This window comes from Silene latifolia, chromosome 10, assembly GCF_048544455.1.
Source record: "Silene latifolia isolate original U9 population chromosome 10, ASM4854445v1, whole genome shotgun sequence".
NCBI lineage: Eukaryota > Viridiplantae > Streptophyta > Magnoliopsida > Caryophyllales > Caryophyllaceae > Silene > Silene latifolia.
The window spans coordinates 29018337-29090425 of NC_133535.1; the positions used below are offsets into that span (position 1 = coordinate 29018337).

Consider the following 72089-nt stretch of genomic DNA (forward strand, 5'->3'; position numbering starts at 1 on the left):
GACCAAATAGACGGACTTCTACAGATATCTTGCCTCCCTAAGGAGATCGACCTGACTTCCCTAGCTATATAGTTAGTCTAGTTAGTTTATTTTTGATAGGTACACGACAGACGTATCAGTTTGATCGACAGTTTGTGTACAACTATATATACGTCGGAAAACTTAAAACGATTTCGAAAACAAAACATTTCAAAACTTTTCAAAATTACCTGGAGTGTTTAATGCATGAGGACGGGATCACAATGACACTAACTAGAGTCAAAACCGACACCGGGCCAAAAACCGAGTCAAAATTCAAATCCCGACTCCAACAACGAGTCAAACCGAGTCAAACACAAAAAACAAATTTCAAGACTTCCATGTTAAGTATTCCCGGAATTCTTCATGGCCAAGTACAAATCATGTCATCCAAAACATAGGATATAACAAATCATGATTACAATTGCGTGATAGTGACAAGTCACCTCGAAGACCCGCGAAATGGCTCGCGCCTCTTCGAGCAGCCCATGCGGCCACGTCGCTCAAAATTCACACAACCACCCATTTCTCTATAAATACCCACCTTCACACACCATAATACCTTACACGAGTGTCCGCCCCCTCGTTTCTCCCTTAAAATTCTAAACTCGACTTCTTAAGTCACAAACCAACACGTGTTTTCGACCTACCGATCGAAGACACAAGCCTTACACATTGTTTGGTACCGTCATCGTGCATTAAATCACTTGACCAACCATCTCGACCAACTACACCATCACAAAACTTAAAACACTCGTTTTACATTGCTAAAACGGTTTTCAAACCGAGTTTTCCGACCAAACAAGTTGATACACTTTCGACGATTTCTCGTCTCAAGCCTAGCATGTAAGTACGAGGGTGTAAAAAAACTCTTCTATCATGTTTTTCATCTTTTTTATGACTATAACATGCTAAAACATGCATAACATGATCCAAATATGGGTTAAATGAGCAAAAACCGGATTTTGGCCGGAAACAAGGGCTGCTTGTATAGCAGGGTGGCTCTCGTCTAAATCCCTTCTCAGGGTTTAATCCAGCCGTGTTTATTCTCATCTTCCCCTTCTTTCATTTCTTATTTAAAAATCGGTTTTTTTACCATTTCAAATATTTCAACCATTTTCATGATAAACTTTTAACCATAAATTATTTTTCACCGTTGGTTCCTAATACCATGACGGTTTAATCCGTGTTTCGGTGATAATATTTGGTTAAAGACATTTTAAAAGGTATTTTAAAACCTTTTATTTTATTTGTTTACATTCTCAAAACAACTACATTAGTCATCAATACAAAATCATCCTTGATTCTACATACCTTGTCGGATTTTAACCCGAGTACGATGATAAATATTGACTAATCACAAACAAACGAACTTAAAACAATTAGTTCATAATCATTTTACAAACCCTTTTAATGATCAGAAGACGTCCCTTCAACCGTCTATTGACCCCCGCCTAAACAGGCCACTCATTTTCCAATTTTCAACCCAGGACAGGCATGTTTGCATCATCTGATGGCTCACGCCTATATAGGCTGCCTGATGCAGACTTTGTTTTTTTCCGGCACTTGTCTAGGATGATTCCGACTTCGGTTAACCCGAATACAGGACGGATCAAACGACGAATCTGCCCATTTTACATTGAATTTGAAAAATGTCTTACTAAGACAAATGGATCACGTTATGCACCATGAACCTAACTCGGTAAATGGATGTTTAATTTCCGTCATGCATGCAAATCAACATTAAATCCAACTCGACATCAAATACTTGATACATGGATTAAATAACCAACATAGAAAGCTCACATGTTAGGTTCAAACTTGTGGATGCGCATTCATGCATTTACTTGTTTTATCAATTTCTGCATTTAACCAACCAAGATCGATGAGTAGAGGTCGGCCAGGCCCCTACCGCGGGCGGAATTAGGTGTCCGATTAAAGGGCTTCCCAATACGTACCTTTACCTCTTACTCAAAAACTTTTGATAGTGGACGACCTTATCCAGGGCGTACGAGAGTCATTCTAGAGATAGGATGCTAAAGAGGGACGATTCCTTATCTTTAGTACCTATGTCAAACACCGCTTTTTCCCTTGATTGACCTAGGTATAAAGTGGATTTGAACGGGTTCCAAGCATCCCACAAATGCTTGGTGGCGACTCCGAACATCTCTTTCATCGTTTCGAGACCCTTGCCGTGACGAAACCGACCGATCTAAAACGATCCGGTCGAAAGCATTTTTCCTATGCCGCCGAGCGTGGCTTTCAAGAGACCGCTGCATGTCTACAGATCGGCTGGGCGCGCAGGTGGCTATGTCCACAGATTGGCGACTCCGCTGGGGATAACTAGGACACTTGTGTCTTTGTGATCCCTAGATGGTGAGACTCGAACGAGGTCTTGGTTGAAATGCATTAATTGATATTATGGTCATGGTCGGGTTCCTTGTCCGGCCCCACAACCTAACCCTTTTCGACCAATTGGCTCATCTCATCGGCATGAGTTTTCTCATTCTCGCGTTTTGAGTCCTGATTGGGTCAAGCATACCGTTGATGTTACACATTTCTGTTTCGTCAAAGAGCTTTCATTTCCTTCGATCGCTTGGTGTGTAACCCACCCTCTTAAGCCAAAACCCGTGTCAACATTATGCATAATATAATGCAACTACGAGTGCTTATGTGTTATGTGATCATAAGTTCTTCCGTGTCATTTCAAACTTTCTAAAAACACCTTTTTGCACCGTTATGATGGCCATTTCAAAACCTCGGTCTTTCCCCGACCGTCGCATTTCGAAAAACACGCCTTTCTAGGCCGTCGTAATGACGATTTTCAAAACTGGTTTTCTACAACCATTTAAAAAAACACGCCTTTATAGGCCGTCGTAATGATGATTTTCAAACCCGGTTTTCTACAACCACTTCAAACACGCCTTTCTAGGCCGTCGTAATGACGATTTTCAAACCTTGTTTTCCACAACCATTTCAAAAGCACCTTTTTATGCCGTTATAATCGCCGCGTCAAGACACGGATTTTAACCCGTCTTGCGCCGACACAATGGCTCTTTCAAAACCCGAGAAAGGCAGACACCCCTTTCTCAAAGCATTTTCAAATCCCGAGGACCATGCACTGTCCCTGAGACCTTTTCAAACATTTCAAAACTCGATTTTCAAAACATACAATTTTGAATTTCAAAAAACCATCTTTGGAAACAGTACATTGTTTTCAGAGCCGCCTCAAATCAAACTCCAACTGTCTTTTGAAAACAAACTTAAGACAACCTTTTCAATTAACCGACTTTTGAAGATCCCTCTTCTTCGGGAGTGGTCCATAAAGCGACAAACGAATCTTTTGAAAATATCAATTTTCAAAAAACTTCAGTCCACCATTCCAACTCCGCCTCGTGTCTATCGAGTCGAATCAAGCGTACTTATGGGTCTTTACTTATGAGTCGTCTCACCTCGAGACTCCTTCAACAACCTCACGCCATTACGTTGGACGCAAGTCAAAGTTTGGTCAACACCGTTACATTATAAATCGAGTCAGCACAGAGGCACCACACACGGTCGCCCTCGTCTTGTTGAGTCTGATCTATATTTCTGTCCTTGTTTTGTCCGGGTTTAGTCGTTAAACCGTGTCGGATTGAGATGTAAAGTGAGCCGTTTTTCTACCTCAGAGCCATGGCCCCGTCTTCAGCTTCATCCAACAACAACAATGACAACAGAGATGTCACAACTGCTCAACTAGCCAGCCTGCTCACCGCTCTTAAGGTCACCATAGACCGTGTCGAGACCCGTATCGACACCCTGGAAAACAAGGAAACTGGAGAACATAACACTCCGCCTTTGACTGAAACTGAGAAAAGGCTCAAGCTTTTGGAAGAACAACTCCTAGCCCGCGGTAACAATATCCACCTTGAGAACAATCGAAGATTCAAACCCGTTAGGGATCAACTACCCGACAACTTTACCTTGACTGATGTACCCAAGTTCAAGGGAGTGGAGGACCCACTCAAACACATTCGAGCCTTCAAGGATTACATGTCCATCAAGGGGGTCAAACAAGAGCTCTTCACCTGGATCTTTCCATTATCCCTGGAACCGATCCCCCGCCAGTGGTACTATTCCCTCGACCCTAAGAACCTTACTACCTGGGACGAAGTCGCCGTTGAATTTTCTAAACAGTATGCCAACAACGTCGAAATCTAAGCCAATACCCTCACTCTTGAGGTCCTGACTCAGAACGATAAGAAAGGGTTCAGAGAATTCCTAACCCGTTGGTGGAGGGTAAGCACTCAATTGGCCAGTAAGCCAAGTGAATCAACTTTGGTGGAAAAATTGTCAGCAACCACCGCCCGGTTTATGCCAACCTGCTGAGATATCAAAACATCAAAACATTCCAGGACTTACAAATCCTCGGGATCCACATTGAAGACGACTTCCGCAAGGGTATCCTAGCCAAAACCATTGGTCGAGGCTATCAAGGATCTACATCAACCGGATCTCGCCCCTATGGTCAAACAAACAAAATTGATGAGGTCAATCTCCTCGAACCAACTACAAAGAAAACTGAGCATCCTCAAAGGGTATTCACAAACATGGGGTCCACCTATGCAAGTGTCTTAAAAAGATTCATGGACCAAGGGAAACTACAACCAATTGAGTCCACTCAGGACCCATCCGAGGCTAAGAAAACCCATTTCTGGAATCCCAATGCTTATTGCCAGTATCACCAGGGAAAGGGTCATGACACAGAAGCCTGCTTTAAACTAAAGCACATCATCCAAGATATGATCGAGAAAGGAGAGCTGCCTTTACCTCCACCCACAAAACCAAACAACAAAACAAACCCCTTGGGAATCCATGCCATCTCTGATGACAAACCAACCTTGGATTGCTCACACCTCATATTGCCAATTTATGATGAGGTGAATGCCTTGGAGAAGGATACCCCGGACGGTATATTCGTATTCAGCGCCGCAACCATGCTCACCATGTTCTAACAAGTTGAGGAGGCCATAGTCAGTCTCTCAGAAAATATTACCCGACTTGAGGACGCCTACCACCGGTTGATTTTCAACCCACCAACACCAACACCGCATCTGGGGAAGGGTCCTCCAAACGCTCAAAACTACCCTTACCAGAAAGGATTGCTCCCACGACCATTCTAGCATGCACCCATACAATAATCAACCCCACAAAAATTACCCTCACAAAACTTCCCCTACCAAAACTATCCACCGAGGAATACCCCTCCAAGGTACCCTCGATATCCCGAAATCAACGGCATCTGAAGAGACGATGCATATGATGTTTATATTGTTCCGGCAAAGGGCAAACAAGCGAAAGAGGTCGGTTATCTTACCCGGTTCAGACGCTCCTACCAAAACCCGAAAAATGAAACGGTCATTCCAATAACGAATAACCAGGTTGTCCCGAACACGTACACCCAACCCAAGGTTCCCGAAAAATCGATTCTTAAAAAACTGCAAAAAGCAAAGGCCGAGATTTCAATTTGGAAATCGATCGCTACGTCCTTCGAACATCGGCAAGCTTTGCTACAAGCCTTAGGAAAGTTGACAGTTCCCTTTACCTCCTCTTCAGAAGAAGTGGTAGCGCACATGACAAGGGATGTCCCCGACCTGAGCAACTCGGTCATCTTCTCTAACGAAGATATCCCCCCACTCGGAGCCAACCATAACCTGGCCCTATACATCACCATACAATGCCTCAAAAGGAATGTGCCTATGGGCCTAGTGGATGACGGATCTACGGTTAATGTCATTCCACTCAAAGCGGCTCACAAACTGGGTATCAAAGAAGTTGATTTGGTCCCGACTAACCAAGGGGTACGCGCCTATGACGGCACTCGTCGTAAGGTTGCGGGGCTTATCACCTTGACCATTGCAACTGGACCCTTGGAAAGACAAGCAAGTTTTCAGGTGGTCGACATCGACGCCTCTTTCAACATGCTTCTGGGACGCCCCTGGATTCACGCCGTCAAGGTCGTCACCTCAACTATTCATCAGAAAATCGGGGTCCCTTTCGACGGGAAAACAATCACGATTCCCGCCCCCCGATCAAGGCTATCATGAACAAGGGAATAGCCTCTTAGGTCATTTAAGAGGACGACAGCGAGATGTGCGGATTTCAAGCTGTGAATACCCTAACCGATCAATCAACAACCTTTGATTATGACACGTTCTCCAACCTCACAGTCAACCGCATTTTGATGCGCCAAGGTTATTTCCCAGGTGTACCTCTCAATCCGCTGAAAAGCACCTTGCCTCCCTTGAAACAGGCTAAGGTCCCTAACATTCCCTTCGGGCTAGGCTATGAGCCTACCGATGAAGACATCCAGGAGTTGAACCTCCTAATACGAAACGCAAAAAGAACGGAGTCATCCTACATCCCTGCCATCTGACTTTCAATGGATAATTCGTCTCCGAGGAAGAATCTGAGCTCTACAACGACTTTCCTGAGCCAATCTACGACTCCGTAGCTAAGGTCAAACACCCGGGCGTAGAGGTCTTTCAAGACTACTACTTCATCCCTGACAACACCAAAGCTGCGTCGACCAAATCTGAGTCGACCCCATGCCTGGATGGAGAAGTCGTCAGTCTCATTTTCGGAGAAGACAACATCAAGCACCTCGACTATGAGGACATCATAAACATTGCTTTAAAAGACAACCAGTTCGATCCCACCGCCTTAATCTCTGATACTGACCCAGAGAAAGCTTCACAAGGCTGGAGGAAAACTGTCAAGTAGACCGATCGTCATGGCCGCATTCTCAAGATTACAACTCGAGAAGGCTCTATGTTCAAAGAGGGAAGTGAAGATGAGAAGAAGTCTGAGTCCGAGTCAGAGTCAGAGTTTGTCTTAGCTCCTAACACTCATGATGTCCCAGTCAAAGTCCCCTTTCCACTGTTTTATCACAAACTTGTGGCTGCTTCAGAGGCCGAGTCAACTGAGGTTATCCCCACTCCCATAGAAGGTAGCAACCTGGAGCTTATTCCAGGGGCCACCTCCTCGCCTCTGACTACCCATGAGATGTCTGTCCTATCCGAGCTTTTCGCTGTAGTCGACTTAATGAACGCTAAGTTTGCTTATAACTCGTCTCATTTTAACTGCAATGCAATTCTGAACGAACATGAGGAATTTGACTTGAGTGACTACCCGCCTCACCTAGCCAAAGAACTTGACAAACGAGAAGATAGGACCCCCATCATTGAGGAGACCGAACCAATTAACGTAGGAATCGACAATACACCTTAAGAACTTAGGATATAGACCATCCTTGACCCCTCGGAAAGACAACAATTCATCAACCTCCTACACGAATACAACGACATATTCGCTTGTTCCTACAACGACATGCCTGGGATCGACAGGGAGATTGCAGAGCACAGGATACCCATTAAACCCGGAGCAACACCCGTGAAACAAAAGTTGCGCCAAATGCGCCCTGAAAATCAAAGAAGAGGTAGACAAGCAATTCAAAGATGGATTCATCAAAGTGTCCGAATACTATGACTGGGTGGCCAACATTGTTCCTGTATCCAAGAAGGACCGGAGAATTCGGGTTTGCATCGACTTCAGGGATCTAAACAAAGCAAGTCCAAAAGACGACTTCCCTCTGCTACATGTTGACATCTTGGTGGACAACACCGCCGAGCATGCCCTGTTATCATTCATGGACGGGTATGCTGGGTACAACCAGATCAAAATGGCTGAGGAAGACATGCACAAAAGTGCATTCACTACACAGTGGGGTACATACTGCTACACTATCATGCCTTTTGGTCTAATCAATGCGAGAGCAACTTATCAAAGAACCGCCACCACACTCCTACATGACATGATGCACAAGGAGGTGGAAGTTTATGTCAACAACATGATCGTCAAATCAAAAGAGCGGGACGGCCACATCAACGCCCTTCGGAAGTTCTTCGCTCGCCTCCAGAAATACAACATGACACTAAATCCTCAGAAGTGAGCATTCGGGGTCACCTCCGGAAAACTCCTAGGACACGTCGTCAGCAAAAGAGGCATCGAGATTGATCCTACCAAAATCAAGGCTCTTCAACAAATGCCTCGGCCTAAGAACGTGAAGGAGATTCGAGGATTTCTCGGTCAAGTCCAATATATCAGCCGCTTCATAGCTAAACTCACTATGATTTGTGAACCAATCTTCAAGAAGCTTCGCACCTCCGATCACTCTAATTGGGATATCGATTATCAAAAGGCGTTCGACAGGATAAAGGAAATCCTATCCAAATCTCCTTTCCTCATGCCACCTCAACAAGGAATTCCCTTATCCATATACCTGACTGTCACCGACAACGCCATGGGAGCAATGCTAGGACAAACAGTCGACGACGAAGAACGAGCCATCTACTACATCGGCAAAAAGTTCATCGAATATGAGACAAGGTACACCCAACTGGAAAAGACATGCCTTGCCAAGGTCTGGTCAACAAAGAAGCTGCGACATTACATGCTCAGCTACACGGTTCACATCTAGTCCAAGATGGACCCGGTCAAATACATCTTTGAAAAACCCGTGCTAAACAGAAGGCTGTCTAGATGGACACTCCTGCTTTCTGAATTTTATTTCAATTTCGTACCCCTCAAGGTTATCAAGGGAAGGGCAGTCGCCGATTTCCTAGCAGAAAATCCTGTCAACGAGGATCCAACGACCGATACATGGTCACTTCCTGACGAAGACATCCTTTGTGCCGACACCGATGCATGGAACCTATAATTCGACAGTGCATCGAATCTGAGAGGCTTCGGGGGTAGGAATCCTACTAATATCACCAGAGGGAGAACATGTTCCACTCTCGGTTAAGCTGGATTTCGCCGTCACCAACAATGCCGCCGAATATAAAGCGTGCCTCATCGGCCTACAAGCAGCCATGACACTTGGCATCAAGAGACTGAGGGTCCACGGCGATTCCTCACTCATCATCAATCATGTGTCCGGATCATGGAAAATCCGAAGCGACAGCTTAGCACCCTACCAAGCAAAAAATAATCAGGAGGCCGAATTCTTCGACCAAGTCGACTACTTCTACCTGCCACGGGAGAAAAATCAATTTGCTGATGCTTGGCAAAACTTGCCACGCTCGTCAACATACCTCACGACATGACATCGATGCCCCTGTGTGTCGAGAGAAGAAGTGAGCCAGCTCACATCTGCGCCATCAACAACGATGAGGAAAACCATGTCGAACCTTGGTATCAAGCAATCCTCAACTACAAACCAAAACCGAATTCCCTCCCAACTCTGATACAAGAGGACAAACAGCCATCCGTTTACTCGCATCATAATTCGTGGTAAACCAAGAACAACTATACAAAAGAACACCCCAAGGGATCCTCCTCCTTTGCATTGACCACCACAAAGACAAAAAAGTCATGGGAGATGTCCATGATGGAGAATGTGGCCCTCACATGAGCGCAATGATGTTGACGCGAAAAATCATGTGGTTAGGCTACTACTGGACCACCATGGAAGTCGATTGTAGAAACTACGTCAAACATTGCCACAATTGCCAAATCTTTGCCAACATACAATACATACCACCATCCCTTTTATACACCATGACATCACCCTGGCCGTTCTCGACCTGGAGCATCGACATCATCGGGAAGGTCAACCCCGTAGGCACCAAAGGGCATTGCTTTGTCCTCGTCGCAATCGACTACGTTACCAAATGGGTGGAAGCGCAATATTATGCAGTCTTGACCGCCAAACAAGTGTCCAAGTTCATCCAGGAGAACATCATCTGCAGATATGGGGTACCCCATGAAATCATCAGTGACCAAGGCTCTCACTTCCGGGCAGAAACACAAGCCTTGCTGGACAAATACAAAATCAAGTGGCATCGATCATCCCCCTACCGTCCCCAAACCAACGGAGCGGTAGAGGCAGCAAAAAAAAAATCTTGTTACCATCATCAAGAAGATGTAAGATAATGATGTGACAATTATTTGAGCATATTTAGTCCCCGAATTAGCCTCGTTCCTATGCTTCTTAGTGCATATTTGGGTCATTTACTATCTTTAGTCCTTTGTTTTGCATATTCTTAGAGGTTTTGTTTCCTTGGTAGGAGAGGAGTGCAAACCTTGCAATTTCATGGCAAAATAGATTTAAATTGATCGAATTTAATGACCAAGCATCAAAGAGAAGACAAGACTAGAAGGCCTTTGTACATATTATAGTAGATGGGCAATGATGAAGAAATCCTTGCATCCCCGACTAAATCCAGAAGGATTATTGGAAGAAGAGAGGAATAAAAGAAGAAAAGGAAGGCTGGGACGAGATCCGCTCGTCCAACCATAAAGACGACCGTCAAAGACTGAAAGAATCCGAGCGTCTTTACCGTAGGGACGCCCATCCAGAAGCCTCCCAGGACGCTCGTCCAAGCCAGCAGGCCGCCCGTCCAGCCACCTGGGAATCCGCTCGTCCCGACCCTTGGACGCCCGAATTGTGTTACAGACCCACACGTCCCCTCTTCTTGCTCCATAAAAGATGCGCATATTTTCGGAAGACTAGCAAAAAGAAGACCGGCATCTCTTTTGAGAGGAGCGATTCCTCAAGGACTTAATCGTCATTTAAGTCCTTAGTAAACCCTAATTTGTGTACCTAATCCCCACTATAAATACCCCATTAGCTTAATTAGATTATCATGTTCTTCTTATCAATCTCTAGTGTAGTTTATATCATTCTAATCTCTCTTTAATCTTGTTATCAACTTTTAATCAAATATTAATACAAATCTCATTTCCTTAATTTCTCTTTTGTTCATCCTTTATTTTGGGTAATTGAAGATAATTTGGGTTATTATTGGGAGATTGACAACCTTCCAATCATTCATCAAGTACTTCTATTATTCTTTGCTTTATTTTGGAATCATCATTAGGTATAACTCTCTTAATCCTTGTTTTAATTATTGTTAATCTTTCTTACTTGTTCATCATGTTTTGCTTTGTTAATATAATTGACAACCTTGTTAACATGATAAACTTGATAATGAGTGAGTAGTTTCCTTAACTAGGGTTAATGGGTAATTAGGGGAAACCAACATGGGGAATGATTCATGCTTAATTTAATATGTTTTCATAATTTATTTGCTTGCTTGTTGTGATCTCAACTTATGCACATGTTATGTTTGATGAAATGCGAGCCTATGAATGCTTGCATTTTTTACCCATCACTTACCTTTTTAATGAGACTTGTAAGACATAAACCAACTCGAGTCTCATTAGACCATGCATATAGTTAAGTAGGGAGGATTAAGTCGACTTGTTGGTGTTGTACAATCTAATCGATTCGGCTCCGGGACCCAAACCTTCCTAGGATTGTAAGATATAAACCAACTCGATCCATCACAACAATAATTGCTTGCTTATAATTTGAGAATATGTTTGTATGATCAATTCCCATGAATCCCCTATGACCCCATGACACCCTAGTGCCTTTAATCAATTGTTTACATCTCATTTTAATGATCTTGCTTGTTTACTTTTATTGCTATTTAGTTTAGTGATCTTCTTATCTCAACCCGAATTGTGACACCCCTAGACACCGCTACTTGCAATCGAAAATCCTACATCAATACGCGTCCCTTGGGATCCGACCTTTACTTGCCTCTTTACTAATATTAGAGTTGTTTGTGAAGTTATAAATATTGTTTTGGTCTAGGTGCCCCTAACGACAAGTAACCGAAATATAAGCTCCAACTGAGTCCGACCAATAATGGCGTCGTTGCCGGGGACGGTGTTAACTTGATTTGATTTTCTTAGATTGTTATTAGTTGTGTCTTTCTTTGCCTTGGAGAAGTAAAACTCCTCAAGGTTTATTCTATTTGTTTTCAAGTTGTTTGATATTTTGCATGTCTAGAAGATCACAAGGTAACTTGTTACCCATTGATCACGAAATTGAAAAGACTTTGACAACCAATAGAAGACTTGTTAGAGGTACTTTGAGAGGTATTGGTGAGGTTGTAGGTATTCAACCAAATACCATTGAGTTCATCAACCCTTTTGCAAGAGAAGGTTAGGAGAACCCAACACCAAATCAATCACAAAATCAACCCACAATGCCTAAGTTTTCATCACATTCCGTACCAACCGAGGAGAACCTACCCAATGGTACTCCCCCACCACAACACTTAACCGGAAATTTCATTGCAAAATCTGCATTTATCCAATTAGTCGAAAGAAGCCAATTTGAGGGGATGCCTAGTGAAGACCCTCACTCTCACATGGAGACTTTTTGTGACTATTGTGATGCGATTTCACAAACCAGTGTAACTCAAGACCAAATTCGATGGGTCTTATTTCCTTTTTCTCTAATTGGCACCGCAAAACAATGGTTGAAAAGCCTTGATAAAGCTACTCTTGGAATTGACTCTTGGAAGAAGTTGGCTCTAGCTTTCTACAAAAAATTCTACCTCCGGAAAAGACTAACATGCTAAGAGCTCAAATTACGGGTTTTAAGCAAAGGGATGAATAATCTTTGTATGAAGCTTGGGAGCGATTCAAAGTAATTTGTCGCTCATGTCCTCATCATGGACTTAGCGAGTGGTTCTTGGTACAAAAATTTTGGAATGGCCTTTATGAAGACTCTAGAAACATTCTCAACCTGGGATCAAATGCTATGTTCACCGAAGTTGACGATAATCAAACTTGGAACAAGATTGAGGAAATGGCGGTCCATAATACACAATATAGTAGACCTCGCAAGGCTACTAGAGGAGAAAAGCATGAAGTGGACTCTATTACTCAATTAGGTGCTCAACTTAGTGCTCATTTTGATACCATTAACTTAAAGTTTGAGAAGGCCATGGCTAAACTTGAAGAAGCCTCAAAATCACCAATGCATCATGTTAATGCCATGGTAGCATCTTCATCAATCCCAAGGGGGATATGTGAGAATTGTGGAACTTTGGGACATGACCAAAGTGAATGTAGGGGAACAAATAAACAAGTGAATGCTTTTCAAGCATACAAGAGTGGTACCCCTTATTCCAACTATTACAATGAAAACACCAAATTCCACCCAAATCTCTCATACAAAAGCCAAAATGTTCAAAACCCTCAACAAACATACACCCCATCTCCCATGAGAAACCAAAATCAAAGACCCTTTTACAACCAAAACCAATTTTACCAAAATCAAACTCCATACAATCAACAAAATGACCAAGGTTTTGATGTTCAAAAAGCGGTCCTCCAAATGCAAAAGAATCAACAAGAATTTTTTACTCAATTGCAAAAAGATAGCCAAGCAAAGGACATCACCATCAACAACATCCTAGCACACACAAAAATGTTGGAAACTCAAATGACCCAACTAGCAACTTCAAACTCTCACAGACAAAAGGGGCAATTACCACCTCAAGGTAATCCCCAAAGACATGAAACGGTTAGTGCCATCCACTTGAGGAGTGGTACGAGGTATGAAGGGCCAAAGAAGTAAGTTGAGGATGAAGTTGTGGAAGCTAGTGACAAAGAAGAAGTTGTGCAAAGCTCTAAGGAAGATGAACCAACAAAAGAAGAAGTTTCAAAGAAAAGTGAAGAAAAGGCCAAGGAGAAGGAGCCCATTGTGATTAGACTTCCATTCCCAAGTCGTCAAGCTAAGCCTAAGTTTGATGACCAACTTGGAAAATTCATGGAGATTTTTAAGAATTTGGAAGTCTCGATTCCTTTCACGGAATTGATCAATCACGTACCGACCTATGCAAAGTACATGAAGGACATCCTTACGAAAAAGAAGTCGATCCGGAAGCTTGAGACTATCGCCTTCACTAAGGTGAGTAGTGCAATCCTTCAAGGGAGTTCACCTCCGAAACTTAAAGACCCGGGAAGCTTCTCAATACCGTGTACTATTGGCGACACCACGATTAACAAAGCTTTGTGTGATCTAGGAGCAAGCGTGAGTGTTATGCCGTATTCAGTTAGTAGAAGGCTAGGGATGGGAGAGCTTAAATGTACCAACATCACACTCCAAATGGCCGATAGATCGACAAAGACGCCGTTAGGGATATGGGAAGATGTTCCCGTAAGAATCGGCAAATTCTTCATCCCGGTGGACTTTGTCATTGTTGACATGGAAGAAGACTCTAATATTCCGATCATCCTAGGTAGACCTTTCTTGGACACCGCGGGTGCGGTGATAGATGTGAAGCTTGGAGAGCTTACTCTAGAAGTGGGAGATGAGACCATCACTTTAAATCTTGACAAGACCATGAGAGCTCCCCGTTTGCATGAACCATGCTTTATGGTTGATCACTATAGCCGGAAGGAGGATAGGAAGAAGTCGGAATTCCAATGGAAAAATAAAGTTGATGATGCTCCATCAAAAGAGCAAGGAAATAGCCATAATGAGAGCTTGAAAAGCTCACCCATGACAAGTGAAGAGGATGGCCTCATTGGCCAAAACAAGAAGGAAGGAGAGTTGTCTCTATCAACTCAAGAAATTTTTAATGATCAAGTAGACGAAGTTTGCGGTCTTTGGGATGATGAGTTCGAAGGGATATTCAATCTTTATATTGGTAATGCTCTGAACCAAGATCACCATGGAGAACAACAAGTGCAAAAATCTATTGAGGACCTTTATCATGACAATGAACAAGCTTTCGACTAGTTCTTCAAGGTGTTGAGTAACATCAACAATACCTTGAACATGCCCCCTCTTCATCTCACATTGGATGAGAGTTTGGTGGAGTCCTCCCTAAACCACCATTTTTAAATATTCTAACTCCCTAACTTGCATTTCAATTATTACATTGCATTTTTGTCACTTTTGGATTTATATTTTTGTGCCTTGATCAAGACATTCATCATTTTGAGAGAAGTAAGGGAGGGACTTATGATTTCATTAATTTGTAGTGCTTTGACTTAGTGTGAGGATAACAATTGCCTGGGCTATTCATGCCTTTGTAGTGCCCCTACAATGAAGAACACAAGAATTGAAGATTAAAAATGATACGGGTTATGCAGTACCCACGGATGGACCTGAATCCGTGCGGACAAGGAGGAATCCGAGCGGCCAAAAGGAGAATCCGCTCGTCCTGAAGAACCCGAGCGTCCAAGGTCACCTGACGCTCTTCTGGCAGAGCTGTAAAATTCAAAAAACTGGTCTGACAAAGAATCCGAGCATCCCAATTAAGAATCCGCTCGTCTGATTCTGGACGCTCGTCTTACAGAAAATACACTCGTCTTTCTGCTGTTGAATTTTAAGGTTTCTCCCTGTAACAGAAACCGAGCGTCCGTCCACGAAGATGCTCGTCTCAAATTGAAAAATCCGTTCGTCTTTACTGAAAGACGCTCGTCCTGTGGCGTCTTTTCCTGAGGCAAAACACGAAGAATCTTAGCGTCCCGACCCTTGGTCCGCTCGTCCCCTGCTGCTATTTCGAAAATAACAGGTCTTTTTGACCCCCTTCCCTCATTCATTTTCATTTCTTCTACATTCAAACACTACCCACTACCCAAAAACCCTTATCCTCTACATCAACAAAGCAAAATTTTCTCAACCACATTTAACAAAATCAAATCCAAACTTCCTCACAACAAAAATTAGTCACTCCTTTTGCAACAACAATTGATTCAAACACCAAAATCATCAACTTTTGAGTCGATTTTTAAGATACAAAGCAACATTCTTTCATCTTAAATCGATTTAGGCATAACTAAAAATTGGAGATTTCAATCTTTCTTTGGTGTAATCAAGAATGGAAGAACTAAAAGAGGTAACAAGGCACCCCCAAAGAAGACACTTTCAAAAAGGCAACAAGCTCTTCAAGCAAAACAATTGTCAAAGGTATTGGTAGTCCATGAGGCAAGGTTGGAGGTTCAACAAGGTCCCTCTATGGAAGCTAAAACATCAACAACTCCGGTCATTGAGCAATTATCCAATTATCCGGAGGTAATTTTCACTTCCGACTCTCATAGGGATAAATTTGTTCTCTTTGCTAAAAAAACCATTATGCCTACAAAATTTATATGTGAAGATGCTTTGACAAAGTTGGGTGTTCTTGAACAAACCAAAGCTTTCTTTGAGTCTATGGGATTGGGTAAATTGTTTACCATGAAAGAATTGACATACCCCTCCATCACCTTGGAATTTTTGAGTTCCTTAAGAGTCACAAGGGTGGAGACTAGAACTCACATCGAGTTTTGTCTTGCAAATGTTGATAGACGCATCACTTATGGTAAATTGAGTAAGATTTTAGGCCTTAGCGATACTCCAAAATATACAAAGCTCCCCGACAAGTATGACCCCGCTCCTCTTTGGGAGGCAATTTCCGAAAAGAAATTTGTGCGCTTTCATGATTGTCGTGCTCTATTAGTCCACCATCCGGGCATTAGAGTGTGGCATAAGGTCATTGGGAATACTTTGATAGCAAGAAATGGCACTAATCATCTTACCAAGCTCGATTTTGTTCTTCTTGAGTCGGCCTTGAACATAGGAAGGGAATTACTAAGCCATATAATGCTCTAAGACTTTTGGTTGAACGATGGCTTAATGTCGATTGTTGTAAAGAGGGCACCGCTTTCATTGTAAATGGAGGACTAGTTACCCATTTGGTCAAGCACTTTAACCCAAATTTCAAAAAAGACAACACTTATGTGGCGGTTAAAGGAGGCTATCTCATTGATATGGACACCTTGATTCACAAGTTTAAGTGGGTCAAGCATGATTCTCTTGACACCAAATATGGGTGGTTAACCAATGAATCTAGATCCTTCACCTTGCCTTCAAAGATTTGACGATTGAGTGTTCACCGACCGAACTACCTTCTTCCACTCTCCGAGGAGACCGAGTATATTATTCAACAACAAAGAGGTGAGATTGACGAGCCCTTCTCCTCCATTATCACACCACCCTACCCATTTGAGTATCACGAGTTCAAACCCAAGGATGTCGAGGTAGGAAATGATTACTTGACACTACTCATGAGGGAAATGCGCAAGCAAGCTTACAATGATAGAGTGGATGCCTACAAGGCCCAATATCCGCCCCTCTTACATCTAGCTAGGCAAGGACTTCTTGATCCATCATGTCCTTTGTCTAATTGGGCGGATATGGACGTATTCTTTCCTAGCATTCCTAGTGGTAGTCGACCGGGTGGAGAGGATATGGTTGTTGAAGAGGGTGGTGTTCAAGAAGAAGAGGTTCAACAAGAGGTTCAACAAGAAGAAGCTCAAGAAGAGGAAGAGGAAAGTGAGAAAGAGCAATGAAGTGAAAGTGAGAGTGGAGATGATTTCACATCTATGGAAGTTGATGATACCTCAAGAGAGGAGGATGATGATGATGGTGATACAATGGGTGAAGATTAGCAAACTTTGGAGGCTCCTGTATCCTTACACCTCCATTATGGTTTGTCTACTTCCCTTGTTTTTATTTTATCTTGATCATTTGTTTTGAGGAGTCCTAGCAACATGGAGGACTAACACCTTGGCTTCATTAAGGTGTTCATTTTTACTGTTCCCACTTGTAAAATCCAAAATGACAATTTGTAGTTTCATGCATTGCATTCCATGTGCATGAACTACCCCGAAATTCAAGACATTAGAAATAATGTCTATTTTGGTTTGGGGAAGTCCATGCATATGCAGTGGGAGCTAATTTAAATTATGCTCTCCGCCATAACAAAAACACATGCATCATGTAGTGTAGCTTAGTGTAATTTGCATTTAGTTTAAAAATCATGCATATACATGCATAATTTCCTATCGTATTGGTCATTGAGGACAATGCCCAAACTAGTGTGGGGATGGCAAATTCTAACTTGACTTTTATTCAAAATCCAAAAAAAAAAAAAAAATTCGAAAAATCAAAAAAATTTGAAAAATTGAAAAAATCAAAAACATGTTCATTCCTTTTTAGTTTAGTCTTGTATATATTGTGTTTGTTCATCCTTGTTCACATTGATTGACTATGCCACATCCGAGACATTAGGATATTGAAGACCGCATGGTATGATCATTCCAATCTCCTTTTTCCTCTTTATGTTAATGACTATGTGGCTTTATTTTGATTGATGCGGTAAAAACAATGTGAATTTAGGTTTGCATTTAGTTTATTTGGTATACTAGTTGGTAGAAGCATATGAATTAGGATGTATATATGTTAGTTGCATCATGGCACATAGTTTGCATGTTAGAAAAATTTTGTGAAACCGTCTACTTGGGAAGCTTTACAAGTGTATATAGGCCCTAGTAGATGCTTTTTCTTCTTAAGACTTTGCTTGTTAGAATACTTGTAAAACACCCTAGGATGTGTCATGCTAGTATCCTTTGACCAATGGATTAAGGCCTAGTTAAGAGTACCTTGTGGTGTGATAACTCCTTGGCTACTGTTTATTCCAAGATGACCCTTGAAACCATGCTACCATCATTCATCCATGTTCTACCATATATTTTGTCATCAAAGGGAATGGGCACAAAAATTGTTCAAAAATTTGAGTTCAAGAAATGAAAAGAAAAGAAAAGAAAAAGTTTGCAAATGCATCAAAAGAAAAGAGGAGTAACAAAAATGAAAACTCCTATGCTTCAAATTTAAGGCACCCTCACTACATATGGGGTGACTTTGAAAATGTTCAAAAGAAAAATGCAAAAAGTTGAAAAGTTGTCAAGTGTTGAAAAATGCTAAAAATTAAAAAGAAATGGCAAAAAGAAAGTGTTCTCAAATGTTATATGCCACAAGAAATTGGGGGGAAAAATAACAACAAAAGCAAACTCCCAAAATGAAACTCAAATAATATCGATCCCTTTATCCATCGTATCCATTTATGTGCATGGTAGAGAGGGGATGACCCTTCTTCTTGTCTAGGCAAGAAGGGGAATTCCGCGATCCTCCACTGTTTCTAACACCATAAGGAGTCTATTCTTGACAAAAGCATTTAACGATTGAGGACAAAGGTACCCTAGCTTGACACAACTTGGAGGTGATTTATTGGTATCCTTCTAGGCTTAGTAGTTTGAAGAAATTGCATCTATGAAGGAGTGTGTACCCTTGAATTGCTTCCCCTTTAGATAATTTCCGCCACTTAGATGAGGAAAGTGGCTATTCTTTTGTAGATGCATCCATTACTTGATTTTGTGTGCTTTAATGCTTGGATGTGTCGCCATTTTGGCAAGACACACCTTGCCTTGCAAGAAGGCATCCTACCTCATGGTTGTCTTGTTGTGAGTTGAAGGGGCGGAGTGAGACCCGCTAATTGTCTCATATCGGCTATATTAGTAGGATAATTTAAATAAGGGTCCTAGTTTTTGTCACCTCTTTACTCGGGACGAGCAAATGTTCGGTTTGGGGATATTTGATGTGACCATTATTTGAGCATATTGAGTCCCCGAATTAGCCTCGTTCCTATGGTTTTTAGTGCATATTTGTGTCATTTACTATCTTTAGTTCTTTGTTTTGCATATTCTTTGAGGTTTTGTTTCTTTGGTAGGAGAGGAGTGCAAACCTTGCATTTTCATGGCAAAATAGAGCTAAATTGATTGAATTTAATGACCAAGCATCAAAGAGAAGACAAGACTAGAAGGCCTTTGTACATATTATAGTAGATGTGAAATGATGAAGAAATCCTTGCATCCCCGACTAAATCCCGGAGGATTATTGGAAGAAGAGAGGAAGAAAAGAAGAAAAGGAAGGCTGGGATGAGATCCGCTCGTCCAACCATAAAGACGCTCGTCCAAGACTGAAAGAATCTGAGCGTCTTTACCATAGGGATGCCCGTCCAGAAGCCTCCCAGGACGCTCGTCCAAGCCAACAGGCCGCCCGTCCTAAACCCTAAACCCTAACCATTTGGGTCATTTATTGTCTTTAGTCCTTTGTTTTGCATATTCTTTGAGGTTTTGTGTCCTTGGTAGGAAAGGAGTGCAAACCTTGCATTTTCATGGCAAAATGAGGCTAAATTGATTGAATTCAATGACCAAGCATCAAGGAGAGACAAGATTAGAAGGCCTTTGTACATACTATGGTAGATGGGCAATGATGAGAAAAGATCCTTGCATCCCCGAGGAAATCCTCAAGGATTTTATGAAGAAAAAGGAAGAAAAGAAGAAGGAACGAAGCTGTAAGACAATCCGATCGGCTTGTCTACAAGACGCCAGTCCAGGAGGTGCAATCCGAGCATCTTCCTGCACAACACGCCCGTCCAAAACCCCGCCAATCCGTGCATCTTCCCCAGCTGGACGCCCGTCCAGAAACACCCAAATCCGCCCGTTCCGTGCCTAAGACGCCCGGATTCCCTTACAGCTATTTCGTCTTATACAAACTTCAAAGAAGGATGCGCATCTTTTTCTAAGACCGGCGGAAAAGAGACCGGAGTCTCCCTTGAGACCGGCGATTCCTCAAGGACTTAATCGTCATTTAAGCCCTTAGTAAACCCTAATTTATGTAACTAATCCCCACTATAAATACCCCATTAGTCTAATTAGAAGAGCATGTTCTTCGTAGCAATCTTTAGTGTAGTTAATATCAATCAAATCTCTCTTTAATCTTGTAATCAACATTTAATCAAGTTTTAATACAAGTTTTATTTCCTTAATCTCTCTCTTGTTCATCCTTTATTTTGGGTAATTGAAGATTATTTGGGTTATTATTGGGAGATTGACAACCTTCCAATCAAGCATCAAGTACTTCTATTATTCTTTGCTTTATTATTGCAATCATTAGTAGGTATAATTCTCTTAATCCCTTTTTAATTATTGTTAATTATCATTATTTATTCATCATGTTTTACTTTGTTGGTATGATTGACAACCTTGCTAGCATGTTCAACATGATATTGAGCGAGTAGTTTCCTTAGCTAGGGTTAATGGGTAATTAGGGGAAACCAACATGGGGAATAATTCATGCTTATCTAATATGTTTTCATAGTTTATTTGCTTGCTTGCTGTGATCTCAACTTATGCGCATGTTATGTTTGATGAAATGTGAGCCTATGAATCCTTGCATTTTTTACCCATCACCTATCTTTTCAATGAGACTTGTAAGACATAAACCTGTTGGGAAATGTGTCCTCAACAATGGTGCGATCACATGATTTAAATATCATTATTAAATCTCATTTTAAAGAATACAATTGGGAAGTATTTTTACTGTCAACTGGTCAACATATATCGGTAATGATTGGTTGACTAGAGTTTGACATTACTGTCGTACGACGGTGGTGATCAGTTGACCCCCTAGGTCATACCTATAGGGCGACACTCTTAATTGATTATTTAATTAATCGTATAATGTTACGAGTTAATTAAAATACTTGAAAATTGACGGACAATTTTGGAAGTAAAATTTACGTATCGCATTAAAATGTGATTAAATGAGATACGGTTTGAGTAATTGAATTGTATCATTACTCGGATGAAATTATTGTTTAAGGAAACAATTAAATTTGAATGAATTATTATAAATGCGATTTATAAACGGTAAAATATTTTGGTACAAGTAATTATGAATTACTAAGTCAATTTTGTATATGACGTATTTTTACTAATACGTTGATTTTTAATACGTTAAAAATACATAACAAATTTGTGTGACATATGACATGTGACATAAGACAAAATTGACAAAAATAAAATGGATACCATATTATCCAATGTGCCGAAAATTGGAGGAGAAATAAGCTAAATATTGTGTTTGTATTATTAGTGGAAAACACAATAATTATATGCTTTAGTAGCCATGCAACCCTAGTTTGCATTGTGAAGGCAAACTAGGGCATGCATTGGCTCTTTTATTTCCTCCACTCCCACCGGTTTTGGGAAGAAAAATGTTGGAGATTTTTCTTATTATTTTGCCTAATATTCACTATGTATGAAGTAGTGTTTATTCATTCATTTTTACTCATCCAAAATAAGATTTCTAGAGAAACAAAAATCTCTCTTCTTCTTCTCTCCCATAGCCGAAAATATTAAGAAGTTTATAATATTTTTGGGTCATTTTTCTTATAAAATTAATATCATCTAGTATACATTATATTAATTTTATTAAGAGTAAGCTTTGGGTATAATTCCTTGGGAGAGATCCTACACTTGGATCTTTGTTCATCCATAAGGAAAGCTCAAGAACAAAAGAAAAGGAGATTTCTTTTGTGCCCATTAAACCGAAATACCCATTGTAAGAATATGATTTCTCCTCTATTTTATTATTCGTTTGCATGCATAAAATCCGTATTTAATTTTATGACAAATTAATTTTAACATATATGAGTATGTTAGCATGTATATAGATCTTCATTTCCTTCAATCGGTATCAAGAGCCACGGTTGTTTGCATGCAAATCGGTTAAAAGTTTTTCCGAGTTATAAGAATAACATATAAAACTTGTAAAATTTGTGTTATTATGAGATATCACGAAATTAATCCATGCATGTTAATATTTCTGGTCCTAAAATGTTTTTGGATATTTTGGTTAATTTTTCGGATTTTTATTGTTCATATTATAAATAATGGCATTTAAATATGATTTTATGAGTAAAAATGTCATTTTTGGTCTAAAATTAGCTATACTTCGAATTTTCAATTGATTTTTGGATATGTTGTCACATATATTATTTTGAGATAACCTGTAAATTTTAATAATTTTTGGACTTGTTATGCTCGAAAAATGGATTTTTCATTATTAAATTCGGATTTAGGTGAAAAATAGGTTAATATAAGTTAAATTTCGAATCTGGTCATAGAAAATTAATATGTTGTCACATGCAATTTTACAAGATGTGTGTAAACTAATTGGCTATAAAGAAGTCTTTTTGCATGAATTATGGATTTTTGAAGAAAAATAGCATAAATAGTGACATTATTAGTGTAAAATTAATAAAAACATAATCTATGACTTAGGAAAAACGTCTAATGTTGCATTTTATTATATTTTTCAGATCTAAAATTGAAAAGTTAATGAAAATAATTTTTCCATTTTTTTATGATTATTTTAGTTAAAATCGATAAACCGCAACATTGTTTTTCCAAAAAAAATTTCGAAATTTTTAACCTAAGATTTTGAACATTATGAGTGTCATGGTATTTTTCCAGAATGTTCATGAATTTAAATTTTGAATTTTGAATTTATTTGAAATTTTGTGATTTATTTGAAGTTTATGGCTTATTTTTGTATTTTTTGGTCCATTTATGAACAATTTTATAAAATATGGGTTAATTATGGTCAAATTATTAGTGAAGACTAAATTTTGAGTCCTAAGAGGTTAGGGTAATTAACTTATGCATAAATATGAGTTTATGTATTTTTGTGATTATAAAATGTTGAAATCACGCAAATCCGTAAAAACCGAGTAATATACGATATTGGCTAATTAAAGGCGATTTAGCATAAAATTGAGCATGTTCATACATATTATAATGCTGCATTTTCTTTATGATTGCCATAATTTTAATTTATGTAATTTTTGAATTATGTAATTTTACTTAGTATGGCCTTAGATTTTAACTGGTATTTCCCGAAATGTATGGGAATATCGATTCGGTTGTAATTTTTATTGTGATCTCGTATCACCGTTTTGTAATTTAATAGATTTATTTTATTTTAGTTACAAATGTATAATAGGAAATTATGTAATTTATTATGTAATTTTATTTATCTCGGAGTTCCCAAAGACGGATTTCTTCAAGAATGGCGATACATAAAGACGGTGTTACCTCGAGATGCGTGCCACAACCGAAGTTTAAGGGACCAATGGAGTTGGTTTCCGAATATGTAATAGTTAAATAGTTTTTCTATTTTAGGAAAGGCCATACTAGGATTTATTTATTTTATGCTTGCATTTTATTTTATGTCACATGCATCGCTAAATCACCATAACTAAACATGCATTGTCATTTTATCGAGTTTATCGACCGTGTCAATTAAAATTATCGTAGTTCACCGCTTTAGTTCACTTAAAACGTGATAGATAATAAATTGACATGACCTCTCGCTAAAACAATCAATTGAGACATAGCCTTACCAAATAGTAGAAACCATGAAAACCTATTTCGCGAGGAAGTGCACTCGGCCCTACCGGGGTACAAACCTTGTTACGTAGGGGAAGTGAGTGATGAATGTTAATCCACCGAATTCATGTTGATAAGGGATGAATCGGCCCTACCGTGCCCAAGTTGATATGGATTTGGATCATGGACACATTTATTCGAAATTTGGATTGAACTCAACAAAAGTTTTTGATAAGGGATGTATCGGCCCTACCGTGCCCTTGTCGAATGTGTTTTGGGCTAAAGATAATCGTTAAATGTAATGTTATCGACCAAGAGTTCTAAAAGTAGAATCGATTAAACGTTAATCCACCGAGTTATATTGATAAAGGATGAATCGGCCCTACCGTGCCTAAGTCGATATGAATTTGGGTCTTGGAATCATTTATTATAGTTGGGTAGAGGTCACTATATAAATGTTCATATCTTGTTAATTTGCAAGTATGATTTAAAAAGACAAATGTTAATATTTTCTTTCCTCCATATTTGTAGTGCATTACAATGAATCCATCAAATGCTACCGCACCGATAACTATTGAGTCATATCACAATGTTCTTGACAACGTATGCTCCAACAATAATCTCGATACAACTAGAGAACTTCATTTTGGGATAGGTTCGGATGGAAACCTTGACTTCATCACTTCTTCTAAACCACCCACTACTACTAGACCTCGTGTGAGTCCGTCTCAGGAAGACTACCTCATACGATCTATAGGGTCTTTGTCTCTGTAAGATAAAGATGCCAAAGCTAGTGGGAGCTCTAGCAATCAGGTTCTTGCTTCAAAGGGCAAGAGATTCAAGAAGAAAGGAAAGAAAATCAAAAACTTCAAGCAAGTTAATGATGAGTGCCATTATTGCTATGGCATGGGACATTGGCTTAGGAATTGTCCCATGTATTTGCGAAATATAAGGGAAAGACTCGTTGCTCCAAAAGGTACAATTCCTAAAGAAATTTATGTTATTGATATAAATTATACTTCCACTACGACATGGGTACTAGATACCGGTTGTGGTTCTCACCTTTGTAATCATTTACAGGGTTTAAGAGATGTGGAGAGGCTTAGCAAGGGAGATGTGGATCTACGCCTTGGAAATGGAGCTCGGGTAGCGGCCGAATCCAAGGGAACTTATGTTTTAGCTTTGCCAAATGGATTTGAGTTGTATTTGCATAATTGTTTTTATGTGCCTACACTCTCTAAAAACATTATTTCAATCGCCATGCTAGACATGGACGGTTTTTGTTTTGTCATTAAGAACAATCATTGTACTATTTCTAGGAATGATTTGGTTATTGGCCAAGCTTCTTCCATTAATGGCATTTACATTTTAGAGACCTCAAATCCAACGAATGATATTTATAACATTCAATCAAAGAAACTCAAATCAAGTGACCCAAGTGAAGCGTTCATTTGGCATTGTCGATTAGGTCACATAAACGAGAATCGCATCAAAAGATTAATTTCAACTAATGTGATTACACCATTTGATTATCAATCATTTGGTACATGCGAATATTGCCTACTTGGCAAAATGACTCGTAATCCTTTTAGTGGTAAAGGGACACGAGCTAGTGAGCTATTGGGACTCATACACACCGATGTATGTGGACCAATGAGTATCACCGCTCGTGGTAATTATGACTACTTTATAACCTTCACCGACGACTTGAGTAGACATGGGTATGTCTATTTAATGAAGCATAAGAGTGAAGCGTTTGGGAAATTCAAAGAATTTCAAAACGAAGTAGAGAACCAATTGAACAAAAGGATTAAGGCACTACGATCCGATCGTGGTGGTGAATACCTTAGCCTTGAATTTGATTCACACTTGAAAGGTTGTGGTATTATATCACAACTTACTCCACCCGAAACACCACAACTCAATGGTGTTGCCGAAAGGAGGAATCGAACCCTACTTGATATGGTTCGCTCCATGATGAGTCAAACCGAGTTACCGAACTCGTTTTGGGGATTTGCGATTCAAACCGCAATTCGATCTTTGAATAATAGTCCCACTAAGTCCACCGAAAAGACTCCATATGAGATGTGGACGGGAAAAATCCCCAATATATCCTATATGAAGATTTGGGGATGTGATGCTTACGTCAAAACTAAGAACGACAACAAGCTTGCCCCAAGATCCGAAAAATGCATCTTTGTAGGTTACCCCTCGACCTCTCGAGGATAATACTTCTACAAACCTCAAGATAACAAAGTGTTTGTGTCTTGTGAGGCTGTCTTCTTAGAAAGGGAATTTATTTCTAAGAGACAGAGTGGGAGAAATTTTGAACTTGATGAAGTTCAAGAGCCACAAACCGAGGTAGAGACGCAAGAAGAAGTTCCTTCGTCGTCTAATGCGGTTGTACCTCCTCCACTAAGAGGGACGGGCCGAGTAATTCGCCATCCAGATCGATATGTGGGACTTATCGAGGAAGATGGAACACTCGATGTATTGCTTATGGAAAGTGATGAGCCCGCCACCTACAAGGCCGCAATATCTAGTCCAAATTCCTCCTTATGGCTTGAAGCCATGAAGTCCGAAATGGATTCTATGCATGAAAACCAAGTTTGGGACTTGGTAGATTTGCCTAAAGGGGCAAGACCTCTTCAATGCAAATGGATATTCAAAATCAAGAATGGCATAGAAGGACATGACGATGTCTATAAAGCTAGGCTAGTGGCAAAAGGATTTACCCAAGTCCAATGTCTCCATTATGATGAGACCTTCGCCCCCGTAGCCATGCTAAGATCCATACGGATTTTGTTAGCGATTGCCGCATTTCATGATTATGAAATATGGCAAATGGATGTCAAAACCGCTTTTCTAAATGGGCATTTAGAAGAGGAGGTGTACATGATACAACCCGAAGGTTTTGTTGATTCTAAAAATCCTAACAAAGTGTGCAAGCTTAAGAGATCCATTTATGGTCTTAAGCAAGCATCTAGAAGTTGGAATCATCGATTCGATCATGTTATAAAAGAAAATGGTTTCACTCGAAGTGTTGAGGAACCATGTTTATACATGAAATTCAGTGGGAGCAATGTTGTGTTCCTAATCTTGTATGTCGATGACATACTACTCATTGGAAATGATATTCCAATGTTGTCTTCTGTTAAGAAGTGGTTAGGTAACCACTTCCAAATGAAGGATTTAGGAGAGGCACAACGCATATTAGGTATCCAGATCCATAGAGATAGATCCAAGAGGATATTGGCACTAAGTCAAGAGTCTTATGTTGATAAGATTCTTCGACGGTTCAGCATGGACAAATCCAAAAGGGGTTTGGTACCTATGGTAACCGGGACGATATTGAGCAAGACTCAATGTCCCTCCGAACCCCATGATGTTGAACGCATGAAGTTGATCCCTTATGCTTCCCCTGTTGGATCAATCATGTATGCCATAATATGCACACGTCCTGATGTCTCGTATGCCTTGAGCATGACGAGTAGATATCAAGGAAATCCAGGTGAGAGTCACTGGATTGCTGTCAAGAACATCCTTAAGTACTTGAGAAGAACTAAGGACTCTATCCTTGTGTTTGGAGGAGACACCGAGTTGCGTGTTAATGGATACACGGACTCAAGTTTTCAAACAGATAGAGATGACTTGAAATCACAAGTTTGGTTTCGTTTTTATGCTCAATGGTGGTGCCGTAAGTGGAGAAGCTTCAAGGAAGTCAGAATCATGGATTCTACAACGGAGGCTGAGTACATCGCAAATCGATCGAAGGCTCGCTAAGGAAGTCGTTTGGATCGTGCAATTCACGGAAGGTCTAAAAGTAGTACCTACCGCCAATGATCCCATCACTCTCTATTGTGATAATAGTGGGACGATCTTCCAAGCTAAGGAGCCAAAGTCTAGTAATAGATCTAGACATGTACTTAGAAAATATCATGTAATAAGAGATTTCATTGAAAGAAAGGAAATTGCGATTTGTAAGGTTGGGACGGATGACAACATAGCCGATCCGCTCACCAAGCCTTTATCGCAGGCTAAACATGATGGACATGTTACGTCCATGGGACTTAAACGTGTGCCAAGTTTTGGTTAGATTTTGAAATGAAATAAAAGTGTTGTTTTTGTTCATGTTCATAATCACATTTGTCTTTTATCTTTAATTTATACATTGTTACATCCAAACGGGTTGTAGAGACAATTGAACCCCGTTAAAGTGAACACGGATTAACATAGTATTTGCCCATAGTCACTTGTATGAGGTGACGTCTCGAACTGACTAGAGTGTGAGGCGATTGATGGCAAGTTCAAGTGCCATAGAGTCATGTGAGATGACTAGTCGATCACATAGGCAGACTGTTAGGAACATTTTGTCGGGCCTAATGACCGCTTATAGAGTTCTGGCAAATTTATATAGCCTGGTCGTGGCGAGAGCTACTATAGTATTCAAATGAGTCGATTCTTTTGACTAAAGACTGTTCACCTAAGATGGCACAGTTTCAGATTAACTTTGATTTGTGTTACTACGACCTTCGTAAATGGGGTCAAATGGGCATATTTTGGGTTGTGATGGCTGTGGCTAGTCGAAGGGAATGAGTGCGATAGGAATTGTCCACCCCTAGTCAGGGTTATAACAATATCTCAGGGCCACTCGAGGAGTAATGAACTGGAAATGCGTGGCCACGCTCGGAAAGTATCTATGATAGATAAGTCCGGTCAATCAGTTATTCTCCAGATCGAGGAAACCACTCTCGATATGATCACTTGCAAGTACGACCTGAAAGACACCTTGCATTGAGTGGGAGATAGTAATAGGACAAGAGAATTGGTGACGCACACTTGTCGAGGACAAGTGGGAGATTGTTGGGAAATGTGTCCTCATCAATGGTGCGATCACATGATTTAAATATCATTATTAAATCTCATTTTAAAGAATACAATTGGGAAGTATTTTTACCACAATCGGTCAATATATATCGGTAATGATTGGCTGACTAGAGTTTGACATTACTGTCGTACGACGGTGGTGATCAGTTGACCCCCTAGGTCATACCTATAGGGCGACACTCTTAATTGATTATTTAATTAATCGTATAATGTTACGAGTTAATTAAAATACTTGAAAATTGACGGACAATTTTGGAAGTAAAATTTACGTATCGCATTAAAATGTGATTAAATGAGATACGGTCTGAGTACTTGAATTGTATCATTACTCGGATGAAATTATTGTTTAAGGAAACAATTAAATTTGAATGAATTATTATAAATGCGATTTATAAACGGTAAAATATTTTGGTACAAGTAATTATGAATTACTAAGTCAATTTTGTATATGACGTATTTTTACTAATACGTTGATTTTTAATACGTTAAAAATACATAAAAAATTTGTGTGACATATGACATGTGACATAAGACAAAATTGACAAAAATAAAATGGATACCATATTATACAATGTGCCGAAAATTGGAGGAGAAATAAGCTAAATATTGTGTTTGTATTATTAGTGGAAAACACAATAATTATATGCTTTAGTAGCCATGGAACCCTAGTTTGCATTGTGAAGGCAAACTAGGGCATGCATTGGCTCTTTTATTTCCTCCACTCCCACCGGTTTTGGGAAGAAAAATGTTGGAGATTTTTCTTATTATTTTGCCTAATATTCACTATGTATGAAGTAGTGTTTATTCATTCATTTTTACTCATCCAAAATAAGATTTCTAGAGAGACAAAAATCTCTCTTCTTCTTCTCTCCCATAGCCGAAAATATTAAGAAGTTTATAATATTTTTGGGTCATTTTTCTTATAAAATTAATATCATCTAGTATACATTATATTAATTTTATTAAGAGTAAGCTTTGGGTATAATTCCTTGGGAGAGATCCTACACTTGGATCTTTGTTCATCCATAAGGAAAGCTCAAGAACAAAAGAAAAGGAGATTTCTTTTGTGCCCATTAAACCGAAATACCCATTGTAAGAATATGATTTCTCCTCTATTTTATTATTCGTTTGCATGCATAAAATCCGTATTTAATTTTATGACAAATTAATTTTAACATATATGAGTATGTTAGCATGTATATAGATCTTCATTTCCTTCAAAACCAACTCGAGTCTCATTAGACCATGCATATAGTTGAGTAGGGAAGATTAAGTCGACTTGTAGGTGTTGTACAATCTAATCGATTCGGCTCCGAGACCCAAACTTTCCTAGGATTGTAAGATATAAACCAACTCGATCCATCACAACAATAATTGCTTGCTTATAATTTGAGAATATGTTTGTATGATCAATTCCTATGAATCCCCTATGACCCCATGACACCCTAGTGCTTTTTATCAATTGTTTACATCTCTTGTAATTCATCTTGCTTGTTTACTTTCATTGCTATTTAGTTTACTGATCTTCTACCTCAAACCCCAAATTGTGACACCCTTAGACACCACTAGTTGCAATAGAAAACCTCATCTCAATTCCCGTCCCTTGGGATCCGACCTTTACTTGCGTCTTTACTAAATTGTAGAGTTGTTTGTGAAGTTATAAATTGTGTTTAGGTCTAGGTGCTCCTAACGACAAGTACTGAAAACTAAACCCCTCATAAGGGATCACGACCAAAAATGGTGCCGTTGCCGGGGACGGTGTTAACTTGATTTAGATTTTCTTGTATTGTTATTAGTTGTGTCTTTCTTTGCCTTGGGGAAGTACAACTCCTCAAGGTTGGTTCTAATTATTTTCGAGTTGTTTGATATTTTGCATGTCTAGAAGATCACAAGGTAACTTGTTACCCTTTGATCACAAAATTGAAAGGACTTTTACAAACAATAGAAGACTTGCTAGGAGAACTTTGAGAGGTATTGGTGAGGTTGTAGATATTCAACCAAATACTATTGAGTTCATCAACCCTTTTGCAAGAGAAGGTGAGGAGAACCCAACATAAAATCCAACACAAAATCAACCCACAATGCCTAAATTTTTATCACATTCCGTACCAACCGAGGAGAACCTACCCAATGGTACTCCCACACCACAACACTTAACCGGAAATTTTATTACCAAATCCGCATTTATCCAATTAGTCGAAAGAAGCCAATTTGGGGGAATGCCTAGTGAAGACCCTCACTCTCATATGGAGACTTTTTGCGACTATTGTGATGCAATTTCTCAAACCGGTGTAACTCAAGACCAAATTCGATGGGTCTTATTTCCTTTTTCTCTAATTGGCACCTCGAAACAATGGTTGAAAGGCCTTGATAAGGCTACTCTCGGAATTGATTCTTGGAAGAAGTTGGCTCTAGCTTTCTACAAAAAGTTCTATCCACCGGAAAAGACTAACATGCTAAGAGCTCAAATTACGGGCTTTAAGCAAAGAGATGAAGAATCTTTGTATGATGCTTGGGAGCGATTCAAAGGAATTTGTCGCTCATATCCTCATCATGGACTTAGCGAGTAGTTCTTGGTACAACAATTTTGGAACGGTCTTTATGAAGACTCAAGAAACATTCTCAACATGGAATCAAATGGAATGTTCACCGAAGTTGATGACAATCAAACTTGGAACAAAATTGAGGAAATGACGGTCCATAACACACAATATAGTAGACCTCGCAAGGCTACTAGAGGAGGAAAGCATGAAGTGGACTCCATTACTCAATTGGGTGCTCAACTTAGTGCTCACATTGATACCATCAATTTGAAGTTTGAAAAAGCTATGGCTAGACTTGAAGAAGCCTCAAATTCACCAAAGCATTATGTTAATGCCATGACGGCATCTTCATCAATCCCAAGTGGGATATGTGAGAATTGTGGAACTTTGAGACATGACCAAAGTGAATGTAGAGGAATAAATGAACAAGTGAATGCTTTTCAAGCATACAAGAGTGGTACCCCTTATTCAAACTATTACAATGAAAACACCAAATTTTATCCAAATCTCTCATACAAAAGCCAAAATGTTTAAAACCCTCAACCAACATATACCCCACCTCCCATGAGAAACCAAAATCAAAGACCCTTTTACAACCAAAACCAAGGTTACCAAAATCAAACTCCATACAATCAACAAAATGACCAAGGTTTTGATGTTCAAGAAGCGGTCCTCCAAATGCAAAAGAATCAAAAAGAGTTTTTCACTCAAATGCAAAAGGATAGTCAAACAAAGGAAATCACCATCAACAACATCCTAGCTCACACCAAAATGTTGGAAACCCAATTGACTCAACTAGCATCTTCAAGCTCACAAAGACAAAAGGGGCAATTACCACCTCAAAGTAATCCCCAAGACATGAAACGGTTAGTGCCATTCACTTGAGGAGTGGTACAAGGTATGAAGCACCGAAGAAGCAAGTTGAGGATGAAGTTGTGGAAGCTAGTGACAAAGAAGAAGTTGTGCAAATCTCCAAGGATGGAGAACCATCAAATGAAGAAATTTGAAAGAAAAATGAAGACAAGGTCAAGGAGAAGGGGCCCATTGTGATTAGACTTCCTTTTCCGAGTCGTTAAGCCAAGCCTAAATATGATGACCAACTTGGAAAATTTATGGAAATTGTGAAGAATTTGGAAGTCTCAATTCCTTTCACGAAATTAATCAATCACGTGCCAGCCTATGCAAAATACATGAAAGACATCCTCACAAAGAAGAAGTCGATCCGGAAGCTTGAGACTATCGCCTTCACTAAGGTGAGTAGTGCAATACTTCAAGGGAGTTCACCTCCAAAACTTAAAGATCCGGGAAGCTTCTCAATACCGTGTACCATTGGCGACACCACGATCAACAAAGCCTTATGTGATCTAGGGGCTAGTGTGAGTGTTATGCCGTACTCGGTGAGTAAAAGGTTAGGGATGGGAGAGCTTAAATGCACCAATATCACACTCCAAATTGACGATAGATCGACGAAGACACCATTAGGGATATGGGAAGATGTTCCCGTAAGAGTTGGGAAATTTTTCATCCCGGTGGACTTTGTCATTATTGACATGGAAGAAGACTCCAACATTCCAATCATTCTAGGAAGACCTTTCTTGCACACCGCGGGTGCGGTGATTGATGTGAAGCATGGAGAGCTCACTCTAGAAGTGGGAGATGAGAGCATAACTTTCAATCTTGACAAGACCATGAGAGCTCCCCGTTTGCATGAACCATGTTTTAAGGTTGATCATTATAGCCGGAAGGATGATAGGAAGAAGTCGGAATTCCAATGGAAGTAGAAAATTGATGATGCTCCATTCAAAGAGCAAGTGAATTGTAACAAAGAGAGCTTGAAAAGCTCACCAAAGTCAAGCAATGAAGAGGATGGACTCATTGGCCAAGATAAGAAAGTGGGAGAGTTGTCTCTATCAACTCAACAGGTCTTTAGTGACCAAGTAGATGAAGTTTGTGGTCTTTGGGACGATGAGTTTGAAGGGATTTTCAATCCCTACATCGGTAATGTTATCGATAAAGACCAACATGAAGGACAACAAGGGCAAAGGTCTATTGAGGATCTTTATCATGATAATGAACAAGCTTTTGACTACTTTTTCAAGGTGTTGAGCAACATCAACAACACCTTGGACATGCCCCCATGACATCTCACTAAGGATGAGAGTTTGGTGGAGTCCTCTCCAAACCACCATTTGTAAATATTTCTAACTCCCTAACTCGCATTTTAATTCTGACATTGCATTTTTGTCATTTTTGGATTTTTATGCTTTGATCAAGGTAATTATCATTTTTGAGAGAAGTGAGGGAGAGACTAATGATTTAATTGATGTGTACTGCTTTAGCTTAGTGTGGGGATAGCAATTGCCTAGGCTATTCATGCCTTAGTAGTGCCCCAACAATGAGGAACATGGGATTTGAAGAATGAAAAATGACACGGGATATGCAAGTGTACGGATGGAACTGAATCCGGGTATACCGGGGAGAATCCGAGCGTCCTTAAGGGGAATCCGCTCGTCTTTAGAGAATCTGAGCGTCCTTAAGGGGAATCCGCTCGTCTTTAGGGAATCCGAGCGTCTTTGGCAGAATCCGCCCGTCCATTTTAACTGAAAAATTGAAAATTTGGGACTGTCGAAGAATCCGAGCATCCCAGCAGAGAAGACGCTCATCCTGAAGAATCCGCTAGTCTTTGCAGAAAGACGCCCGTCTTTTTGCCGGTGCAAAATAAGAAAGCTTGCTGTATCAGAATCCGCCCGTCTTCAGCAGAATCCGCTCGTCCCGTAGTCAAAGAATTCGAGCGTCCCAGCTGAAAGACGCCAGTCTTTAGGCGAGAATCCTGAACCCAGAATAGGCAGAATCCGAGCGTCCCGAAGGAAAAACGCCCGTCTTCCCCTGCAGTTTCAAAATTTTCGGGTGTTTTAAATACCCCTCCCACATTCATTTCTTCATTCATTCATTCAAAACAATACCAAAACCCTCAAAACCCGCATCCTCTCCATCACCAAAACAAGATTTCCTCAACCAAATTCAACAAAATCAAATCCAAACTTCCTTTTAACAACAATTAATCACTCCTCCTCCAACAAAAATCAATCCAAATACAAAAATCTTCAACCTGAGTCGATTTTCGAAATACAAAGGCAAAGCCTTTCATCTTGAAATTGATTTGGGTATAATTGGAAATTGAAGGTTTTCACTATTTTCTTGGTATTTTCATCAATGGCAAGAACAAAAGGATCAACAAAGGCACCTAAAGCAAAGGCACTCTCAAGATGGCAACAATGTCTTCAAGCAAAGAAAGCCTCATTGGCGATGGTGGTTGCTAGTGCAAACTTGGAAGTTCAACAACAACAAAATCCTCCCTTGGAAGCAACAAAATCAACAGCTCCGAAAATTGCTCATTTATCAAACTATTCGGAGGTAATTTTCATTTCTAACTCCCATAGGGATACATTTTCCAAGTATGCTAGGAAATCCTTTCTACCCACCAAATTCATATGTGAAGATGCCTTGAACAAATTGGGTGTCCTTGAACAAACAAAAGCCTTCTTTGAAGCCATGGGGTTGGGAAAATTGTTTGCTACAAGAGAATTGACATACCCCTCCCTTACCTTGGAATTTTTGAGTTCATTGAAAGTGCATAAGGTAGAGACTAGAGAATACATCGAGTTCCGCCTTGCCAATGTGAGTAGGTGCATCACCTTTGATGACTTGAGTAAAGCATTAGGTCTTAGTGATTCACCTCGTTATTACAAGAAGCCCGAAAAATATGACCCCGCTCCTCTTTGGGAGGCGATTTACGGGAAGAAATTTGAGAACTTTCATGCTTCTCGCGCTCTATTAGTCCACCATCCGGGAGTGTGGCACAAGGTCATCGGGAATACTATCATTGCAAGAAAAGACACTAACCACTTTACCAAGCTCGATTGTATTCTACTTGAGTCGGCCTTAAATATTGGAAGGGAATTCACCAAGCCTTACAATTCTCTAAGGCTTTTGGTGGAAAGATGGCTCAATGTTGATTGTGGAAAGCAAGGCACCGCTTTTATTGTAAATGGAGGTCTAGTTACTCTTTTGGCCAAGTACTTTGATCCGAATTTCAACAAGGATAGAAAGTATGTCGCGAAAAAGGGGGACATCTCATTGACATGGGTGCCCTGATTAAAAAGTACAAGTGGGTTACGCATAATCCTCTTGACACCAAATATGGGTGGCTCACCAATGATACTAGATCTTTTACTTTGCCTTCCAAGATATGCCATTTGAATGTTCATTGAACAAACTACCTTCTTCCCCTCTCAAAGGAAGCCGAATACATCATCCGTCAACAAAGGGGTAAAATTGAAATGCCCTCCTCCTCCATTGTCACACCACCCTATCCTTTCAAATATCAAGAGTTCAAACCCGAAGGTGTTGAAGCGGGCAATGACTACATGACTCTACTTATGCAAGAGATGCACAAACAAGCTTATAAGGATCGGGAAGATGCATACTTAGCCCAATATCCACCCCTCCTTCATTTAGCTAGGCAAGGACTACTTGATCCTTCATGTCCTTTGCCTAGTTGGGCGGATAGGGAAGTCTTCTTTCCAAGTGCATCTAGGGGTGAGAGACCGGGTGACGATGAGGTTGTCGGTGATGAGGTTGTTGATGAAGGCATTGATGAAGAGGCTAATGAAGAAGAAGAAGATGATGAAGGAAGTGAGCAAGGAAGTAAAGAGGGACGTGGTTATGAGTCCACTTCTTTTGAGGAAGATGATGACAATGATGATATGGTGGAAGACTAGCAAGCTTTGGAGGCTCCTACCCTCTTGAGGTTTGTCTACTTCTTTCTTTCTTTTATTTATTTTATCTTGATCATGGTTGGAGAGTCCTAGCAACATAGAGGACTAACACCTCGGCCCCATTGAGGTGTTCTTATTGTTCCCACTTTTGAAAATCCAAAATGACAAATTTAGTTTCATGCATTGCATCTTGTGTGCATGAACTACCCCCAACTTTAGGACATTAGAAATAATGTCTATCTCGGTTTGGGGAAGTACATGTATACGCAACGGGAGGTAATCTAAATTACGCTCTCCGTCATAAACAAAAACCCATGCATCATGTAGTGTAGATTAGTATAGCTTGCATTTAGTGTAGAATTCATGCATCATGTTTGCATAATTTCCCATCATTTTGCCCATTGAGGACAATGCCCATATTAGTGTGGGGATGGGGAATTCTAACTTAACTTTTATTCAAAAATCCAAAAAAATCAAAAAATTTCGAAAAACCATAAAAATTTGAAAAATTGAAAAACCAAAAACAAGTTCGTTTCCTTTGTAGTGTAGTCATGTATATATTGTTGTATATATTGTGTTTGTTCTATCCTTGTTCACATTGATTGACTATGCCACATCCGAGACATGAGGATCATGAAGACCGCATGGTATGATCTTTCCAATCTCCTTTTTCCTCTTTATGTTAATGACTATGTGGCTTTATTTTGATTGATGCGGTATAACACTGTGAATCTAGGACTTGCATTTAGTTTATATAGCATATTAGTTGGTAGAATCATTTGCATTAGGATGTTTATATGCTAGTTGCATCATGGCATGTAGTTGCATGTTAGAAAAATTTTGCGAAACCGTCTACTTGGGAAGCTTGACAAGTGTACATAGGCCCTAGTAGATGCTTTTTCTTATTAAGACTTTGCTTGTTAGAATACTTGTAAAACACCCTAGGATGTGTCATGCTAGTATCCTTTGACCCATGGATTAAGGCCTAGTCAAGAGTACCTTGTGGTGTGATAACTCCTTGGCTACCGTTTATTCCAAGGTGACCCTTGAAACCATGCATCCATCAATCATCCATGTTCTACCACATTTTTATCATCAAAGGGAATGGGCACAATAAGAAATCAATTTGAGTTCAATGAAATGAAAAGTGAAAGAAAGTTTGCAAAAATGCATCAAATGAAAAGAGGAGCAAAAATGGACTCCTAAAGCTTCAAATATAAGGCACCCTCACTACATATGGGGTGACATTGAAAATGTACAAAAGAAATGCAAAGAAAAGTTGAAAAGTTGTCAAGTGTTGAAATGCCAAAAATCAAAAGAATTGGCAAAAGAAAGTGTTCTCAAATGTTCTATGCCACAAGAAATTGGGGGGGAAAACAAAAGCAAACTCCCAAAATGAAACTCAAATATCTATTGATCCCTTTATCCATCGTATCCATTTTTGTGCATGGTAGAGAAGGGACGACCCTTCTTCTTGTCTAGGCAAGAGGGGGAATTCCACGATCCTCCAGTGTTTCTAACACCATAGGGAGTCTATTCTTCACAAAAGCATTTAACGATTGAGGATAAAGGTACCCTAGCTTGACACAACTTGGAGGTGATTTATTGGTATCCTTCTAGGCTTAGTAGTTTAAAGAAGTTGCATCTATGAAGGAGTGTGTACCCTTGAATTGCTTCCCTTGTAGATAATTTCCGCCACTTAGATTAGGAAAGTGGCTATTGTTTTGTAGATGCATCCATTACTTGATTTTATGTGCTTAATGTTTGGATGTGTCGCCATTTTGGCAAGACCCATCTTGCCTTCCAAGAAGGCATCCTACCTCATGGTTTGTCTTGTTGTGAGTTGAAGGGGCGGAGTGAGACCCGCTAATTGTCTCATATCGGCTATGTTTTTAGGTTAGTTTAAATAATGGTCCTAGTCTTTGTCACCTCTTTACTCGGGACGAGCAAAGGTTCGGTTTGGGGATATTTGATGTGACCATAATTAGAGCATATTTAGTCCCCGAATTAGCCTTGTTCCAATGCTTTTTAGTGCATATTTGGGTCATTTATTGTCTTTAGTCCTTTGTTTTGCATATTCTTTGAGGTTTTGTGTCCTTGGTAAAAAGGAGTGCAAACCTTGCATTTTCATGGCAAAATGAGGCTAAATTGATTGAATTCAATGACCAAGCATCAAGGAGAGACAACATTAGAAGGCCTTTGTACATACTATAGTAGATGGGCAATGATGAGAAAAGATCCTTGCATCCCCGAGGAAATCCTCAAGGATTTTATGAAGAAAAAGGAAGAAAAGAAGAAGGAACGAAGCTGTAAGACAACCCGAGTGGATTGTCTACAAGACGCCCGTCCAAGAGGTGCAATCCGAGCGTCTTCCTCCACAAGACGCCCGTCCAAAACCCCACCAATCCGAGCGTCTTCCCCAGCTGGACGCCCGTCCAGAAACACCCAAATTCGCCCGTCCCGTGCCTAAGACGCCCGGATTCCCTTACAGCTATTTCGTCTTCTACAAACTTCAAGGAAGGATGCGCATATTTTTCTAAGACCGGCGAAAAAGAGACTGGAATCTCCCTAGAGACCGGTGATTCCTCAAGGACTTAATCGTCATTTAAGCCCTTAGTAAACCCTAATTTATGTAACTAATCCCCTCTATAAATACCCCATTAGTCTAATTAGAAGAGCATGTTCTTCTTATCAATCTTTAGTGTAGTTAATATCAATCAAATCTCTCTTTAATCTTGTAATCAACATTTAATCAAGTTTTAATACAAGTTTTATTTCCTTAATCTCTCTCTTGTTCATCCCTTATTTTGGGTAATTGAAGATTATTTGGGTTATTATTGGGAGATTGACAACCTTCCAATCAAGCATCAAGTACTTCTATTATTCTTTGCTTTATTATTGGAATCATTAGTAGGTATAATTTTCTTAATCCTTTTTTAATTATTGTTAATTATCTTCATTTATTCATCATGTTTTACTTTGTTGGTATGATTGACAACCTTGCTAGCATGTTCAATATGATAATGAGTGAGTAGTTTCCTTAGCTTGGTTTAATGGGTAATTAGGGGAAACCAACATGGTGAATGATTCATGCTTAATCTAATATGTTTTCATAGTTTATTTGCTTGCTTGTTGTGATCTCAACCTATGCACATGTTATGTTTGATGAAATGTGAGCCTATGAATCCTTGCATTTTTTTACCCATCACCTATCTTTTCAATGAGATTTGTAAGACATAAACCAACTCGAGCCTCATTAGACCATGCATATAGTTGAGTAGGGAAGATTAAGTCGACTTGTAGGTGTTGTACAATTTAATCGATTTGGCTCCGGGACCCAAACTTTTCTAGGATTGTAAGATATAAACCAACTCGATCCATCACAACAATAATTGCTTGCTTATAATTTGAGAATATGTTTGTATGATCAATTCCCATGAATCCCCTATAACCCCATGACACCCTAGTGCTTTTTATGAATTGTTTACATCCCTTTTAATTCATCTTGCTTGTTTTCTTTCATTGCTATTTAGTTTAGTGATCTTCTACCTCAAACCCCAAATTGTGACACCCTTAGACACCACTAGTTGCAATAGAAAACCTCATCTCAATTTCCGTCCCTTGGGATCCGACCTATACTTGCCTCTTTACTAAAATCTAGAGTTGTTTTTGAAGTTATAAATTGTGTTTTGGTCTAGGTGCTCCTAACGACAAGTACTGAAAACTAAACCCCTCGTAAGGGATCACGACCAATCCGAACGAGGGAGCTTCTCCGCAAGAGCCCTTCTTGTCCAAGGCTTGGATGATCTCACCAAGCACCAACCATGATGGATCCCTACTGATCCGGGTGAGGTCGTCACTCATCCAATCAAACACATTTATAATACTCAACATACAACTAGTTAGTGGTAAGTCGAGGTCGATCCATGGGACGGTGGTTACTCAAATTATTCAATCTAATTATGGTTGTGCTTGGGGTTGTCACAATTATAATGGGATGATGATTCTAATCTAATAGATGCAATAAACAAGCAACAAAAGGAAAGATGTAAACAATGGATTAAAAATGCTAGGATATCATGGGGTCATAGGGGATTCATGGGATATGATCATACAAACATGTTCTCAAATTATAAGCAAGCAATTATTGTTGTGATGGATTGAGTTGGGTTATATCTTACAATCCTAGGAAAGTTTGGGTCCCGGAGCCGAATCGATTAGATTGTACAACACCTACAAGTCGACTTAATCTTCCCTACTCAACAACATGCATGGTCTAATGAGACTCGAGTTGGTTTATGTCTTACAAGTCTCATTGAAAAGATAAGAGATGGTAGTAAATGCAAGGATTCATAGGCTTAGCATTTCATCAAACATAACATGTGCATGAGTTGAGATCAAAACAAGCAAGCAAATAAACCATGAAAGCATATTAATTTAAGCATGAATCATTCCCCATGTTGGTTTCCCCTAATTACCCATTAATCCTAGCTAAGTAACTACTCACTCATGGTCAAGTTTAACATGTTAATAAGATTGTCAATCATACTAACAAAGCCAAACATGATGAACAAGTAAGAAAGATTAACAATAATTAAAACAAGGATTAAGAGAATTATACCTATGGAGATTCCAAAATAATAATGCAAAGAATAATAGAAGAACTTGATGATTGATGGAAGGTTGTCAATCTCCCAATAAACCCAATAATCTTCTAATTACCCAATAATAAACTTGAATTCCTCAATAGTAAACTTGAACAATGATTAAAGGAAAGATTAATGTGTAATTTGTGGAAAGATTAAATGATAATCTATTCTAATCTACTCCTAATCTAATCTAAAGAAGGATTGAATTAACCTAATGAAAACTTGATCATTTGATTATTACAAATGGGGTATTTATAGTGGAAATTAGGTGGATGCATTAGGGTTAACTAAGGGCTAAACTAGTAATTACACTTTTTAGATTTGAGCAAGGAGACTCCGGTATTTTTCAGAGGAAGGGCGTCTTTCTCGGAGCTTGAAGAACACGAAAATCACTGGAAAGAAATCCGAGCGGATTGGAGTCGGGACGGCCGGATTCTTGCGGTGAAATCCGAGCGGATTCAAGAGCAAGACGCTCGGATTGTAGTGGGGGAATCCGAGCGGATTCAGAGCAATCCGAGCGGATTGTAGGGCAATCCGAGCGTCTTCAGCGCGGGACGCGCGGATTCCTGTACAGCTTCTTTGTTTGAGATCGGATTGTAAAACGGACGTCATTTTCTCATCCGGACTCCTATTGGAGTGATTCAAAAGCCTAGATCGCTTGTTTTTTCGACGCCGTTCCATCTAGCATATTTTCAGAGCCAAAGGAGCAACTCTTGGTTTGCGTTCCGAGCAATTTTCTTCATGAATGGCTTCCTTGCTTTTAACCTTTATGAGTCTTCTATAAACTCTTTATTCCTACATACTTGGACATCATTCTTGCCTCCTCTTCATACTAGTCCATCTAATATCATCAATAAGCTTCCAAATATGCACGAAAAGACGGGAATTTCCGCCTTATTATCTCCTTTTCTACAAAACATATGAAATGCGATAGAAAAGCAAATAGGAAGGTTTTGACGGATAAAATGGCCATAGAATGTTATAATAGTATGCAAAATAGGCTCAATTAGGGGACTAAATGTGCGCAAATAATGTTCACATCAAATATCCCCAAACCGAACCTTTACTCGTCCCGAGTAAAGAGGTGACTAAAACTAGACCTTTATTTAAACTAACCTAATAAAATAGCCGATATGAGACAATTAGCGGGTCTCACTCCGCCCCTTCAACTCACAACAAGACAACCATGAGGTAGGATGCCTTCTTGCAAGGCAAGGTGGGTCTTGCCAAAATGGCGACACATCCAAACATTAAAGCACACAAAATCAAGTAATGGATGCATCTACAAAAGAATAGCCACTTTCCTCATCTGAGTGGCGGGAATTATCTACAAGGGAAGCAATTCAAGGGTACACACTCCTTCATAGATGCAATTTCTTCAAACTACTAAGCCTAGAAGGATACCAATAAATCACCTCCAAAATGTGTCAAGCTAGGGTACCTTTGTCCTCAATCGTTAAATGCTTTTGTCAAGAGTAGACTCCCTATGGCATTAGAAACACTGGAGGATCGCGGAATTCCCCCTCTTGCCTAGACAAGAAGAAGGGTCGTCCCCTCTCTACCATGCACAAAAATGGATAAGATGGATAAAGGGATCAATAGAATTTTGAGTTTCATTTTGGGAGTTTGCTTTTGTTTTTGTTTTCCCCCCAATTTCTTGCGGCATATAACATTTGAGAACACTTTCTTTTTGCCATTTCTTTTGATTTTTGGCAATTCAACACTTGACAACTTTCAACTTTTATTTGCATTTCTTTTGAACATTTTCAAAGTCACCCCATATGTAGGGAGGGTGCCTTATTTTTGAAGCTTTAGGAGTCTATTTTTACTCCTCTTTTCTTTTGATGCATTTTTTTGTTGCAAACTTTCTTTCACTTTTCATTTCATTGAACTCAAATTGATTTCTTTTTGTGCCCATTCCCTTTGATGACAAAAATGTGGTAGAACATGGATGATGGTTGTATGCATAGTTTCAAGGGTCACCTTGGAATAAACGGTAGCCAAGGAGTTATCACACCACAAGGTACTCTTGACTAGGCCTTAAACCATGGGTCAAAGGATACTAGCATGACACATCCTAGGGTGTTTTACAAGTATTCTAACAAGCAAAGTCTTAAGAATAAAAAGCATCTACTAGGGCCTATATACACTTGTCAAGCTTCCCAAATAGACGGTTTCGCAAAATTTTTCTAAACATGCAACTACATGCCATGATGCAACTAACATATAAACATCCTAATGCAAATGATTCTACCAACTAATATGTCATGTAAACTAAATGCAAGTCCTAAGTTCAGATTGTTTTTACCGCATCAATCAAAATAAAGCCACATAGTCATTAACATAAAGAGGAAAAAGGAGATTGGAAAGATCATACCATGCGGTCTTCAATATCCTCATGTCTCGGATGTGGCGTAGTCAATCAATGTGAAAAAGGATGAACAAACAAAATATATACAAGTCTACACTACAAAGGAAATGAACTTGTTTTTGGATTTTTCAATTTTTCAAATTTTTATGGTTTTTGTTTTTATGAAATTAAAAGACATATTTTTGTGATTTTTCGAAATTTTTCAATTTTTATGCATTTTTGGAATATAAATTCCCATCCCCCACTTTATTTTGGACATTGTCCTCAATGTACATGTAGGAGTAGGAATGAAAAAGAAATACATGTTTTTGGATTTTTGATTTTTTGGAAATTGAAGTACAAATGCAATGATATGATATGAATGAATGCATGCTCTAACTAAATGCAATTCTATATGACATATATAACAAATGAATGCAATCTAAACTATATTATATGATGCATGTTAAATGCTTAAGTCACTTATGATCAAACCTCCCCAAACCGATTTAAACACTATCTCTAGTGTAGAAAAGAATAGGATTGGTCATTAGTGATTATGCATGAATTCTAGTCTACATGCAACTAACTATATGAATCATGCGAGATATAATACAATGAAAACTACACTAAATGCATATATACAAATTAATGGTTATTAAGGAATTCCATCAAACCAAGAATTATCAATTAACAATTTCATTGAAAATTATCACTAGCACTCAAAGCACGTAGAAGTCGGTCAAATTCTTGGGAGTGGGACATGAATAGGCATGCATAGCAACACAAGATTATGCAATGAAATAATGCCCAAGTAAAAGACCGAACAAGCATATCAAGAGCATCATGACAAAAGTCATAAGAGAAATGATGGATGGAAGGAACATGAAATGGGTAGTTGGTTGGCAATTCACTCAACTCATCCTCCAAATAGTCAAAATCACCACATTCAATGCAAGTACTCTCATTATCATCCAAGGTGATTTTAAGGGTGTCTATTTGGGGTTCCCAAATGTCCTCATCATATTCCTCATCCCAACAAGGTCCATTATCAAAGGGGTTGTCGTAACAAGGCTCACCAAGTTCAACACAATTGTCTCCCTCAAATATGTCATCCTCAAAGGGTGAGTTTTCTCTCAAGCTCTCATCCATATCATTCTCACTTTGCCCATTAACATCAAATTCCATGGAGGTTGATTTCATTGAAACACAAGAAGAATAGGATGACGGCATCCAAGCATTAGTTTCACAATCAAGAATGTACTCCTCCTCATCATCACTCTCCTCATCTAGCACTCCATCTTCCCAAGGTGGGGTAATTTTATGGACAAAGTGGGCTGGCTCAAGGTTATAGGAAGGTTTCTCATCCTCACAAATCTCATTTTCATCATAGTTTTCCTCAATGAATTTTTGAAATGTGGCTTTTATCACTTCCATACCTTCCTTGGCATTCTCAAAGATGTCATGTACAATTTGCTTAAGACAATGGGTGGTCATGAACTCAACAAATTCCCAAAATTCCTCACAACTCATCTCACATATCCTACCACCACTCAAGTGAAATGCCAAGTTGCGGGTTTCAAGGTTCATGCCATTATAAACAACACAACATGCTTCATAATTTGAAATAGTAAAACCATGATGCCAAGCATGAGTCATATAATCTTCAAATCTTGCAACATATTTATCAAATGATTCATTTTCATATTGCCAAAAAGTGAATGTAGACATGTTGAGCATGTGAAAAAGAACAAGTACAAGAAATAAATTCCCAAGGAACCAAAATTCCTCAAGAAGAAGCACAACTAAAACTAGACAAAAGAACAATTCAAATAAACAACACCGTCCCCGGCAACGGCGCCATTTTGATCCGGGTGAGGTCGTCACTCATCCAATCAAACACATTTATAATACTCAACATACAACTAGTTAGTGGTAAGTCGAGGTCGATCCATGGGACGGTGGTTACTCAAATTATTCAATCTAATTATGGTTGTGCTTGGGGTTGTCACAATTATAATGGGATGATGATTCTAATCTAATAGATGCAATAAACAAGCAACAAAAGGAAAGATGTAAACAATGGATTAAAAATGCTAGGATATCATGGGGTCATAGGGGATTCATGGGATATGATCATACAAACATGTTCTCAAATTATAAGCAAGCAATTATTGTTGTGATGGATTGAGTTGGGTTATATCTTACAATCCTAGGAAAGTTTGGGTCCCGGAGCCGAATCGATTAGATTGTACAACACCTACAAGTCGACTTAATCTTCCCTACTCAACAACATGCATGGTCTAATGAGACTCGAGTTGGTTTATGTCTTACAAGTCTCATTGAAAAGATAAGAGATGGTAGTAAATGCAAGGATTCATAGGCTTAGCATTTCATCAAACATAACATGTGCATGAGTTGAGATCAAAACAAGCAAGCAAATAAACCATGAAAGCATATTAATTTAAGCATGAATCATTCCCCATGTTGGTTTCCCCTAATTACCCATTAATCCTAGCTAAGTAACTACTCACTCATGGTCAAGTTTAACATGTTAATAAGGTTGTCAATCATACTAACAAAGCCAAACATGATGAACAAGTAAGAAAGATTAACAATAATTAAAACAAGGATTAAGAGAATTATACCTATGGAGATTCCAAAATAATAATGCAAAGAATAATAGAAGAACTTGATGATTGATGGAAGGTTGTCAATCTCCCAATAAACCCAATAATCTTCTAATTACCCAATAATAAACTTGAATTCCTCAATAGTAAACTTGAACAATGATTAAAGGAAAGATTAATGTGTAATTTGTGGAAAGATTAAATGATAATCTATTCTAATCTACTCCTAATCTAATCTAAAGAAGGATTGAATTAACCTAATGAAAACTTGATCATTTGATTATTACAAATGGGGTATTTATAGTGGAAATTAGGTGGATGCATTAGGGTTAACTAAGGGCTAAACTAGTAATTACACTTTTTAGATTTGAGCAAGGAGACTCCGGTATTTTTCAGAGGAAGGGCGTCTTTCTCGGAGCTTGAAGAACACGAAAATCATCGGAAAGAAATCCGAGCGGATTTGAGTCGGGACGGCCGGATTCTTGCGGTGAAATCCGAGCGGATTCAAGAGCAAGACGCTCGGATTGTAGTGGGGGAATCCGAGCGGATTCAGAGCAATCCGAGCGGATTGTAGGGCAATCCGAGCGTCTTCAGCGCGGGACGCGCGGATTCCTGTACAGCTTCTTTGTTTGAGCTCGGATTGTAAAACGGACGTCATTTTCTCATCCGGACTCCTATTGGAGTGATTCAAAAGCCTAGATCGCTTGTTTTTTCGACGCCGTTCCATCTAGCATATTTTCAGAGCCAAAGGAGCAACTCTTGGTTTGCGTTCCGAGCAATTTTCTTCATGAATGGCTTCCTTGCTTTTAACCTTTATGAGTCTTCTATAAACTCTTTATTCCTACATACTTGGACATCATTCTTGCCTCCTCTTCATACTATCCATCTAATATCATCAATAAGCTTCCAAATATGCACGAAAAGACGGGAATTTCCGCCTTATTATCTCCTTTTCTACAAAACATATGAAATGCGATAGAAAAGCAAATAGGAAGGTTTTGACGGATAAAATGGCCATAGAATGTTATAATAGTATGCAAAATAGGCTCAATTAGGGGACTAAATGTGCGCAAATAATGTTCACATCACCTACCATGCTCCATTTTCTCAACCACATGCACAAGGGTTATACTACCATAACACTTTGGCCCCTCCTTCTTCAAGGCATCGACAAGGAGGTACGCATGCACTAGGCAAAAGGCAAGAGCCCTTCTCCTAGTCACCTCTGACACATTGACATCCAACCGGTTTGAGAAAATGTTGATAAGAGCCAACCTATCCACACCATGGGGAGCAAGGATAGAGTTCACTTGGCTCGTTGACAAGCCCAACATTGAACGAAACTTCTCTTTGTAACACAATCGAGTCGAGGGAAGCACCGGAGTACAACCTGGCCATCCACCAATGGTGCCCACTTCTTCGGCAAGAGGACAAATTTTTCCTTTAGGGAAAACGAAAACATGAAGTTTCGAATCCCGAAACCGAGAGCGTGCTTCAAGGAACGAGGATTTCACCTTGACTTAACGAAGCACGAACAATTGACCAACTCCCATTACAACGAGTTGATACTTCTTGGTAAGTGACAAATCCAGAAACCAATGTCGCAACTTATTTTCGAAAGCATCCATGAATTATTTTGTGGAAGAAGAAGAAATGTTTTCGTAGAGATGTTTTTGTGTTTCGGATGATGAAACAATGAAGCACAAACGTCCATATTCATACAAAACAATCAGCGCTTTTTTTCCGAAAAAAGGGGAAGCTCCTTTCCATCGCTCGTGGCCTCGCGCCTCTTTAGGCCGGTCCTTAGAATCCGCACCTTGATTTGTCCCTATCAGGTTGTGTTTCTTCCTGACACCTAAATCCTCCTGCCACAGGACTCGTGCCTCTTCGGGCCTATCCAGGAATTTTTGTGTTTTCTCAAATTCACATTCCCTTGTTTTTGCGTTTTACTAAATCTGACAGGGTTTCCATGGCACAGCTTTAAACATACGGTTTTTTTTTCTTTTTGTTAGGGGGGAGGGGCTAGTCGCCCCGATCCGCGACGGATTGTTTCCATGTCAGTCAAAAATTCCGAATTTTTTCCGCTTTTTTCCACCAAAATCGAGAATTGATAACACGACGTCAATTTTCCTTAAAAATTCAAGCTCTTACAAATCCGAGTCTTGATCCCACAAATATCAAATCAAATACACTCACCAAAAAATCTCTTTTAAAATTCATCCGTGACGGTTTGAGTTTTAGTTTTTCGAGTTACAAGTCATTTTGGCAAAATTCGATACAATTTAATTCGAACACGAACTAATTTCTCAAAATTTCAAATCAATTTCTTTTGAAAAATATAAACGTGATGACTTGTCACGGAATTTTCAAAATTTCTTTTCGATTTCATTTTTAACTCTGAGTCATCGTGGTTATTTTTGTTTTCATCAAATGCTTTTGCTTGTTTACGTGTGTGCATACGTGCTACCTGTTGTCTGTTTTCTACACTAACGATGCGGGAACAAATGAAAAGCAAAGGGGAATCAACCACTGACCGTGCTTCTCCGAAACACGACACAAAAAAGTCAAACAAAATAAACTACAAACCAAAAATACTTATATACAGACCGCCTCACGCAAAATGTAAATATGTACAAACAAAATTCTAAGATACGGACAAACAACTACAACTACTCAGCACCTCCCGGTGGACCAGTCTCGATCTCACGAAGAGTCGCGGCAAAGGCAGACACCACCTCCTGCTCGGGCCCCCTCTCCGGAGAACTCTCCAACGTCTCGTACTCCATTGTGACGCGAAGCTCCTCCACCACAGCCAACTGAGCCGTGAGAGAGGCAATCTCCGCATCTCGGCTCCGCAACCTGTCCTCAAGATGCCTCAGCTCCTAGTCCCGACTGATGATCCCCAGCTCATGCGCCTAGATCGTCGACCTCGCTGCGTCCAACTCAGCGCGAACCCGGGTAAGCTCCGCCGGATCCGCAGTACCCTACAAAACACAACACAGGTCATTGAGATCTAAATGTGAAATGCAACACAAAAACACACAAAACAACAAACAAAAAGCACCTGTGCAAGCCGAGACTCCCTCGCAGCCAGGCCACCAGCAAGTGCCCTCAACCGGTTAGCCATCCGCCACAAAGCCTGATGACTAACGGTCGACACCTGGACCCAGTAAAGTCCTTCAATACAACAAAAATTCAAGGCAAAATATAAACAAGGAGGAGTACTAAAATTGGAAACTCACCCTCAGAACTGTCAACCTCAACTCTATGCCAGCATCGGTCACCTCAGCGGGCGCAGGCTCTGGCAGACGCAACGGTAGCTCCTCACCACCCGACCCCTGAAAGGTGGTCTGTGTCGAGGTCCTCATCAACGCATCGACACCCTACAATATGGATCCACATCAGAGGTAACGAACCCTTCTATCAAAAAGAAGCAATGAAAACAAAGAAAAGAGGAAAACATACCTCAATCGGGTACCAGGCAAGCCTCGACAAGCGGAAGGTGTCGTAATCGGCCTCCCGTAACAACAACTCCTCACCTCCGCAGCCGTGAAGGTAGTCCTCAACCTCATCAGGTATCGACTCGTGGAACAACACCCTATGCGGATTGACCGGCACGACAAAGGTCTCACTAAAACACTGACGAGTTAGACGCTCACCCAGGAACCAAACTGGCTCGATCGCCGTCTCGAGGTACAAACGCAGGGAACTGCGAGGTCGCAGACGCTCCCTGACAGCAGCCGGCACGCATGTGTAGTGCTTCCAAGGCCACCCGATAAACTGCACTCAAGTCAAAGCTAATCAACTAACTGGGGGCTTTCTAGGCTACCTAGTCATCCTATCTCTATCCGTTTCTACATAACAAAAGAGATAAGAAGAAACGACTTACGTCACCAGCTCGGAGGGCGTTCACCCGATGCCTGCAGTACTCTTAAGTCGACTTGGTCGACTTCTTCCGAGCCACCGTCCAAGCCCTCACAGCAGGGCAAGCTGAAGGAACGTCACGAGTCGTCCTCGGACGCAAGATGAAGTAAGCGTACAACCAAGCCTGTAACAAAACACAGTAACTGCAAATCAGCCAATTTCTCAAAAATTACAAAAACTCAAAAATCAATAAAAAAAATCAAAATAATAAAAAAAACAACACAAAAACCCTCGTACCTCCAAGATGAGCTCAGGACCAACCAAAGCGGGAGAACTCGCATCCCCCATCACCTTCGGACGAACTGCAGCGTGCAGGTAACGGGTAACACTCGCCAATGCCGGCGTCACCCAGTCAAACTGACCAAAGGCGTCCAGGTCAGCTTGCAAAAGAAATACCTTGGTCGACAAGCGCTCACCCTTGTCAACAAAGTACGTGGTACCCAAGAAGTACCACAATCACAACCGCGCCTCCTGCGCGTGAGCATCAGCCTCAGCCTCAGCCTCCGAACTCGCTAACGGCGCCGGAACAAAACCCGTCACTCTCCATTGAAGTGGTTCCTCACAAATGAGTTCACGATCAGGAAAGAAGGGATGTCAGTCGGCGCAGGAAAAACCTTACCGATCAAACCCGTAACCACAGTGTAAGACACTCTCTCCGGCGTCTCCGGGAACTCGACATGCGTCTCGCCACAGGGAAGGCCCGATATCGTGGCAAAGTCCTCCAAGGTGATACCAACCTCCCCAAACTCCATGTGGAACGACGACGTCGTGTCCCAGTAACGGTCAAACATAGCAAGGATCAGACACAGGTTCGACCTAATCGAAGCCATGTTAATGTCACGCCAAGGAGCCACCAACGGCCCCATAGCCGACCTCTCTATCAATGCCTTCGTACCGGCCCGGAGAACGTCGTCGAAACCCAGACAATTTGAGAAGCCTGAAAAGGTCCTCATGGTAGCAATCTCCTGAAATTGGGGAAATAAACAACGTCAGAATACCTATTCATGTCTGAAACAACAAAAACAGCAAAAACTCAATAAAGCGACAAAATCACAAACCCCCAGTGTGCGCGGTAAGAGATGTGAGTGTCTAGCCGCAACATCAGCTGGATACCATCAAAACCCTCAGTCCAAGTAGGCGCCGCTCGCAGGTTCATCCCCCACGGAGCCGTAACCCGTCTGGCCTCCCAGCTCGCGACGAATGCATCATCCGCGTCCGTCTCCACTCCCCGTCTCTTTCCCCCACGAGACTCCACGCGACGGGGAGGAGGCCTCTCAATGACCCTAGCGATGTTCTGAAGCTCCCGTCTAGAAGGCCGAGGGCCCCTTCTCCTAGTGGTACTAACCCTCCGTCTAGAAGTACCGGCCTCAGACCCTATCTTAGCCCTCCCAGCACCAACAGCCTCAACAACAGGCTCCTCCCGAGCCCCCGTGGCTCCCTCAGCACCAACGGCCCCGACAACAGCCTTCGACGAGCCCCCATAACTCTCTCGGCTATAACGGCCTCCTCAGTAGGCTCCTCCTCCTCGGAAACGTCCTATACCACCGCCTCAGGTGCACCCGTCGGAGTTCTAACTGGTCCGGTCCCAAACAAGACCTCTAGAGTCTCAGCAACGGACCCAGTAGGTCCAGAACACTCCGCTGCAATCAGGACAAAACAAAAACGTCAGCCAAACTTTCGGCATTACGACGGCACAAAATGGACAAATCCAAAAAAACACACCTGCAACTGCAGAACAAAACATTGGCAAACCCACCCCAAACCCAACTGTTAGGCCCGGAAATCCACAGACTGCCCTGATAAGTATCTCACCTGAACCTGACTACCAGGCTGTCAGGGTGTCAGGCTATCAGGGCACATGAAGATAGGCGCCAGGCCATGGAGAGGACAACGGTCAAAATATCAGGACGATATTAGACCATATGCGCGTATAATAAAGGAATTATATACGCGGCCTTAAATGTGAAGATTACGCAAAGAAAAGCGATAATTAAGGGAGGAATAATTAGCAATTAATACTGGCAATTATGGAGAATATTCAGCCTTTAATGACCAGATCAAGCAGCCGTTCAAGATGGAAGACTATATAAGGAACACTTTGAAGATATAGGAGGCATCTCATTCATACGCAAGAAGAAGCATATACAACACTTAGAGAAATACAAATATTGTTATCATATAATTATTCTCCCAAATTACTTAGTGAAATCCTCTCCTGGCTTGGTGCCCGTGGTTTTTTCCCATTCAAGGGTTTTCCACGTACAAAAATTGCTTGTCTTGATATTATTGTTATTTCATTTACGTCTTGTTATTATACCCTGACGACCTGACCAACAGACTACCTAGAGCTAGTTAACCCTACACAGTTTCACCCTGACGTGATTTCGCCTTGCGCAAAATCCACACAAAACAATTGGCGCCCACCATGGGGCATCTAGCTCTTTAATCCTTTTTTCTTATCTTACAAAAACTTAAAAACCTACAAAAATGGCCCAACCCACCGTTGAAGAACAATTGAACGCAGCTCTCAAAAAAATCGCTGAGTTGGAAAGCCTGAAAGAAAAAGTGGCCTAAACTGAAGCAGAAATCCTGCAATTGAAAGAATCTGAATCAGCCCTGAAGCAAAAATTAGAAAAAACCCAAGGGGCAGGCTCTAAATTCCAACCAGGAACCCCATTTTCATCAATCATTAAAAACATTGATTTTTCCAGTTTTGGGAGCCCAAGTATCCCTAAAGCCATCAACGTAGATGGTGATGATGAACCAAAAAATAATGATCAAGAGAAACCTGATGAATCTGCAGCAGCCATCATAATGGCAGTAGTTCAGGAGATCAAGAAACTCAACGAAAAATTCGACAAGATACCAGGAGTACCTTCCAGCATGGAAGAAGTCGCCCCGACAACACTATCTTTGATTCGCCTTTCATAGACGAAATAGCAAAAGTAGACCTACCAAAAAAGTTCACAATTCCATCCATGAGGGTCTATGATGGAACCACGGACCCACAAAATCACGTGGCTCTTTATAAGCAAAAGATGCTGGCTGCATCTATTCCCAGCGAGTTCAGACAAGTTTTCATGTGCAAGGGATTTGGAACGATCCTGACTGGCCCTGCTCTGCAGTGGTACATCAACCTGCCTACTGGCAGCATCCATTCCTTTGCCAACCTGATCAACAGTTTCAACCAGCAGTTTGCAAGTACCAGGGAGTTGGAGAAACGATCCAGTGACCTTTACCGAGTTACACATAAGCCTGATGAAACTCTCAGGACATTCCTTGCAAGATTCAACAAAGAGAAAGGATTTATACCCAGGTGTGACGTTGGAACAGCAGTGGAGGCATTCAGACAGGGATTACTACCATACAGTGACTTATACAGCGAACTCACTAAGTACCCCTGCCACACCTTCGAAGATGTTCAGGCCAAGACTCTTGCTTTCATCAGGCTGGAAGAAGATAAAAGCTACAAACTTGGATCACCCAGTAGACCGAAGGACCGTGAAAGAGGCAATAGAAAAAGCAACAGAGGGAACAATTACAGACCTACACCATATTCCAGGCCAGACCAGTCAGAAGTTAACCTGGCCCATGGGTATAAAGGTAAGGTTAAAGTTTATCCACCTATCTCCGAACATAACTTTAGTGTTGATATTGCAGGATTAATCCAGAGACTTGACAACATGGGATCAGCTGTTAGATGGCCCAAGAAGTCAGAAAATCCAAATCCCAGAAGAGACAATTCAAAATGGTGCGAATTTCACATGGATATTGGACACACCAGGGATGATTATTTCACCCTGAAGAAGGAGGTAGCCTACCTATTAAAATCAGGGTACTTAAAAGACCTGATCAAGACGAAGGGCAGGAACGCAAACCAGGATAAAGAATACCAGGAGCACAAACAGGATCGTAGCCTTCCTCCACCACCACCAATCTACGAAGTAAAATTCATATCCGGCGGTTCGGAGATCTGTGGCCGGACAAGTTCAGCAGCAAAAAAGATAGCCAGGACACCAAGGACTGTGTCACCCTGCAAGCTGGATCCTGCCCCAACAATCACCTTCAATGATTGTGACCTGGTGGGCATCCCTGATGTTCATCATGATGGCCTGGTCATTTCTATGCAGATTGGAACAACCACAGTAAGAAGGATCCTGGTAGATGGAGGCAGCTCAGTGAACCTGATCATGCTTGACGTATTGAAAGCCATGAAGATAAACGAGGATAAAATTATCAAAAAATCCAGCGTCCTAGTAGGATTCAGTGGTGAAACCATGAGCACTCTAGGAGAAATACACCTCCCAGCCTACGTGGAAGGGGTATCATCCTATGAGAAGTTTGGAGTCCTTGACTGTTTGTCATCCTACAACGCCATCCTGGGCAGACCCTGGATTCACAATGTTAAGGCCGTACCATCAACTTATCACCAGTGCATCAAGATACCAACAGACTAGGGCATAACCACTATCAAAGGGGATCACAAGACAGCCCAGGAGTGCTACACAGCAACCTTGAAGCCTTCCAAGGCAGGTAAGTCCCTGACATAGCAATTACAGTACCCTGTCAGGAGCACTTATGTAGCACCTCCCAGAATGGAAACAGATCAAGTAATTCTAGACCCTGAGTACCCTGACAGGTATGTTTTAATAGGATCTGACGCACCAGATAGTGTGAGGCCTGAACTAGTAAAATTCCTTAAAAATAAATCATCTTGGTTTGCTTGGTCACATTTTGATATGACTGGAATTAGCGCTGATATTATTACTCATAAGCTCAATGTTGACCCATCTTTTAATCCTGTGCAGCAGAAAAGGCGCAAATTTGCAGCTAAAAGAAACACCATAATAAATGAGGAAGTAGAAAAACTCTTGGACATGGGGATGATCAGGGAAGTAATGTACCCTGAATGGCTGGCTAACGTAGTTGTTGTGTAGAAAAAGAATGGGAAGTGGAGAGTCTGTGTAGACTACACTGACCTGAACAAAGCTTGCCCTAAAGATCCATTCCCCCTGCCTCATATTGATGCCATGGTAGACGCCACAAAGAAAGCCACGAGATGCTAACATTTATGGATGCTTCCAAATGGATTCATTAGATAAAAATGCACCTGCTGACCAGAGAGTACTCGCATTCATTACACACCGAGGCATATATCTTTGTTACACGCCATGCCTTTCGGCCTAAAGAACGCAGGGCAACGTACAAATACCGGTCAACATGATGTTTAAACACCAGATAGGTGACATCATGGAAGTATACATAGACGACATGGTGGTAAAATCCAAGAATGCAGAAGATCATGTGAAGCACCTAGAAATAGCATTTGAGATATTGGAAAAGTATAATATGAAGCTGAACCCTGCAAAGTGCCACTTTGGAGTCTCTGCAGGCGAATTTCTTGGATATATGGTCACAAAGAGAGGCATAGAAGCCGGACACAACAGATAAAGGCTATCCTGGAACTACAACACCCAAGTCTCGCAAAGATATCCAAAAATTGACAGTAGCCGGTAGCTGCCCTGAACCGCTTTATATCAAGATCCTCTGAAAGATGCAAAACATTCTATAACCTCCTCAGGAAAATAAACAATTCAAGTGGACGGATGAGCATGAGGCAGCTTTTCAGGATCTAAAATCCTATTTATCATCGCCACCCTTACTGGCTAAACCAGGAAAGGGAGAACCTTTGTCAGTATACCTATCTCATCATCGACACAATCATCGCCGATCTGGTGAAAGAACAGGACGGCAAAGAACATCCGATCTACTATGTAAGTAAAAGCCTGCAAGATGCTGAGTTGAGGTATGGACTACTTGAAAAATATGTTTTGGCTCTAATTATGTCATGTACCAAGCTGAGACCTTACAATGAAAGTCACCCCATTATAGTCAGGACCAACTTACCCATAAAATTTGTCCTGCGTAAGCCTGAACTTTTAGGCAGGATGGCCAAATGGTCAGTACAGATTAGCACGTACGACATCTCTTTTGAACCCAGGGCAGCGATCAAATCGCAGGCCCTATCAGACTTTGTGGCTGATTTTAGACCTAACCTGGAACCAGACCTAATAAAAGAGGTCAATCAACTAGAAAATAAAACCCCACCAGAATGGACCCTATTCATAGATGGGGCATCCAACGCCAGGGGGACAGGGTTAGGACTAGTACTTAAATCACCACAGGGAGATGTGATAGCTCAGGCTGTAAGCTGTGAGTTCAAAGCTACCAACAATGAAGCGGAATATGAAGCCCTGATAGCAGGCTTAAAGGTATGTCTAGACCTCGGTGATCAAAACCTAAAGGTAAAAACTGGTTCACTTTTAATTGCCAATCAAATAAAGGGAATTTATACGGCTAAGGATGAAAAAATGATTTCGTACATAGAATATGCAAAAAACCTTACCGCTAAATTTGCTTTATTTGATATAGATCAAATATCAAGAGACCTGAATACCCAGGCTGATGCTCTGGCCAGCCTAGGTTCAAATTTTACCCCCACTGTTTTCGATAAAATACCAATTGTGCACTTATTAAAGCCAACCATCAGCAAACCTGAACAGGTCAATCCTGTCAATCAGGACAATCACTCTTGGACTAAACCCTATTACGATTGGTTTCTCCAAGGAATACTACCTCAGGGTAGGCATGAGGCAAGGGCTTTTAAAATTAGAGCTTCAACTTATGCTATCATCAATAACACCTTGTTCAAGAGATCGCAGGCTGGACCCTACCTGAGATGCTTGGAGCCTGACGAAGCCAAACTAGAACTTCAAGAAATACATGATAGACACTGTGGCAACCATAAAGGAGGAAAAAGAGCCTGGCAAGCAAAGTTCTCGGACAAAGGCTACTCTCGGCCTACATTGAGGGTCGATCGCTGAATACTCTTGAAATGCGAAGCCTACCAAATTCATGCACCAATCATACATCAGCCATCTGAACTCCTTCATTCAATTTCCGCACCCTGGCCATTTATAAAATGGGGCATGGATATTGTGGGAAAACTGCCTGTAGCTCCAGGACAAAAAGTCTTCATGTTAGCCATGACTGATTACTTCTCCAAATGGATTGAGGCTGACTCTTTCAGGCAAGTAACCGAAAAAGAAGTAATATCCTTCATCAGGACAAACATTATTTGCAGATATGGAGTCCCATCAGAAATAGTATGTGACAACGAAACTTAGTTCGTGGGGAAAAGAACCCAAGCATTTTGCCAAGAATGGAATATCAACCTGGTAACATCGACCCCTGGATATCCAAAAGCTAATGGCCAGGCAGAATCAAGCAACAAGGTAGTCATAAGCTGCCTAAAAAAGAAGCTTTAAAAAGAAGACGAGGCGGATGGGTCAAGAACTTCCATTAGTACTATGGGCGGACAGGACAACTCCAAAAACTACAACAGGCCAAACACCTTACTCCCCGGTGTATGGTCGTGAAGCTGTCATTCTGCGGAAGTACGGGTACCAACATCCAGATGCAGCCTGAACAACGTTGAAACAAACAAAGACCTGATGCAAGACAACTTAGTCCTGACAGAAGAATTAAGAGACGCTGCCAAAATCAGGATGGCATCATACCAACAAGCAGTTGCCAGGACTTACAATAAAAACGTCAGGGTCAGGGTCTTTAAAGAAGGAGACCTTGTTGATACGGTCGTTATGTACCAAAAATAAATACCTAAATATAACTAACAGAAGCTAGCGATAAGTAGGGTCGATCTCCACAGGGAGGCGGTTTACTATCTACTTGTCTATTCGGTCTGTCTAAGGTCACAGTGGGGGTTTTAATTGTTTTAACTAAACTAAAGAGACTAAGGCAAGAGAAATCAAAACAAGAGAAAACAATGATGAAATACAAGGGTAAATCAGATAAAAGAGGGAAATATGCTAGGAATCGGTCTACCGTGGCAGCTATACTATCGGGTCAACTGAGTCGATTAAATTATTGATAAGAAGAGTGAGGTCGTCACCTTTCGGTCCTTAAACCTACGATTATACCCTTTTGGTCTCTAATCGCCCTAGGGTCTCCCTAACTTAGCTTTCGCCCTAATTAGGTATCACCTATTGTAATTAAGCAAGCCTTCCCTTCCAATCTTTTGATCCAGGTCGGGGGTAACTAAATAAATCGGTCTCCTGCATGCATTCATTCAACCTAATCACAATTATATTGCTTAATACAATTCTTATCGCAAAACTAATCTAATCATGTCAATCCTAACATATTGCTACCACGGCTTCCCTAATCCTAACATATTTAGGGAATTAGCTAAACATAATTAAATAAAGAACATAAATAATAAGGAGAGGAAGAGAAATAAACATTAAATTAAAGAGGGAAAAGGTAGAGAAATATTACTGAAATAAATCCGGAATTAAGGAAGAACAAAGTAACTGGAACAATGTATTAAGTGTCGAGAAAGGGGAGAAGAGAAGAGGAAAGAGGAGAAGAGAGCTTACAAATGACGTCCTAACTTCCTATTTATAAGAAAATAGGATTTATTTAACCTAATGACGGAAATAAACTTAAAAAGCCCAAGCCCGTAGGATAAACCACTCGATCGAGTGGTTTAGAACCACTCGATCGAGCAACTAAGGCTCAGACCACTCGATCGACTAAAAGAAGTGCTCGATCGACTAAACACAAATAAGCAACTGGTCGATCGACCATCTAAACTGCTCGATCGACTAATTATTGAATCTAAAACCACTCGATCGACTAGTAAAGTGCTCGATCGAGTGAAAAATAACTTCAGCAGCTCATAATTCTCGTTAGTTTGACTTTGACTTGTCCTTTTAGCTCCCGAAACAGCTTCACGCATCCCAAGACAGCAATAATTCCGCTCCAAATTCACTCTTCCTCCAAATGCATGCAAAACGGACGATAAATGGCTCGATTTCACTACTTTCTGGTTCATTCCTGCAAATAGGACAAAATAACCCAAAGTAGCATATTCGGGGTATTTCGTAGCATAAAACTACGATAAAAGCATAGAAATACGTGCATGAATAGGCCAAAAAGAGTATATAAAACGCACGTATAACTTGTCCTACGCAAAGTATTTCCAAATAAAAAAGAAAAATCACCAGGCAAACTGGCCCCCACATGGGAAGGCCCTTACTTAATTGATTCAATTGTTGGACAATGATCCCAAGATCCTGGAATGTAACTCATTTAAAACTATTCCATATGTAAAGATCAGGCTACAATCAGGTATAAATTCAATCACTACTCAACATGCTATGTGATGAACTACATGTTTTACATGCCTTGTCTGTATTTTATACCTGTTCAAACTAACCCATTTATTTACTTTTTGAATCCTGAACAATTATACATAATAAAAGATTATATGCATAAATATTCAGGATTGAGGGCTACTCTATTGTACATTCCTGAAACAAAAACTCCGCACTTAACTGTGCCTAACGAGTTGGTAACCACCACCAGATACAGTAAAGAGTCAGGACCAATCAGGCATAAAATAACTACCTGACCTGACTAGGTTTACTGCCACTTATTACAACCGGCTGAACGCAGCAAAACAAGTGCAAGGGTGTTTTATCCCGACCATCAGTCTAAATGCCCTCCTGACAGGCCGAATACCAAGCCCTCCAGCTAGGAAGGGGACATAAGCCCTCCTGACAGGCCGGATTTCCCACCCCTTCAACCATTATAGCAAAAAACTATACTTGGTTGAAATACTCATGACAAATTAAAACGAAAATAATGTGCAGGATATTCAAGCAAGATGCTTGACAGCACCAACAAGACGAAACTCACAAGTAAAGCAAAAGATAGGATAAGCCAAAAGAAGGCCATCAAGCCTATATTAATAAAAACCTTTACCCCTTGGGGCAAAGGTGCCAAAATATTCATAAAGGCCAGGGAGAGTCCCCCTGACCCAAAACAGGAAAATAAAAATAATGTTTATCCAAGGACACCCCCCTGGATGGGCCAAAATACCAACTGAGAATTAAAATATATTACTACTTCTCCTTAGAAGCAGCAGCATCAACAACCTGCTCCCCACTCTTAGCCGGCTCAGCCTCAACGTCCTGCGCGCCTGGGGAGTCGACCTCCTGTTCATTCTCCAAATTGTGCAGGTCAGGATACTTTGAAGCAGCAAAAGCCATCTCAGCCACAGGGTCCCATTTTGCCCTGGCCTCAACGGGCTCCGACATAGCAGCTGCCCTTCCTTTGATATAGAAATAGAGGGAAGCGTCATCCTGCTTAAACTCCAAGTCATCCCTCTCTTGGGTGAGCTCCTCATTTCTGTCCAGGGCCTTTTGTAACAGCCGCTTGTTCGAAGCTGCCTCGGTCTTAGCAGCATCCCTCTCAGCCTGAACCCTTGTCAAGTCAGCAGCTTTAGCAGCCAGGTCAGCTCGCGCAAAATCCAGCTCAAACTTTAGCCTATCATAATCTAATCTCATCAGATCAATTCCGGCTACCAATGAAGTAGTCTAATAGGCATTATGGAGACATGTCGCAGCACCCTGGTCAAAAAGAAGAAAAGTATGAGTATAAAATACCAACAATAGAAAACTACTAAAACAAAACACACGTAGAAATTATTCCAGCTTACCTCTCTCACAGCAGCCAGGGCACCCACCAAGAGGCTGACTGAGTGATCTACTGAAGCAACTGCCTGAGTAGCAGTCTCAACAGGGTCAAGGGTAAGCATGACATCCGATTTAGAAGCTGCATAGTCCCTGATCTTCACCCTAGTAGCCTCCATATTATCCAACCTGGCTCTCACCTCCCTGACCGGGGCAGAAACATCAACATCTTCAATTGGCCTTTTTTGGGCTGCTGAACTTGTCTCAGCAGGGGCGGCGGTGCGAGAGTGACCTTGGCGATCGGATCGGTCAAGTCGATGACAGGTTTAGTATCCCCGCTTTCCTGAGGACCTTCCTCCTTAATCTTAGCCAGCCTGGCTGAGAGGTCAGCTATACCAAACCTGGCAAGGCGAATAGAAGACCTGGTGGCTGCAACACGAAATGCTATATCAGCAATATAAACAAAACATTATTAAGAAGCCTAGATGAAAACAAAAGAAAGATTAAAATGGACTTATCGCCCAAGTAGTGGCACCGGCACCCCTGAAGCTTTGGCCGCCCGGGAACACCGTCGGCCTTCAAACAACGAGGAAGGTGACCAACCCCACAACAAAGAGGCCAGGACCTCTCCAAAGGAGGAATAGCAAGGAAAGCGAAACATTGGGAGTAGGATACTCGGTTTGATAACCCGTCATCAACTCGCACACATAGGAGGTATGACTTATTATTTTCATTTCATTTTTTCACTAACAGATAAAACATGCAGGTCAAAGAAAGAAACCAAAAGACTCACCAGCCACGCAGGCCTCATGATTTAAATACGCCAGGTCAGGACCCACAAAATTGGTCTTGACAAACATGTAGCCAGCAGCCCAGCCCTTATCATGGCCACTGTCCAAATTACTCAGAAGAGGAGTAGTAGATGCCCCGACCTTAAAACTTATACGGCCAGGATCGTTTGTTTTAACAAAGATAACAGTCTTCAAATCGTCAAGAGAAAAAGAAATATTGTGTTTTTTACTGCGGTTCTCAATAGAACATACAACCTTCCACACCATCGGCATTAATTGATAAGAGGGAACACCAATCTCCTTAATAACCTCAACCATAAGAGGAGAAAAAGGAAGCTTACAGCCTGCCCTGAAGGCCCCGTCATGGATGCAGAACCAACAAGGACAAGCCCTGTCAGCCCTGATAGGAGAATTCTCAGGGATCCAGACCTCAGCATCAGCGGGGATGATCCCCTTGTCCTTCAAAATTTTCTCGAACTCAGGCTTCAAACGGTTTGTAGGAGACTGATCTTCATTTAAAGCCTTCGTAGGCTTGAATTGAAAAGCACCATGAGATATTAAAATCATCTCCAATGGAGGATCACTCGGCTTATTTACTATGGGAGATGGAGCAGCGGAAGAAGCAGGCAAGGTCTCAGAAGAAACTTCCTCGGGATTCTGAGGAGGAGGAGTTGCAGGAACCGCTGCCCTGGTAGATGTTTTCTTCGCAGCCATTATTTGAAGAATTATGGAAAAATTGATTAAGGATTAAGGAAATTGGAAATTAAGAAAACTGAAGAAAATGGTTAAAGGAAGAAAATGAGAAGAAATTGTGTTGATGAGTTCAACTTAATGAAGCACCTAAGTATTTATAGCAAAGAAGATTAGGGTTTCTGCCGCAAAATCATTAAGGAAGTTGCAGTAAATATCCACGCGTCAGCAACTGCAGTAAAAGAGCCGTTACAAGAAACTGATTAGGAAAAACTTAACCGTTGGGTAATCTTACCAAGATTAGAGTTATCTCCTCATTTTTTCGTCCTGGCACTACAAATAAGGAGATAAGGGGCAATTGTTAGGCCTGGAAATCCACAGACTGCCCTGATCAGTATCTCACCTGAACCTGACTACCTGGCTGTGAGGCTATCAGGGCACATGAAGATAGGCGCCAGGCCATGGAGAGGACAACGGTCAAAATATCAGCACGATATTAGACCATATGCGCGTATAATAAAGGAATTATATACGCGGCCTTAAATGTGAAGATTACGCAGTAAAAGCAGTAATTAGGGGAGGAATAATTAGCAATTAATACTGGCAATTATGGAGAATATTCAGCCTTTAATGACAAGATCAAGCAGCCATTCAAGATGGAAGACTATATAAGGAACACTTTGAAGATATAGGAGGCATCTCATTCATACACAAGAAGAAGCATATACAACACTTAGAGAAATACAAATATTGTTATTATCATATAATTATTCTCCCTAATTACTTAGTGAAATCCTCTCCTGGCTTGGTGCCCGTGGTTTTTTCCCATTCAAGGGTTTTCCACGTACAAAAATTGCTTGTCTTGATATTATTGTTATTTCATTTACGTCTTGTTATTATACCCTGACGACCTGACCAATAGAAGACCTAGAGCTAGTTAACCCTACAAAGTTTCACCCTGACCTGATTTCGCTTTGCGCAAAATCCACACAAAACACCAACTAACAAAAACACTTCACAAAAATCGCACAAAAAAATGACTCGCCCTTCTTTTCAAGCAAAAGACCAGTCAAAACAACAACGAAAATTTTCAAAAACCACCCAACACCTCAAGGCCCATACAAGGCCCGCAAAACAACAACAAAAATTCCCGACACAACTGGGTATTTTTCACAGCTCCAAAAGGCAATTTCGCGCCAATTCGGGCACAAACAGGCCAAAAAATTCAAAATATGACCATAACAAAACAACGTGATTTAATAACGTCTCAAAGTGACCTAAATTACCGTTAAGGTCCATTTGAAGACAAACTAGCTCAATTTGATCTCAAACAGACGCTTATTTCATCAGACATAAGACCGTCGCAAAAAGGCAAAAACTCATATTTTTCCCACAACACCCAACGAAGGTTCAATATGGCAAAGATAGTCTTCCCCGACTACAATGCAACCTAGTGGGGCATACAACTCAAGCAAACAAACTAGGCATTGTAATATAAGACGGTTTTCTCGTCTCATTCATGTTTTTCGAGCCTAGGGAGCGGGAACGGGGACCAAAATGCAAACTAAAAGCACCCCTATACTTTTAAACAGGTTTCTAACCTAATGCAATCATCAATTTCACTCAAAAACGAGCTAAGCAAAAACGCCCAAATCAATTTTCGAAAGGTTAGAGTTTCGCCCTAATTCAATTGACAACAAGAGAAACAAATTCAAATGGATTCAAGAGGATTTACATACCTTGAGATGAGATGATGATAAGGGCATGAAAACAAGCAAGAAACAAAGTCGAAAATGGCATCTTTTTCGTGGGTTTTTGTTGTTGTGTTGAAGAAGACGATGGGAATGGAGAGCTTCCCATTCTCGCGTCATTTTACGGAAAGAAGGGAAGCTCCCTTCCTTCGTAGAACTGCTCATGCCTCATTGGGGTGTTCCCTGCGCACTCAGTGGAATTTAGGGCTTTGGCCTAATTCCCCACACAAATCACCAAAATTTCAAAAACGGAATTAAAAACCGTCATTTTTCGAATACAAAAACAAAATAGTGAAATTGAAATTCGCTATTTTCACAAAATTTCAAAGACGGAATTAAAATCCGTCATTTTTTCAAATACAAAAACAAAATAGTAAAATTCAAATTCGCTATTTTCACAAAATTTCAAAGGCGGAATTAAAAATCGTCATTTTTCAAATAAAAAAACAAAATAATGAAATTCAAATTTGCTATTTTCACAAAATTTCAAAGGCGGAATTAAAAACCGTCATTTTTTCAAATACAAAAACAAAATAGTGAAATTCAAATTCGCTATTTTCACAAACTTTCAAAGGCGGAATTAAAAACCGTCATTTTTCCAAATACAAAAAAGAAATAGTGAAATTCAAATTCGCTATTTTCATTAAATTTCAAAGGCAGAAATAAAAACCGTCATTTTTCAAAAACAAAAACAAAATAGTGAAATTCAAATTCACTATTTTCGCAAAATTTTCAGCGACAGAATTAAAAACCGTCACTTTCAAACAAAAGTAAATAGTGAAATTCAAATTCACTATTTCCACAAGTCACAAGTTTTCAAACGATGACATTAAAAACCGTCACACCTTTAAACAGGATAGTGAAATTCACTACCCCTCATAAATCTCAAATCTTGGGAAGACGAAACAAAAAACTGTTATCCCCAAACACACATCAAATGGCAGCATACACAACTGCCTCTTCTCTACAAACTTCCAACAAATGGCAATAAAAACTGTTACCTCCCATCGAGATTCAAAATCCCCGTCGACCACGGGAGCCAGGCTCACATGCCTATCCCTTTCTGGCACCACAAACATCTAATACAAACACAGAGATTCCCCAGCAGGATATCGGAGACCTCCCCACGGAGCCCACTAACACAATGACCTCTCGAATAAGCCCGACCAACACGGCTATTTTGCCACAGTCGATCAATCGCCATTCAACACGGCTGGCTAGCCTCAAAACTCATCGCATTCAACACGGCCAGCGAGCCTCAAAATGCATCGCATTCAATGCGGATGGCGCGGCCCTTCATATCCGATGCGCGGCTGGCGAGCCCCTTCATATCCACAATGCGGTTGGCGCGCCCTTCATATCCGCAACACGGTTAGAGAGCCCCTTCATATCCGCAATGCGGCTGGCGAGCCCCTTCATATCCGCAACGCGGCTGGCGAGCCCCTTCATATCCGCAAGCGGCCGGCGAGCCCCTTCATATCCGCAACATGATTGGCCTGCCTTTGACCGCAAACAAGAAACGACTCAAGGACATATCCCGAAGATACCTGAGGTATGACTCCTACTTATGGCTGGCGAGCCTTTATACGTAGTCTAACGGACTTTAAACGACCCGCACGGACAGTCGACAGACTCTAATTGGTTCCCGACGGCAAGCCCTTGAATCGTATCCCCGAGTTGCCTTGGCGTCGACCTTCCCGACGGCAGGTCCTTGGCTCGAACTTTTTCGAGCCGCCTCGACTTCGCTTCGGTATCTAGGTCTTAATCTTCGATTGACCTGGGGGCTATACTTTGACTTTCGCCCTGTCCAAGCCTCAGTCAAAGTGGGGGCTCTGTAGATAACCAGTATCTGTCAAGTCTCTAATAAACACCCGATGATTATCGGACTACAACATGCTTAGGAGTCGCAGCATTTGATCGACAGTTTGTGTACAACTATACGTCGGAAAACATAAAACGATTTCGAAAACAAACTATTTCAAAACTTTTCAAAAGTACCTGGAGTGTTTAATGCAAGACGACGGGATCGCAATGACACTAACTGGAGTCAAAACCGACACCGGAGCAAAAACCGACTCAAAATTCAAATCCCGACTCCAACAACGAGTCAAACAAAAAAAAACTTTTCAAGACTTCCATGTTAAGTATTCCGGGAATACTTCATGGTCAAGTACCAATCATGTCATCCAAAACATAGGATAGAACAAATCATGATTATAATTGCGTGATAGTGACAAGACACCTCGAAGACCCACGAAATGGCTAGCGCCTCTTCGAGCAGGACATGCAGCCACGTCGCTCAAAACGCACACAACCACCCATTTCTATATAGATAGCCACCTTCACACACCATAATACCTTACGCGAGTGTCTGCCCCCTCATTTCTCCCTTAAAATTCTAGACTCGACTTCTCAAGTCACAAACCGACACGTGTTTTCGACCTACCGATTGAAAACACAAGCTTTACACATTGTTTGGTACCGTCATTGTGCATTATATCACTTGACCGACCATCTCAACCAACTACACCATCACTAAACTTAAAACACTATTTTTACTGTGCTAAAATGGTTTTCAAACCAAGTTTTCCGACCAAACAAGTTGATACACTTTCGTCGATTTCTCATCTCAAGCCTAGCATGTAAGTATGAGGGTGAAAAATCCTCTTCTATCATGTTTTTCATCCGTTTTATGAATATAACATGCTAAAACATGCATAACATGATCCAAATATGGGTTAAATGGGCCAAAACCGGATTTTAGCCGGAGATAGGGGCTGCTTGTATAGCAGGGAAGCTCGCGCCTAAACCCCCTCTTAAGATTTAATCCAACCATGTTCGGTCTCATCTTCCCCTTATTTCATGTCTTATTTGCAAATCGGTTTTTTTTACCATTTCAAATATTTCAAACCATTTTCATGATAAACTTTTAACCATAAATTATTTTTCACCATTGGTTCCTAATACCATGACGGTTTAATTCATGTTTCAGTGATAATATTTGGTTAAATAAATTTTAAAAGGTATTTTAAAACCTTTTACTACATTTCTTTGCATTCTCAAAAGCATTAGTCATAAAAAAAACATCAGCCTTAGTTCTACATACCATGTCAGATTTTAACCCGAGTACGATGATAAACATTGACTAATCAAAAACAAATGAACTTAAAACAATTAGTTCATAATCATTTTCAAAACTATTCATGTCAAGCTTGCAAAACCGAACCCGAACCCGACATCGAATATTGTCAATACAATGATGATTATTCAAGTCTCGTTCTTGATATCAACACAAGAGCGGTCTAAGTGACCTTTTCAAACCAAGACGGGTTTAAACACCCTCTTTTCAAACCATTTTACAAACCCTTTTAATGGTCAGAAGACGTCCCTTCAACCGTCTGTTGACTCGCGCCTAAACAGGCCACTCATTTTCCAATTTTCAACCCAGGACAGGCCTCTTTGCAGCGCCTGATGGCTCGCGCCTATTTAGGCTGCCTGATGCAGACCATGTTTCCTTTTGGCACTTGTCTAGGACGATCCCGACTTCGATTAACCGGAATACAGGATGGATCAGACGACGAATCTGCCCATTTTACATTGAATTTGCAAAACTCCTTACTAAGACAAATGGATCACGTTATGCACCATGAACCTAACTCGATTAATGGATGTTTAGTTTCCATCTTGCATACAAATAAACATTAAATCCAACTCGACATCAAATACTTGATACTTGGATTAAATAACCGACATAGAAAGCTCACATGTTAGGTTCAAACTTGTGGATGCACATTCATGCATTTACCCGTTTTATCAATTTCTGCATTTAACCAACCAAGATCGATCAGTAAAGGCCGCTACCGTGGGCGGGATTGGGTGTCCGATTAAAGGGCTTTCCAATAGGTACCTTCACCTCTTCCTCAGAAACATTGGATAGTGGACGACCTTATCCAGGGCGTACGAGAGTCATTCTAAAGATAGGATGCTAAAGAGGGACGATTCCTTATCTTTAGTACCTATGTCAAACACCGCTTTTTGCCTTGATTGACCTAGGTATAAAGTGGATTCGAACGGGTTCCAAGAATCCACAAATGCTTTGTGGCGACTCCGAACATCTCTTGTATCATTTCGAGACCCTTGCTGAGACGAAACGACCGATCTAAAACGATCCGATCGAAAGCATTTTTCTTACGCCGCCGAGCGTGGCTTTCAAGAGACCGTTGCATGTCCACAGATCCGATGGGCGCGCAGGTGGATATGTCCACAACAATACATAACTAATACAACATAATAAAAACGCACACAAATGCTAATAGGAGATAATAATAAAGCGGGTAATGGAGGTCTACACGCTTCCATTCTACCCTTATTTTTGCCTTCGGGATGCATGATTCGTGCATTTTATATAGGTATTTTGTACTTCATTTGCATGCATCTCTATGCATAATTAGTACTGTTTAGCTACAAATGTCCCCCGAATAGTCTACTTTGATTTCTCTTGTTTTATTTGCAGGTATGTACCGAAGAGAAGCAAAATCAAGCTTAATACATGTCCCTATGCATGCATTTAGGAGAAGAGTTAAGTCGGAGCTTGGAAATTACTAATTGTGATGCGCAAAGAAGTAAGATAACTAGGCGAGCAAGGGAAGAACTTCAAATTACTAGTACTTATTTTGAAGAGCCATATCTCGAGTTCTACAACTGATTTTCAGGTGATTCTAAATAGAGATGAAATGTTGTCCTCTTAGCTTTCCAAAGCCACTGGAAACGCTCTGTTTGACCAAGTAACGATGAAATGGCGGCCGTTTGAAGTTCAGTGCGCGAAGCACAAATTGTGCGCTGGAAAGGACTTGATCGAACAAGATTGTACTCGATCGAGTACTTTCCAGCGCACAATTCCTGCTTCGCGCACTGAACTTCAAACGGCCGCCATTTCTTCGTTACTTGGTCAAACAGAGCGTTTCCAGTGGCTTTGGAAAGCTAAGAGGACAACATTTCATCTCTATTTAGAATCACCTGAAAATCAGTTGTAGAACTCGAGATATGTCTCTTCAAAATAAGTACTAGTAATTTGAAGTTCTTCCCTTGCTCGCCTAGCTATCTTACTTCTTTGCGCATCACAATTAGTAATTTCCAAGCTCCGACTTAACTCTTCTCCTAAATGCATGCATAGGGACATGTATTAAGCTTGATTTTGCTTCTCTTCGGTACATACCTGCAAATAAAACAAGAGAAATCAAAGTAGACTATTCGGGGGACATTTGTAGCTAAACAGTACTAATTATGCATAGAGATGCATGCAAATGAAGTACAAAATACCTATATAAAATGCACGCATCAAATCTCCCCAAACAAAACCTTTGCTTATCCCTAAGCAAACTAAATGCAAAACTAATGGAACAGAAAAGAAAACTCCGAGCTAGCTACAAATTGTCCACTTAAACCAATTTAATGCAGCAAACTAACACTTATAGCAAAAACTGTCAAATGCAAACGAGTTGTAAGATGTTTATATTAATGCTGAACCGTCGACCTTTCAAGACCTTTAATGATGGACTCTCATGGGTCACTCTTCTCTCATGAAGTAAAGGGTAAGCATATGAGTGTAAGAGAAGGAGAAAAATAGTCGCTCACCTAAACTACGACCCACATAAACATACATGCAACTAATATGATAGACAATTCTAACTACCGTACATACATTCCAACCAATCAAGCTCCTATCACAGCCGAGTGCTTACAAAGATATGGTAAGGTGAGGCAATAGGTAAGAAGAGGCAAAACAGTTTTGGGCATGAGAGGGTATAAGCCAAGCTAGTATCCTAACAAAACCAAATAAACCGCATCCGCTTCTTAATCATCAAAAATCAAGCATAAGTGCCCTTTATTTTGGCACACAAACTCACTAACCAAACCAAACATACTCCTCATAATATAGAAATAATGCATAGGAGAAACCGTTTCATCAATTCAAATTCCTTATTTTTTTCTTCTTTTTCCACGCTTCTTTTCCTTTTCTGTTTTTTTTTTTTTCTTCTTTTTCAACTTTTTTTTTCAACATATCCTCCTTCTTTCTTCTCTACCAACTCCAAAACAATAAATTACGAACCAAACTCAGATCAATAAAATATATACCGCAAGAACATACACTAAACTAGCTTGACAAGGCAAGCTAAATTTGTCCGTAGTTAAAGGTCAAAAGGCAAATTTGGCTAAATGTGGAGTTAAATGGGTAAAAATGAAAGAAAAGGGGAATGTAAGAACCTCCCTGCATGTGACACCAACCACTAACTCGAATGTATGTAGGCAAAAAGCAATTGAATTTCATATACGTGTAAATTGATGATACATGTTATGCAAGGAGTAACTACTCACAATCCTACATGAACTAGTCATGAATGACACCAGTTTATAAGGCTCTAAATCTTAGAAATTATAAGTAGTTTGCCAAAATATCAGGTCAAGTCTATATGTTCAGCTATATTTTAACATAAACTCGTAGATTATGCAATAAGACAATGCTAAAAGAATATATAGTTTATGCAAGGCTTAAGCAAAAAGACAATTGAAGTGCAATTTCATCATTGAAATCTACCGGTCCGACTCAACCTATATGCTAAAATAAACGTGAAGTTTATTTTATGAGATGGCTAAAATAAACGTGAAGTTTTAAAATAAACGAAGAAATGGCGGCCGTTTGAAGTTCAGTGCGCGAAGCAGGAATTGTGCGCTGGAAAGTACTCGATCGAGTACAATCTTGTTCGATCGAGTCCTTTTTCTACTCGATCGAATGGCTTATTTTTGATAGTGTTCGATCGAGTACCTAAAGTACTCGATCGAGAGGTTTTAGCTTGGATTTGTTCGATTGAGTGATATAAAGTTGCTCGATCGAGTGACTAGCTTATATACTCGGGATTTTTATCCCGTGTTAGGTTTATTTTATGTTAATAATCACTTCCCTATATAAAGGAAGTCGGGGGATTAGGATGAGGGCATCTCATATACTCTTAATCACCGTTTTACTCTTAATCTCTGCTGCTACCTTGAGCTTTTGCCGGATTCAAAAACTTCTGTAACCTTTCATCTCTCTCTTTTATATTAATTCTCTTTTGCTTATTTCTTTCATTATGTTTGTTCTTGCTTTTCCTTCTCTTTTCCTTTATTCATTATTATGTGTAGCTAATTCTCCTGCTAGGATTTAGGGAATTCAATGAATTGATGTTAGTTGCTAATTAGGTTTGCAGTTCTGTTGCTAAAATATTGTCTATGCTGTTAATCACCGCATATAATGTCAATTAGTTGCTTGAGTCCACGCATCTAGCTAATTGATTTGGTAAGCCTTGACCTGGACCGGAAGGTTGGAAGGGGTGAGACCTGCAGTGAACATTAGGATGCTTTAGTGAGGGCGAAAGCTAAGCTAATAGTGTTTTAGGGTGAATTGAGACGAAAGGAGATATTCGTTGCCCCTTAGACCGATACTAGTGACCGATCTGTGACCTTAGGTGCAATTATCTGACATTCATTGATGACCCGACAATCCTAATTCTCTCTCTTTATTGTTAATCCCTTTATTTTTATCGCTCAATTTCTCTTGCCACCTCTCTTAGTTTAGAAATCATACTCAAACCCCCCGTTACTCTTAGACTAATTTAAAACAGATAAATCTCATTTTTGCCTCCCTTTGGAGATCGACCCTACTTACCGCTAGCTTCCGTTAGTAGTACTTAGGTATTTATTTTTGATACTAAAACGACAGTATCAAATTTTGGCGCCGTTGCCGGGGAGGCAATAGCCCTATCTGTTTTTGTTTCGTTTATTTCTTTCCTGTTGGAGCTAGTGTCCTCCACAGTTAGTGTGATAACGTGTATAAATCTCTTATAGGTTCACAGAGTATACTTAGTATTTTATCAGTTGATTAACGTTTATTAATAACGGTTGGCTTGCTAGAAGTTTGACATTATTATCATACTGATGACGGTGATCAACTGGTCCCTAAAAGTCACACCTAAAGGATGTGTTTGAGAGATGTGATTATATGAAAATATAATCACATTGATGCCTTATATGACTAAAAGGTTAGTTCATGTATTTGACTAAAAGGTTAGTCAATGTGATGATGAGTCGATTATTTAATACAATTAAATAATATCAGCTGAGACGAATTAATTGTTAATTCGTAAATTGAATATAAACTGTTATATTTAATTAATGTATATAATGTTAGCTTAAACGAATTAAGATATTAATTCGTAATTAAACGTAAACGGTTATATTTAATTAGCAAATTATAAATATGCGATATTTATAGTTTAAGTATATATTATACGAAATTGTAATAATAAATGTTGACAGACCGGTATTAATAAATCGACTACAAACTGTTGTGTGTGGACTTATTAAATACGTGACGACATACATGACATTTGATAAAATATACACATTTTATACAATAAAAAAACCAACCTAAAATAAGAAGATTTCTCTCCTCATTTTGGGATACACAGTTTTGAAAAAAAAAAGAAAAATATCTTCCCCCTATTTCTCTCCTT

General features: G+C 40.4%; 2 non-coding genes across 2 annotated transcripts; both read right to left on the reverse strand.

Annotated features, from left to right (window-relative positions):
- Nucleotides 1-12490: 12490 nt before the first annotated feature.
- Nucleotides 12491-12597, reverse strand: LOC141610218 (small nucleolar RNA R71). Its single transcript, XR_012528113.1, has one exon. It is a non-coding gene; the product is annotated as a small nucleolar RNA R71 (small nucleolar RNA).
- Nucleotides 12598-31328: 18731 nt separating this feature from the next.
- On the reverse strand, nucleotides 31329-31435 carry LOC141610235 (small nucleolar RNA R71). The gene has a single exon (XR_012528133.1). It is a non-coding gene; the product is annotated as a small nucleolar RNA R71 (small nucleolar RNA).
- Nucleotides 31436-72089: the final 40654 nt, after the last annotated feature.